Source organism: Nannospalax galili, unplaced genomic scaffold (assembly GCF_000622305.1).
Source record: "Nannospalax galili isolate Female #2095 unplaced genomic scaffold, S.galili_v1.0 scaffold299, whole genome shotgun sequence".
Classification (NCBI taxonomy): domain Eukaryota; kingdom Metazoa; phylum Chordata; class Mammalia; order Rodentia; family Spalacidae; genus Nannospalax; species Nannospalax galili.
This window is the reverse complement of record NW_008343973.1, coordinates 873,242-945,330: the sequence shown is the minus strand read 5'-3', so window position 1 is coordinate 945,330 and position 72,089 is coordinate 873,242.

Sequence of the window (72,089 nt, the reverse complement as noted above, 5' to 3'; positions counted from 1 at the left end):
GACAGCTAACAACTGTTAGTAACTCCAGTTCCAGGGGATCCGACAGCCTCGGGCATTGCATGACATGGATTCAGTCACCTACATGCAGGCAATACACACATACACATAAATAATAATAATAATAAATAAACTATTTTAAAAAGAAAAAAGGAAAATTAGATTGATGGGTCTGGGACTCTGCCCCAGAACATAGTTGCACTACCTGCAGCAAAAGGCTTCTTAGTCTCCAATTTCATTGCCTGACTTAGAATTTGATTTTATCTGTTTCTTTCAGTTAAGTGAAGATGATACATAACAACCTAAAACTGTCATTCTTTGCATGAATATATATATATATATATATATATATATATATATATTAGCAACGATTAGTCTTAAAGCTTAAGCACATTTAATGATGTTTGAATAAATCTCCCAGAAATGGGGTAAGAATTTGGGGACAGATATCTATGTAGGTGTCTAAGATCTGAGTGGCCAGAGTACTGACTAAGAGAGGCCTGCTAAGTAGCCCATCCTACCCCAGCCGTTCCTGTGTTGAAGGAGGCGCTGCCTCTTATGAACCAAAGAAGCAGTTATTTTTCTGAACATAATTAGCTTAAGAGCTCTTTCCAATAACTAAGCTTTTAAAAATATCTTGTTAACTGTGTTTCCCATGACTTATCCACTCTCTCTTTTGTGATTCATATTATTTGTGCCTACTTCAAGAAGATGGTAAAGGTTGACTTTGTTCAAATGCCACTAACAGGCTGTTGAATTCCAGACAATTCATTTACAGAACAGAATATATTAAATATTGTTAATTGACCCTTGAAAGAGTGGAGCTGCTTGGTGTTTGTAAAGAGATGAAGAAGGGAGAGCTGACTTTTCCTTCCCCTTTCAAGTGCTGTCATTGACTGAGGCTGCTTGGTTACTTAGTCTCAGGAAAGGACGATGCTGGTAGGGTTCAGAGCTGTGGTAAATGTGAGACTGAAGTTTATTCTATGCAAATAAAATTCATCAGTCGCCTTCTATGAGGCAGGCACCATTTCAAGGGCGCGGGGTAAAAGTAGAAGCAGAGAAAAAGGGCTGAATAAATACTGCTGCCTTTTTAAAGCTAACATTCTGTAGAATAAACTGAGGCCTACTTCTCCGTAAGTAACCTGGTCACACAAATCTGAAACAGCTGCTTTATGCAGCAAGCTTTTAAGAAAATGTAAGAAAAAATACAACAAAACAACATCAAAACCATGAATCAGCAGTTAATGGGTTTGTAGAATGAAGAGATTTTTGGATATTCATCTGTGTCACTACAAAGAGATAATGATTTCTATTCCGCTTGAAGATGCACAAGGTGCAAATAGTGATGGGAACTGGTCTCTTACTCCGTCCTAGCAAATTAGCAACGCAACAGCCTACAGCTATTATCTCCCTAACGAGGAATAACATTGTGAACCTAGTATTTCTGCAGTAACTGGAAAGGAAATTGAAAACAGTCACGTTCCAGGCCAAGCCCCTAAGGGTTCTTACAGTTTTAAGAATCAATAAACTTGGTGCTGGAGAGATGGCTCAGTGGTTAAGAGCACTGACTGCTCTTGTAGAGGACCCGGGTTCAATTCCCAGCACCCACAAGGCAGCTACGAACCTTCCTTAACTCCAGCTCCGGGGGAATCCGAAGCCCTCTTTTGACCTCCACGGCATTGCACAACATGGGTACACTCAAAAAAATGCAGGCAATATACACATAAAATAAAAATAATAAAAAGAATTAATAAACTTGGACCTGGAGAGAGGGCTCAGCAAATAAAAGCACTAGGTGATCTTGAAGAGGACCCAGGTTTGGCTCCCAGCACCTCCATGATGGCTAACCACTGTCCATAACTCCAGTTCCAGAGGATCCAGTGGCCTCTTCTGGCTTTCCCAGACATTGCATGCATGATGCTCTTACATGCAGGCAAAACACTCATATATATAAAGTAAAAATAAATAAATTCTCAAAAAGAATTAACAGGCTTACAGAGTTAATAAACTTAGAAACAGCATACTTCTGAAAACATCACCCCTCACTTTGTACATTTCCACAATGGAGTTCCACTCAGCAGAAAAGAAAAATGAAATCATGAAACTTGCAGGCAAATGGATGGAACTATAATCTGTTATACTAAGTGAAGTAACAGACTCAGGAAAACAATAACATATGTTCTCTCTCATTTGTGGGTCTTAACTCCAATTTACCAGATACAAGTGAACCTCTTACCACTCATCTAAGAAGCTTATTTTTGCTACAAGTGGAGACAACTACAACGTTCCACAAGTGGTCAAACACAAGGAATAAATGTTTGAGAGATACCCAGGCCTATGTGACAATTCTATGGTGCAGCCTCTGCATCTAAGGCTCAGGGAACATAGTGGAACAGGGGGCAGAGAGATATTAATGCATCTCTCAACTCAGACCACTGAAGCATCCTCATGCATGCAACAGATGGTGATTATCACATAAAGCCACAACTGACCACAATGTAGAATATAAGAGACTGAAGAATTCATGTCCCTGGATAAGCCTCTTGTACTAAACCTCTGCCACTCAGGGCTCAGGGACCATTGCAGAAGAGGGGGCAGAAAGAGGGTAAAAGCCAGAGATGGTGGATAACTACAAGGAAACAGAGTTTACCAGATGGTTAGGAACTTGCTTTTATGAATTTATAGTAATTATAATAGCATGCACAAGACCCATGCAAACTCAATCAGACAAAAGTCCAGCACAGAATTGGGAAAATGGGTAAGAATCCCTAACCTTAGCTGAGGAAGGACTGAGACAACTGATTACTGCTAGGTGAGGGAGAGTTGGTCTTCTTTAAAGGAGTGATACTAGATAGGTTGACCAGGTTCCAGTGGATGGGCTCATACTGAGGGAAATTTGGAGACACAAACTTGACTGGATAGGCCTTAACATATATGACAGAATGCATGAAATTCAGCAGGGGTTAATGGGGGTGAGGATAGGGGACAGGATATAAATATGATCAAAGGGTATTATATGAAATGCATAAAAATTCAATTTTAAAAAGTTGAAAAAGAAATCTGACAAGATCTGCTTCTGCTGACATTAAGTCATCATCCTTTTATTTGCCAAACACATCCTGAGGAACAGTACTGCAATGGAAGGCCACTAATACTGTTAAAGATGGAAGGAAACAAGACGCTTAGGCATCTCTGATAAACAGTACATGTCCCCTCTGCTTCTGCTTTTCTCTTTACCTGCTGGTCCTGTTCCTGGACTTCTACCTATCTGCCACATAGCCCACATTAATAATCACTTTAGGTTTGGCATCATTAATGCCATATCACCACAATCCTACCTTCCCCTCTTCTCTCAGCCTTAAAAGACTCACTTAACATCCAAAACTAATTAGTTACTTAGACTTTGTCAACTTTAAAGAAGAATGCTCTAAGCCAACAGAATCTAGCCATGTTCGAATTTGGGTCACTGAAAGCATCTGCAAATAATGCCAGTCAACAAAAAAATGGAACATCTTATTATTTAGATTTTATTCATTTGTAAGAAATTTTTATATAAAACAACGTTAAACAGAGCAAGGAGGGCTGTGCCCAGAGCAATTTCAGTGTTCCTATCAGTGTGAGCCTTTATTATTGAGATGCTTTCACCTTACAAATGAAATGAACTTCATCTTAAAATACAAAGCATCATTAGTTCTAGGAATAGTGTGAGGGCCTGACGTTAAGTATTTGTATATATTTAATTATAGGAGGGCACCTTGTTCTCTACGACTGAAGGCAGAAAATGAACTTTCTGAAGCCACTTTGTGAATTTTTCCTATGCCGAAGTTGTCTGATCTAATACAATAGCTAGTCTTTTATTTGATGTTGGCAATCTCCCAAATGCAAACAAAAGCATGAAAGAAAATAAGAATTTATACCAGAGCATACAAATAAAGTGACTTTATTCAACAAAGCCTCCAATTTTCAAATATTCACATATCAATTTCTATAAACTCCTTACCTCTGAAATGAGATCACTTCTCCAGCACAAATCCGAGGCCTCTATTTCTCCAGGATGGGAGAATCTGCAGTCCCCACTGTCATCCAAAATGTGCCTTATATTGCTCTGCTTTGCTTGCTCAGATGTATTTAAAGATTGTCTTCCAAAATAAAATCCAAATATATCCCAAGACAAATTCACAGTAGAGAGATTCAATCAGGAACAAAATCATTTTTAGAGATTTACCTTCATGGATATGAATGGATTATGCAATAGCTCTATGGGTGAAACTTTGATGATAGTCCTCAATCGCTATTTTCAAAAATGATAATTCCTAATAGAATTGCATCTATGGTAAAACAATGTAAGGAGGCATTTTTAAATTTGTTTTTATATCCTCCTCTAAAAGGGTAGCTGAGAAATGCCTAAAATTTTCATCTCCTCCTCATGAAACAAATAACCCATATATAGTGAAGGCTACTAGAGCATGTATTTCCCACAAAGTTTCTGTCATATTTCCTCTTGAAAGGATTCATTGACTGTAGGCTGCATTAATTCAAATAAATCTCATATGAATTGCTGCATTGTCCAGAAAACTCCTCACCAATTAGCCAGAGCCCAACTTTCTTCAGACAGCTTCAGGAAGCATTTGGAAAAGGCTATTCCTAGGATTTATTTCTAGGGAAATCTTGTCTTGGTTTTTGGTTAACTCAAAATTTTCCTGAAAGTCCTTTGAGAATAGCCATATAACCTATTAAGACTCAGCACACTCATCAGAAGGGCAGAAGCTCAAGTGCACTGGGCAGGATTTTCCCAACTGCAGGTGGCTTGAAGAAGACTAACTCCCAGGCCCTGAAGCTCAGCACGAGTCCTCAGGCTGAAGATATCAGTGCTCCAGAATTTTACTGGCATTCGTAGGAATGAACTCTTGCCCGATGCAAGTACCATATGCTGGAAATACTACATTTTATCGTGTGTCATAGGTTTATTTAATAATGATAGAGTGACTTTGAAAAAAGCAAACCTAATTGTGAGGAGCTAATGGGTACAGTACCTCACTAAATGACTGACTTCTAACTCATCACCCCACAGAAGAAAATTCTAACTTATTCTTGGAGTAAAAATTTCCACATGCTATCTCCTTCAAGGATTAACACACGAATGTCTGATATTAGCAGGCCAGTGGTCTACTCCTGTAAGTCAAATCATTAAATCTTTAAGGACAGAAGTTCTTTGACCAACAATACTTAGCAATTTCCTGGTATTGGCGAAGAAACTATTTTCCAGGTGCATTTTAAAATGAATGAATAAATGAATTTAGTAGTCAAAATAACACCTAACATGGTTGTTCTTTGTATTAACTCTATGGAGCAGCTGGAAATACCATTAAACAGCATATTTGGACATCAAATAAAGCTGAGATCCAAGCAACCCTCCTATTTATTCTAAATCCCTGTTGTGTACAATGGATAATACCATTAAGCATCATTTAATTGCTTCTAATTTATTTCATCATCAATTATATTTGAGAACAAATTACAAGTGTTGATGCCAAATAAAAGTATCATTAACAAAATTTGTGTATATTGTAAACAATGGCAGCATAATTTAAATAGTGTTGTACTGGGATGTTTTAAATGTGCTAACCCCAAAGAACAGCACAATAACTGCCGAATGTCCTTGTTTCTGTATTGTTTCAGTTTTGAAGACCAAATATTTAAAGGAAAACAATATATTTAAATATACTAATATGTTATGTGACATTACTTGTAAATTAGTGTTTTTATGTCTCTTTCTAATTATGATTTTCTAAGTCATCTTTTATCACATCCAAAAGTATGTGCCAAGTTTTCTTAATTGAAAAACAGTAGTAATAATAATCATACGTCAGGTACTGTAAAAGCATCCCAATTTTGAAATATTATAATTAGGATAACTAAAAAGTACACGAGAAGACTTATTCTCACATTAAGAGAAAGGAGATAAGCTTAGGCCACCAACAGATCCTTCCTTAGTGAGTTCCCAACGTCAGGACAAGGGACTGCTGCCTTAGCACTACATAAGAGATCAGATGTGTCAGGAAGACAGAGATGAGCAAGTGTAGAGGATACAGCTAGAAACAGATGCTCTGAGTAGAAGTCCAGAAAAATCCAAAGTGATCAGCAGAGAGGGAGGGAAAGAGGCAAGGAACCCAAGCAAGAGCCCCAAGTCAACTAGCTGTAGCTCCTGCCTGGACCTCTCTTGCTGATGCTTCTGCTGCCTCTGCCATGGAGAGAAAGGGTCAAAGGTCACATATGAAGGAGTACCACAATAATACTTGAACTGGAATTATTCAAAAGATTTTGTGATCATTTTCCTTTGTTATTCTAAATGCAAATTTCCTATATGACTTTTAGCAAAATGTAAGCAATATTACTATGCATATTTATTTACATTGATCTTGTCTGAGTGCATATTAAATTTTGTAATCATAGTATAAGTAAAATTTTTAATCTAATTCATTTTAAATAGTAGTAGGTTATCATAAGGTCTTGGTTATTTCACACTCCTTAATATTCTGATCACAGAATCACATGTGTGCCTCCAGTTTATTAAAGTGCAGATTTCCTATTCGGTCTCAACATCAGTCCTCTCCGTCCTCGCCTGGGTGAACTGGGCTGTGTGCATGGTGCCTTGTGTGCCTTTTGTGCACTTCCCATTCGGGTTCTTGTTTTTAAAGAAAGGTAAATTGCTGGTTGGCCCCAGAATCTTTCATCTCATGTTCTGTCTATTCTCTGACATTTTCAAAGTTCTTTGAGTTTGGACTGCACCTGTCTCCTGATTTTGAGGGTTGATTTTTGTACTTTTCACTGTGTTCTGTACTTTTTAGGCTGTGTTCTTGTCTGAGTAGATAGAGAAGGCTTTGTGCCTGTCATTGTGCGCTCTTTCCAGCCTCCTGATTCAGAGCTGAGGGTCATGCTTTACTCTGTCATCCGGGCTCTTTTCTGTCTGTTTCAAATGCCCCTACAGGAGCAATTATTCTCTCTCTGAATTCTGTCTACCTTGTTACTAGGACACAGAAACTTGCTAAAACAATTGGCTTCCTGCTTCAACTTGGAAATAACCCAGATTTTTGGAAGCTCTAGAATGCCTTTCCTCCTACCAGTAAGAACATCTTTCTTCTCCGACTGGTGCCCTAACTGAGGTCAACAAAAGGTTAGTGAGCTCCACTGAGGACTGTAACATGTAGATGGGAGTTTATGATTATTGCCTTCTCAGCGCCTCCAGTGCTTTGGAAAAACAGACAAAAAAAAAATATGTTCCGTGATCTTTAGATAGCTGAAAAGAGCTTAATCGAATTTCATGTGTTAAGATGAAGTTTAAAGGAAAAAATCAGAATATCTGAGTTCTGATTGTGAGTTTGTTAAGTGTTTTTCTGCTGCTTCAAACTATATATATATACATATACATATATATGTATGTATATAATTAGATCCCCTCCCCATCTGCTCCTCCACACTACCCTCCACCCAAATGTGTATATATATATTCTGTATACATGTTTATAAAGAGAGTCAGGTTTGCTGTCCAATGCCTATAGTTCCTCGGGTAGGGTTGGGGTTTCTCATCCCTTTCACCATGCCTATGCTGGGATTCTCTCTTAAGTTTACGTGGGACTTGGGGATCCTGTCCTTTGCTGTGAGTTCGTATTAGTAACTGCTTACCTGCCTGGAAAACTAAACTAACAAAGTGGTGGTACTGGAGATAGTTAAAGAAAACAGGGTTGTCTTGGATTGGGTGTTGTTGGGAAGAATGGTACCTGTGAGTGTGTATTTTAATAATCCTACGTAGAAAAAGGATGACTACAATAAAGCTAAGGATTCAAGAAATTGCTTGCATACCAGCAGTCCTTCTTATGGGAAGGCTAGGGAGATGCTGATCATTTTGTAATTTTGACTATGGTCTTGATATTGTTTGAACCCAATTATGATCATGCAAAGATTTGTTTTGTATCAGTCGATGGCAGAATGGTATCATCTGACGTTGAAGTTCTCTGAATTTGTTTATGCTAAGCAGCACATTAAGACTCAGCTATGAAATCCAGGCTAGCCCTGAATGTTAGGGGCTATGTTTAAATATTTTTTGTGTGTGTGTGTGTGTGTGTGTGTGTGTGTGTGTGTGTGTGTATACATATCTAGAAGCTCGGGATCCAATTCAAGTTCTTTAAACTTAAGCATGTTTTCACATATATTTGTTAATAGACATTCAATAATTTCCATTAAAAACAAAATGACTCTTTATAATTGATACTGTACACAATTTTAAAACGTTTTAATTTTTTTTATTTTTATTTTATGTGTATGAATGCTTTGCCTGCATGGTTGTAAGTGCACCCATGCCATGCAGTGCCCACAGAGGCCAGGAGAGGGCATCAGGTCCCCTGGAACTGGAAGTATAGAGAATATAGCTAACAAGCTGCCACGTAGGTGCTGGGTATTGAAACAGGGTCTTCTCGAAGAGCAGTCAGTACTCTTAACCACTGAGTCATCTCTCCAGCCCCAGTGTACATAATGTTTAATTCATTTATTTTGTTTAATATTAAGGGTGTAAAAAGTTGAGCATTGAAATTATATCATCAAATGACTACATATCACATGAAAAGAATAACCAAATGTTAAAAAGGTTAAGTAAAAATAATGCTTTCATTCCAAAAGAGAAATTCAAACATTTTGTGAAAGTAAAGCAAATTATTAAACATGATTTGTACAGCTATTTTTCTAGTTCTGGTTTTGATTCCGTATTAACTACTCGGCCTACTACTGCCATAAAAGAAAAATTACACTTATGAGGCAAAGAAGAAATTATTATTTCCAAAACATATTTATTCCAATATGTAGCCTTGGACGATGCTGTTTAGACATAACAAACCATCCTCATTCTTAAACATGCTTGCATTCTGTACCAAACTATCTATGCCAAATGGTCATTTTTCTCACATTTATTATGTTAACAGGATAAATGCCAACATTTGTCAACATCTTGTAAATGATGAGTCTTAATGAGGCAAGCTACTTTTTCCCTCCTCAGAGAAATTTCCTAGCAGAATAAGCAAACTATCAGGTCAAAGCAAGTGGGAGGCAATCCCAGAGAGTAGACTTTTCTGTGATCATATATTCCTTGAGGTTTTGCTCAGAGTAGATTCTAGGATCCAGGCCAATTTGGACTAAACCTTTATAAAACATTTTAATTATATTTTTAGCAAATCCTACAAAATGAGGTTCACATGTTGATTCAGTCAAAAAAAAACTGCATTATGTACAAATAGAACAGAATACAAGAAAGGGGGTAATTTAGAGGCATTGCCAAAAGCCAATGAATATGAGTTTTAATAATAGCAAGACAGGGGCTGGTGGCTCAGTGGTTAAGAACACTGACTGTTCTTGCAGAAGACCCGGGTTCAAATCTCAGCACCCACATGGCAGCTAAGAACTGTCCTTAACTCCAGTTCCAGGGGGATTCAACAGTCTCTTCTGTCTTCCATGGGCGTTGCACAACACGGGGCACTTACCTACATGCAGGCAATACACGCATACACATAAAATAAAAATAATAAAATATTTTTAAAAATAATAGCAAGACATATTCCACTTACATTTGGGGAAGGTCTGAAGATGGGGTGAAGGAACAATCTTACTCTAGAAAAAATGAGCCAAAGAAAATTTTATTGAACACACATGTGCTCAACTCAGAAGGAGAAAAAGTGGTATATATTAGACATGGCTTACAACGTGAGAACATAAGGCAAGAAAAATGTAAGCAAGACAGCAGCCAAGGTTGCCAATGTGCTGTGTTTCAAGCTCAGTTCCACAGGATTATGGCTAATGCCACAGGTTTCAGGGTCAGAAAGTTTGAGTTTGTATCTAAATCCTGACTCCAAATATTTACAAGCCAAATGCAATAGGACACATGGATCCATTGCCCAAAATCTGAATCTCTTTATGTTTCAAGAGAGATAATAATATGTACAATAAAAGAATGCTTTAATAATTGCCTGGGGAGATATACACACATTGTTTGACAGATACAACTCTTGCCATCATCATATTGTATTACATTGAAAATTGCTAATCCCTGGTTTTAAAAGCAAATGGCAAATGGCTACTGCCCTATATAAAATGATGCATATCTAGGTGTGTGTGTGTGTGTGTGTGTGTGTGTGTGTGTGTGTGTGTACTTGTGGGGGGGTGAGGGAGAAGACATTCCCATGAGAACCTTTAATATTTGAAAAATCAATGAGCAAATACTTTAATACTTTACTGAGCACTTCCTCCTAGGTCTAGTTCCTAAACAATATTTTAGAATATTGGAAATACGGAAATGACACATTGGCAATGTGACTCAGAATAATGACAAAAAGTTTACTACCATTCCAATCCCTTAAGGCTCAAGATGGCTGATTCTGCTTTTAGAATTTTGTCTGCATCTCACATAGAATAAGCAGCATAACTTTTTCAAGCAAACAGAACTTTCTCACCAATCATAACCTACTGAATATATCACGTGGCAACTTCTAACTTGTCTTTTGTTATAAATGGTGTCTTTTGCAACAACAAACAGAATTATAGATATGTTGATACAGATATAAGAATTGGTCATGATCTAGAAGATAACTAGCTACACTGATCTCTGTGAGCTGGGAGAGGTAGAAGGCTGTCAGTAGAAGAGACACCAGAAACAACCATATATGAGTGGCCCAGAAACAGGAGGGAAAAACATTTTTCGGGTTCTGTTGATTAGAACTTAAAAATTTTATTGAACTTTATATATTTTTGTACATTATTTGATGGTGTTTATATTCCCTTCCCGTCAGCTCCTCCTCTTACTGCCTCCACACCCAATTTAATGTAGTCTATTATGTATATAATAGACTATATATAGTCTAATATATATAATAGACTTGATATAATATATATATCAAGGCCTATAGAGTCTAATTTGTGTGCGGGTCCATCCACTGGAGGCTGGCTAGCCAACCAAGAGTCCCATCCTTGAAAGAGATTCTTTCTTCCACTCCCAGCAGCCCTCAGTTGCCAAAATTTCCTTAGGTTGGGCTGGGATTTCTTACCCATTTCCCATGGCTATGCTGGGATTTTGTCTGATTTAAGGTTGCATGGGATTGTGGATGCTGTCATCATTGCTATGAGTTCATATGAGTAACTGGCCAGCTGTCTGGAAAACTCTTATTTCTTTGTGATCATCTACTTCCTCTGGCTTAAAAAATTCTGCCTCCTCTTCCTCAATGATCTCTGAGCCTTGGGAGACAGAAGTTTGGTATAGATGTCCAATTCAGTGATAGGCATTCCATAGCCCCTTGCTCCCTGCACATTGGTCAATTGTTGGTTTCTGTGTTAATCATGCTCTACTGCATAAGGAAACATCTCTAGTTAGAGTTGAGAGACGATTAATCTATGGGTACAATAAGTCATTAGGACTCAGTTTAATACCATAACTACTTATGCACTGTGACCTGTCTAGCCTCAGATTCCTAAGCCTTGCCATAGTCCAGCTGCCAGGGATCCTAAAACCTGAGTGGGAAGGGTAGGGAATTGTATAAGTCACTTTTCTGTTGCTGTGATAGAAACACTGACCTGAGAAAATTATAGAAAGAAGAATTTATTTGAGCTTATGGTTCCAGGGGAATTACAGTCCGTCATGGCAGGGAGGCATGGTGGCTGGAGGTGACTGGACCAGGAGCAGCAGAAGCAAGAGACTGACCAGAGATCTGGCAAGGCTTAAGAACTCTCTAAGCCCACCCCCAGTGACGTGCTTCCTCCAGTATAGTATACAGACACAGCTGGGGTCAGGAGGAACTGCAAGCTGATGACCACGTACGTGCTTTATTGCAGGATAACAATGTTTTTGTACCTTGTCTCAAAGCAGGAAATAAATCTACTATAGAAATATAGCACAGAACCACAAGTTGCTTTGAGCCACACAGTTTCAATAATCATGGTTTCATTAATCACATGTACTTGAGTCAGCAGTGGCCAAGCAGAACTTCTAAGACAAAGCTTGTACCTGGGAACAGTTTCATTTATAATATGTAATTGTATAGGCAAGACCCAAGCAGAACTACTAAGAGAAAGCCATACACCTGGAGACTGATTATCAGAGTCTGACCTGTATAGGCTCAGCCCTGGGTCAGCTAGGACAGGCCTTGCCAATATCCCCTTAGCTGCTCTCTGGGAGTTTAACTGTCTGTGCCTTGACCCTGAGTCAGCCAGGATAGAATTTGCCAATATCCCTTGGGCTGTTCTCTGAGGGGTGGGGGAGAAAGCAGCCTGCACCTGGCAGCCCTGAATATTTAGCTCCCAACAATGCCTGGTATCAGTGTCTGGTATGGGCTCTATCCAGTGAAGTGGACCTTAAATCCAGTTAGAAAATTGTTGGTTACTCCAATAGTATTTGTGCCACTATTGCATCACTGATCATACCCTGATGAATCCTATTGTTGTAGTTCACAGGATTCACAACTCAATGAGATCTATGTGAGCCCTGATCAACAGCTTCAAGTGAAGAAACCTATTCCTACTACTGGACTTTTACATTACTACTCCATGGTGTCTAGTAAAGGCAATATCCCCCTGTTACAAGATCATGACTTTTAATTTCTTTTTATAATGTATATGTATATACTTTAAGAATCTTTTATAATGGTAGGTTTCTCTATGACTTTTACTAAAGGACCTTTATAAAAGGATAAAAGGAGGAGAGTTAGAAATCTGTGGTGCTAAAACAGCTTGTATTTTTTTCCTAAGATTTGTGGGGAGTCACAGGATAGATGCATTCTTTACAAATACTCTTCTGATAAAATGTGGAAAATTGGATGGGAGTAGATGATTGAGTGTTCTTAAAGAAGAATAGCATGGGTTTAGCTTTGGCATATGGAATAGGAAAGGGATGTTGGTTATCCTAGTGGAGATTTCCAAAAACTGTTCTGGAAAAGTAGATCTAAATGGCATAGAAAGATCTAGACTGTAGGCAAGATTTGGCAGTATTCAACACAAAATCATCAAAAGGCAAGCATGGGTAGAAGTATGCCAGCAAAGAAGAGAATGGGCAAATTCTGTAGGGTCAGGGGAACCAATGAGGTTAAAAGGAACAATGTGGGAGGAGGGTACCCAGGAATGGTGAGGTTTCTGAAAGAAAATAGGGGGCAGTCTCCAAGGAAATGGAGTGGAATGGAGAATAAAGTAACGAGAAGACTGGAAGAGCCTTGCCATAGAAGATGAGAGAACTGACCAGGACAGCTGACTATTACTGAAGATTGAGGTTTAATAGTATCTGATACTCTAGAGTGCTTGCTGTACACCAAGCCTCGTACTAAACCATGGTTCAGTAGATTTTTCTATAAAGGTTCATTCATGACACATGCTAGGCTCTGGGCAGTGGAATCTCTGCCACACTTGTGAGCTAGGTTGACACATAGTCACAGGTAACATTGGGGAATAAATGCACTGTATCCTAGGAAAACTTGATTTACAAAGTCAGGTAACAGCTGCTGAAGTTTACTGGGCACGGTTCCCTATTTATTACATGAATGAACTCATCTATGGTCAAATCAAACCTCTGAGGTGATTTTCTCCCTGTTTTTCTGACTAGTAGACTAAGAATCCAGGAAGTTCAAAGAGCCCTCCCAAGGTGACAGAGCTGGCAAGGTTGGAAATGGACTTTGGTCCCAAATAGCTGCTTTTCTAGCTTGTGTTTCAACATTGATAAGCCATAAGTCTTGTCTTTGGCCCTGAAGGTCTTTGGTGTCACAAATGGGAGTGGATTCAAGGCAGTGGTCCAGGGAAGTTGGTAGTAGGTATTATCAGGAAAGAAGGAAGCATGGAGTCCATGACAGATGACCTTCCTAATATTTGGCAGTGAAGATAAAGAGGAAGAACAGGACTTTAAAGAACAATCAAAGATAGTCTGTACACATTTAAATGATAAATGAAAGTAGAAGGAAAAAAAGGGTAACATGTGGAGATCTCAAGTACCACATGAAGGCAGAGATCCTAAGATCATATACTTAGGAAGCCAAGCATTCACCTCCCCATTAGAACAGGAAGGATAGAACAGCTTGTGTCACCACAGGCACAGGTAATTGTAGGCAACACAATGGGAATTTAGAAGACTTTTGAACAAAGTCTTTGACTTGTCTCCGTGCATTAAAAAGACAATCTGCTCCAAAAAGGCATTAAAATCATAGAGAAGACTTTGATCATTTCCTTTGCAAAAATATACATGTATGAACATATTGAGTTATTTGGCACTTAAAAGCACAGATATCCAGCAAATCCCCTTAGAAAGACCGTTTCCTCCTAATTTTAGACTCTTCCTGGAAGGCACATTTTCTTCCACTGAGTTTGGGAGAAGGTGTCTCTGAAACTCAGCTTCATCAGGTAATGCTCCAGTAGTAAGAGATGTGTCTGAGATCTAAAACTTAGATGTGAGTTTGTAAACATTTTACTCCTATGCTAGTACTTAGCATTAATTGCTTTGTAATATCTGCTAGAATAGAACACAGGGAAGAGATGATCAGAGGAAATGGAAAGGAGACCATGGAATCTTGGTAGCAGATTCTGTCTACTTACATACTCACACAACTGCTCTGAGATATACAAAGCCACTCCTGTGTCTTTCTGCTACCTCATCCCATTTATCCCATTTGGTTTCTCTGAGAATACTTGTCTTAACTCATAGACAGAGATAGATAGATGATAGATATAGATAGATAGATGATGGATGGATGATTAGATGATAGATAGATAGATGATGGATGGATGATTAGATGATAGACTAGATAGATAGATAGATGATAGATAGATAGATAGATAGATAGATAGATAGATAGATAGATAGATGTGTGTATAATGTATATATCATGCTTTTGTAATCATGGGTATATATCATAGATATATACATGTGTTATGTATATAATGTATACATAGCACATATAATGTATATTTCTCTCTCCATCTATACATGTATAAAAAATAGGAATAGCATGTGGGCACATTTCTGTTCTTCTCTTTGGAGAGTGGGCTTAATAATGTACAGGAGTTAAGTTCATTAAAGGATAAACTGAGAAGGAAGCACTCCTGTTGAGTAGGCACAGACACATAAGTTAGGAAATGTGAAAACCAGCTCTGAAGTGATCAGACTAATTAATGAGAAGAGCACTTGGAAAGGGGAGCCACAGCCAGGGAACAAAGAATCAGACCACACCTCTTTTCATTTGGTCATTCAGATAGAATCACTGAGAAGCCATGGTGTGCAAGATTCCTAGGCTGGGCCATAGGCAAAGTCTACTTTTAGCAAGTGGGAACAGCATTTTAGGGAAATTCACAATACTAAGAAAGAGAAAGTCATGCACAATGTCACCAAAATACCAAAAAGAAAAAAAAAAATGACTGATCAAGATGTCTTTAGGGAAAATATGTGGACTAGCCATAGTGAGCCACCTATGTATTTCCAATTATTCACTTTACATGCACCCATGCACAAACACATGTATGCAGCACACAAACTAAATAATGGTTTTGCATTTTTTAGAAAAAAGATTGTGGGTTTTCTTTCTTGATTAATTTTATAGCCCTAGTCTAAAAAGCCTTACTCCTTGGAATTAACCCATTCTTTTTCACTTCTTCTAACCACCATTACAAGGTACAAATAAGGTAAATTTTGAATATTTCCTAAAAGGATTCTGCTTTTAAAGGATGTTGGCTGTTTTGTGTAAAAACAAAGGAACATGTTTTGAGCTCTGACAGTGAGTAGCTAGTACCAAATGCTGAAAGTATACAATTCTTCCAACAAAAATGTATTTTGGAAAGATAATCTTAATGTTCAAGTTCTAGCACTATTTTTTTCCAAACTAGTCCTATAACTTTGTGGTATTTTGATAGCAGAGACCGTGGTTCTAGAACTAGGACTTTGTCATGTGACCTTTCTTGGCAGGTACTCAGCTACATAGGATGACCTGTGGAAGAAGGAAGAATCCATGAAGAGGGGTATGGGTTTGCAACTAGGATGACATCAAGTGATTCCCCCTCCCCTAGTCATCAGGGTAAGAGCATCAGGGCTAGAGCAGTTCTCCCTCCTGGATCCATCCTGTTGGTGCCAAGACCTTCTTTCAAGTTCCCTATTGAGAGGATCAGGTTGAAGAGGAAGTCCAAGGTCATCTCCTGGTGCACTCCAGTCACTCTAAAGTGCCACACTGCACCTGAGGACTCAGACCATATCTTAATCACAACACATATTGAGTATAGGTTTAACTTCTCAACTATTCTTGTGACATATGTTCCTTGAATTCTGGAATTTAGCAAGTGTCACTCAAATCCGGTCTTGACAAATTAGAAAATGCAAAAGTAGACACAGTCAATCAAACAGCTTATGATAAAGAACATGCAAGTCCCCTGAACATTACATCCACTGTGCTTTTCTTTGGGCACTGTATTGATTTTAAATCTCTTATTCAGAAGAAAAAAATACTGACGTTACCAAAGTCAACACTTTCCCCAGAGGACCATATGAATGAGGGGAAAAAGGGAAGGGTCACTCAGGTGTGACTTTATTCTTACTATCATAGAGGTACTAAGGGTTTCATTAAACATCTCTGACTTTGAGTTGGAGAATATCTCAAAGATTCCCTGGAAATTATTGTTTTCTTGATCTTTGTATTCTGACTGCAATGATAATGCAAATGGTAATTAAGCCACAATTATTCCTATGAAGAAGAAAATGAGTTTGGAGATTTGCTTATTTTAGTTTTATAGATGTGTGCTCTTATGAATTCTGCACACGGAGAATGAAACTTGAAGATGAAATCATTAATCACAGCCAAAGGAAACAGGGGTTTACAGAGATGGATCAGTGGTTAAGAGACTGGCTGTTCTTGAAGAAGACCCAGAACCAAGTCACCCACATGGTGGCTAACAACTGTCCTTAACTCCAGTTCCAGGAGATCCAAAGCCCTCCTCTGACATCTGTGGACATTACACGACAGGGTCTCACTAACACACATACAGGCAGTACACTCATACACATAAAATAAAAATAATTAATAAAATATTTTTAAAGACCACATTGGCTAAAAGATACAGAAAATGATTAATGTGAAAGAAATGAATACTAAGGTATTCACACAAAAGGTATGTCTGACAACACTGTGTTTGTGAAACTGCTGAGACCGAAGACCCTTAAACGTAGCTAATAGAACTATAATTTAGTGTAATCAATCTAGAGTGAATTTTGAACAAAATAAAACATCCAGAAACTCCACAATTTTAAAGAGGACCATCTTGAAAAATTGAGGCAATATGCGTAATCATTTTCCTTGTTAAGAATTCCTGTCTGTGTAGTACATGCTCAAGAAAAAGTATGGCAGATGAGTGTGCTCATTTCATGGCGACCAGGAAGCGAAGATGGGGGGTGGGCAGGGTGTGTGTGCAGCCTCAATACTCCCTTCAAGTACGTGCTCCAAATCACCTAACTCTTTTCCATCAGGACCCACTTATTGTCTCTTTGTTTTAAAGAAGAGACAATTTTTATTTATGTGTATTTTTATGTGTGAGTGTCTGCTACATGTGTGCAGAAGAGGGCATTGCATCCTCCAGAACAGGAAGTTACAGGCCTTGTGAGCCATCCAACTTGGATACTCTAGAAGAGCAGCAACTGTTCATAACTAACCACTGAACCATCTCTCCTGCCCTCAACTTTCCACCTCCTAATAGGGCCACAGACTAGGGACCAAGCTTCAGACCACTGAGCCTTTGGGGAACACTTAAGAGTCAAATTATAGCAGCAGTCAATAGGAAACAGAAAATAAGGACGACAATGACGAGGGCAGGCTCTGCCATGTCCCAGGCTCTGTACACAGTGCCTTCTTAACACTCACATAGGGCAGGTGCTGTTATCACTGCAGAAATGAGGGAAAGAAACTGATGAAAACAGATTTCTCAAGGTGACAAAGCCAGAAAATGATAGAATCGGCTTAGAAACAAAGGTGGATGGCTGCAGGATGCTTCACTCCTAACTTCTAACCTATGGACCTAAAATGCAGAAACTCTAGGTAGAGGCTACATTCACAAATCCCGTGCCAGAACCCAGCATGATCTATCTGCCAGAAGTTATGTCAAGGAAAAGTGGTTAAGCCTGGACTTGAAATGGAAGAAACTGAGGATAGCAAAAGCAATATGTGCACATGGGGTTTCTTTCTAACATATATGCATCTTTCTGGTACAAACATGAAAGCAAATATTTCAGTAGTTTACACTTGAGCCTTAACAAGAAGATATTATTCTCATTATTGTTCTCTGGAAAAGAATAGTCTTTTTTACATTCCTTTACTTCTTAAAAAAAATCACTTTAGGAAACTGAGTATGCACAAGCTACATCTATAGTTTGCTTTCTAAGCCACTGCATCAAGTAGCCTCTTAAAAATCAATTAACTGAGAGGAGGAACAAACACACAGATATTGCTAATGTGATCACACGCTCTTGGATGATTTCTTGTGTTGCTCTCTGGCCCTAACCATTGTTACGAACATGCAATTTCTACTGGCTTTACACAGAGAATTGCAAACATGGCTTCATGGAGGTTGAGAGGGAAAAGGCAAGAAGAAGATCTTTGGCTAACAAAAGAAAATACTAAACACTAAGAATGGGACAGATAACAACGATGCTACCCAGAGAAAACTGCCAGAGAACGGAAGCCAGCTGATGTTCAGATGGGTCAAGGCGACTTCCTTTCAGAAAATGACATGTAATTCCATCTGATGAGGGGGATGCATTTGTTCTTATTCATCAGCACCCACTAAATTACATAGGGTGGAAGGGCCTGGAAGAACAGAGCAGTTATCAAGATAGAAGCTCAGGATCACCAGGAAGGGAAGCTGTGCACTTTCATAGTTCATCGCACTATGTGTCCTTTGGCTAAAGAAAAACCTTTTGTAGGAGATAGGTTCTCACAAGGGGCATGGTGACTTTCCCTTGGTCCGTGTGTATAATTCTGATAATGTACATCTAAAAGATTTTTACGCAAAATGAAATGTGGTATTTGTGAAGATGAAGCACTTAAAGTCACGTTTAAAACGTGACATGAAACAGAATTAAATTAATGTGTATATAGACCCCTCTGCTATTTTTATGGCTTTGTTTCTTGTCTAAGGAAAAATCCAACCCTAGCTCCCTGATGCTTTGATGGTTGTGAGTGAGGACAGAGGGTATCCTGCAGCTTCATCTCAGTGGAGAAAAAGGGGCTCTTGAATGTCAGTGAGATGGCGAGCATACGTTAGACCAAATGATAGCATTTAGATCAAGCAACGAGTGAACGGAATTAACGGTCCATATCCCTTCCTCTGAAATGATTATTCTTTAATTGACTGGCCAGAATGTTAACCTTTCTTCATATCTGTCATGGGTACGGTCTGATTTTTAGTTTGCCGCCACAATGTGCTTATGAAACATTTTGGTCTAAAGAAATACATACATAAATTTTGATCAAATGGAGTAGTAATTGTCTACAATTTCTGTTACCATTTTATCATATTTATCCTTGTAAACATTTCTCATTCTAAAATTGCTGCAATAATCATGCATTTTCCTTGTCAGTTTCAGTGTGCATGCAGTCATCATACACTGCGTGTATGATAGGGTGTGGAGCATTCATTTGCTTGCACATGAGTGTTTAATATCTCCAATCATATTTGGGTTTTTTATTTTTATTTATTTTGTTACTTTAAATTTTTTTAATTAAATTACTTTTATTTTACGTGTATAAGTGTTTTGCCAGCATGTATGTAAGTGCATCTATCATGTAATGCCCACAGAAACCAGAAGAGGGCGTTGGATATGCTAGAACTGGAGGTACAGAGAGTTCTTAGCTTCCATGTAGGTGCTGGGATCCAAATCTAGGTCCTCTGTGAGAGCAGACAGTGCCCTTAACCACTGAAACATCTCTACAGACGCTCATATTTATTTAAAACCAAGATATTTTGACAGTATTTAACAATACGTATTTAAATTCAACTGTGAACTATGGATCCAACTATGACCGTCTTTGTTTGAAGAGGTATGTCTTGGTATAACTTCTGGTTTTCTCACTATAATCTGCATCTTTAAGCATTTTTCCTAGGAGAGACTTTAACCTTTTCAGACGTTCTGTAAGAAAAACAATCTAGCTGGGCGTGCTGGCGCAGGCCTTTAATCCCAGCACTTGGGAGGCAGAGGCAGACCGATCTCTGTGAGGTCAAGGCCAGCTTGATCAGCATAGTGAGTTCCAGGACAGCTGGGGCTACAGAGAGACCCTGCTTCAAAAAGACTAAAAAGAAAAGAAAAACAATCTGTGCTGAACCAGGGACATTAAGATGATGTTTGCTATGTGTGTGCTATGTTATCACTGTAGTCACCGGTACCTGTAATTAAAAACGGTGTGACTTCTAAGTGTTAGTCATATCAGTTTTTCATAATTTTGAGCTGCTCTCTATTTATTTAATGATATAATTCTTCAATTATTGTTTGCCAAGCCACTTAACACACCATTTGCAAAATCTCTAACCCTAAACAATAGCTCCAGCCATCTAAGCAGTGTGGTGACGCAGTCTGCCTTCCACAACAACTTAAACACGAGAAAAAAAAGCTGATAGAGCAACGGACTTTCCGGTAGTCTAAAGGAAGTCTTCAAAAGAAGTCCCTCCATTTAACTACCTCTTCTGCATAGAAGGGAAATACATGTTTTATTAAGAACAGAAGGTTGAATTGCAGAAAATCATCACCTTCCTTTCAGTATGCCTAAAGGGAAATTTTCATTCAGAGGGCAGCACAGTGCATTCTGCTTTCACACACAGCTTCTAAAAATGCTGGGTGCAACTGTGATTTTCAGGGGAGGAGACTAGACCTATTTGTCCTTGCATCCTTGAATACCATCCTACATCCAGAAAAAAAAAAAAAACTAGTTCAAGCCATATGAAGAAAACGTGTTTAAATGGGAAAAGACTTGGACTGTCAGCCACCCAATCCATCCAGAAGAACCAAAAATGTATATACAGAAATCACATGTGTAAGTATTCATGGGTCATTGAACATATATATATATTTAAATTAATCAGACATCAAACCATACGTACTTCTCTCTCACTATGATGGACTTATATGTTCTCTATATATGATTGGACTATCATAATAGAGTATTTTATTTATTGTAAGTAAGACAACACAGTCAATTTTGGTAATGTAACTGAAAGACAGTCATTTTTGTCTGTCAGTCTTTGTACTACAAGATTCTCTCCTACCTTCTGCTGTCTATGGACACAGCCTATAGTCGCCTTTCCATAGTATTTCCATTACGATGTCTATTCTTCCTTAATATGAATACACCCTGTATTTGTCTTTGTCTTTACTGAAAATGAGTTATGTGTGAATGACCTTCCAAGCATGAGGGATCAGTTGCTAGTGTTCTTGTTCTTTAAAAGCTGCCAGTAACAAAATAAAGTCGTTTCTGAAGGTTCTTTGAAGACAGTCACTTTAGGAAAGAAGGTAAGTCATGTGCAAGAAGTACAGCATATGGTTACAATAGACCATAATACTGGCAGGAAGTTCCAGGACAGACTTATTCTCACATGAAATAGCCACTGAAGAAATTCATTTGTGTCTGTCCCCATTCATGCTCAGAGGCACACCAGCTGAGGAGATGATCACAAACTGTTAGAAGAAGGACAATGGGCTCTAGTACATGTCTTTCCCATAGACTCTCCTCTTGCCCAAAAGGTACTTGCCAGTGCACAGCAGGATATCAAAAACCTAGGCAAATAGACACATTTCTTAGGGAAACTGTGGAAGAAGGTGATCTTTCCATATTGATGGTCACGTTTGTGTCTGGAGGATCCCTAAGAGATGCAATAATCTGCAGATATGCTGTCAGTATTCTGGGGGAACCCACGTAGCCTCCCTCTGTAGTGTTCTTTGATTACCTGCTGTTCATCGCTTTCAAAATATCTTTTCAAAAGGGAAATGCATATTTGACATATTTTTTTAAATACTGTGTCATCAGTTCCTTAAGATATAGGACTTTTAGAGGAAAAGATCATGTGATCATATTTTGATCATTTGTAAATCCTCTGCAGCTTGCAATGGACACAGTCACTCAACTGAATTGAACTCATATTCTGAACCCTGTCCAATAAAAATGCACACGATCAAAATTACATATACATATTCTAAGCCCACGAAACTTACCATTACATAGGCATAACAGCTTGTCTTTTTATTTTATTTTGTTTATTTATTTATTTGTTTGTTTATTTATTTATTTTGCAGAGCTTTGATCTGAAGGATCCCCATGTTATCATCACACAAAATGTGAATAGTGTTTCACCTGTTAGGACAATTTGATACAGAAAATCTCATAATTCTCATGTCTTGTGTAGGCATCTACCTAGATTGGCTTGCCATGGGTCCCACAGAAGCAGAAAGGTTTGAGTGACTCGTCTGTCAGCAAGTAGAAGTAAATGCCTTTGTTTATTCACTTGGAAAGGTCCAGAGAGTTTTCTGGATCAGAGCCAAGAAGCAAAGATTAGCTTATCAACATGTTCTGGAAGTTCCCAAATGATTCTGAGTACTTCTGTTGAAATGAATTCAAGTGTGTTCTATCGCAAAATGTACATATGACAGTTGTTTCCAGTCTGTTTTCAAGAATCCTCATTCATGTGAATAGAGATACAAAGTGTGGGGGTGTATTATTACTGGCTATATCTGTGAGGATATGTGTGAGAAGAAACCTGAACTAGACCCTTCATGAGGGAATGAGATGTTAAAGAACCAGGGGGAAACTTGTTTCAGATAGAAAATAATATTAACCAATGCAATAGAAAGGGAGGATCCAAGACACCCCAGGCAGTAGGAATCTGCCCTAAACATTAGAGCTAGAGAGTTCTGGAGCCTAGGCTCAGAGGAGCTGATGTTCAAGCTCATGGGATTTTAGGTAATAAGGATTTGTTTCACCACTTACTAGCTATGCTTTGTGAGAAGTTTTTTAAAATATTTATTACTTTTATTTTGTGTGTATGAGTATATCGCCTGCATGTGTGTAAGTACACCCATGTCTTGCAATTCCCAGAGGTCAGAAGAGGCCATCAAATTCCTAGGAACTGGAGTTACAGATAGTTGTTAGCGGTCAAGTGGGTGCTGGGAATTGAACCTGGGTCCTCTGCAACAACAGTCAATGGTCTTAACTGCTGAGCCGTCTCTCCAGTCTCACCTTATAGGAGTTCTAAGGACTTTTTTTTACAAATCTGTAAAACTAAACTAGTATGTCGTTCACACAGTTTTAAGCATCATATGTGTATTCTCATATGAATAGTCTGTATTCATTCCACTCAGCCCTCTGTATAGATGAGTTCTGTTTCCAGATTGAATCAATAACAAGTGAAAAATATTGGAAAAACTTGTGTCTATTCGGAGCATGTTCAACCTTTCCCATGTCATGTTTTCCTAAATGATGCAGTGTACCAACTATTTACATAGTAGTTATATTGCACTAGGTATCATCAACAAACTAAAAATCTTTAAAGAATGTTGGAGGATATGCATAGGTATATTGCTATCATGGCATTTTATACAAGGACCTTGAGCATCCTTGGATTTTCATATATTCAGGTAATCCTGGACCTAATCCCAGAGGAGGGGGATACAGAGGGATAACTATCCAATGTAATAGTTGACGTAATTCCCGCAACATAGGCAATGTCTACAAATTACCTTTGAAAGATTTTCTATAATAATTAGAAAGGAGATAAGATTTGAAAAACTTCTATTATCTGTCTTGATTTCCTCACTCTGAAATTTTTCTTCCATTGTTTCCTGCATCATAATGTGATACATGCAAAGCATAACTGGCATAGTATCTGAAGGAGTATCTGGAACATAGGACTCCACTATTATTAAGCCCTATATTGTTTCCCATCAGCTTCAGAATCTTAGGTCTAGTTCTCATTTTAGTGTCTGAATATTAAAAACATTCTGGAATATTCCTTATGAAACAAAATGCTGAAAAGACTTCATGGTGCCACCCAAAACTGACTCTCAAATAATACCTAAAGGATGAATATAAATTTACCAAAACAAAGGACATGAGGGAACTCTGGAACTCTGCTGTTAAGGTGCACAAAATTGATTTAAAAGCACTGTACAGTGGTACAAATAAACAGGCAATGAGGGTGGAGTTTGGAACCCAAAATATGAGTGTCTAGCATGCCAAACCTAACCTTTGATGCCAGGATCTCTTCCTGGCTTGAGGTCAGCTGCCTCCTCACTGTGACAGATTAACATGTATAAAATCGACATTCTGAACTTTGTAAAATGCTAAGAAATGTGACAGGGAAAATGATTTCTCTCTTGCTCTTCCAATAAAGGTACTAACAGAATGGTGGGGGCCTACTTCATGGACTCACCAAACCCTACTTACCTGGCAGACGTTCCATTTCTATACTGAGGATTAGGGCTTGAATTGTGAATTGTGTGCATGTGTAAAAATAGGACACAATTCAGCTTAGAAATAGTACCCTAAACCTGGTCAACTGGTCTTTCCCTTTGTCAAATTCCATTTGGCCATATATTTGTAAGACTATTTCTAGGTTCTCTGTTTCATTAATCCCTGTGCTCACCATTTTGATAAGACCACATTCCTTTGGACACTGTTAGTATTCAGTAGCCCTTAGTGTATACAGAAATGATTGTTCCTGTTTCCTGTTCCTTTCTCAACAGTGTTTTAATTAATTTAAGGTCTGTCATCTATATGAATGCTAGGAGTGTATTCATGTGAGTAAAAGTCTTGCTGGGATTTTTTGTAAGAACTATATTAAAAATATCAGTTTACATAAACCTATATTAAGAAAAGAACATTACACTGATAGATCAATTGCGGGAGAGTAGACATTTTTATTACTTGAGCCCATTTATGAACAGAGCATTTCTATTTAGTTAGTTATTTCTCAACATTTTGTAATGTTCGGCATATAGATTCTATTCATGGTACTTCTGTACCTAAATCTTTCACTGTTTCACAGTGTTTGTAAATAGCATTGTGCTTTTGATATTGCTTTCTATGTTTATTGTGAGTTTGTGAAAGTACGTTTTCATTTCATGTGTGGCTTTTATATTCCGAAATCTACAAAACTTACTGAGAAGTGCTAGATGGAAGCTTTTTATGTTACTTTTATGTACTTTGAGATTTTAAAAAATAATTAATTAAATTTCAGGTAGAAGGCCTCCAGGTCAGTTCCTGCTCCATTGCTCCAAGTTCTATATCAGGGATCACTGTAGAAGAAAGTGTAGAAAGATTGTAAGAGCCAGGGCTGGTTCATGAACAAAGGGAAGCAGAGGTTTTTCAGGCCACTGGAAGCTTACACATGTGAACGTGTGGCTATGGTGGCGTCCAGCACAGGACCCATGCCAGCTAAATTAAACAAGGGCCCAGAGGGGAGGAGAGAATTGGGTGGTGGGTTGGCCCTAGACTGAGAACTACTGGAGACTGATTGTTACTGGGTGAGGGAGAGTATGCCTTACATGCGATCTCTAAGATAGGCTGACTACACTCTGGTGGACAAATTTACACTGAAGGACTTCAGGGTACAAATGCTTGACTAGATAGGACTTAACATGTATGGTGGAATACATGAGGTCCAATCAAGGGATGGGAGGAATGGATGGGGAGGGGGTCTAAATTTGATTAAGAACTGTTGTATGAAATTACAAAAGCTCAATAATTTTTAATTCATTATTTTTTTATTTTTTCTTTAATGTTTACTATTTCATACGATATAATTTGATGGTATTTAAACCCTCTAACTCATTTGTACCCCTCCTAGTTCCCCAGCCCCATCCAGTTCCATGTACTACACTATATATACAACATGACGTGTCTGATCTATGTCTCCACATGTCCCTCGGTGTGGGTCCATCCACTGGAGCCTAGTTACCTAACAAGAGTCCCATCTCTGTAAGACACTCTCTCTTCCTCTCCTAGTAGCCGTCAGTCACCAAAAGTTCCTTAGATTGGGTTGGAAATTCTTACCCACTTTTTCATGTCTATGCAGGGATTTTGTTTGGTTTGTGCTTGCATGGGGCTTGCATATGCTGTTACCATTGTTGTGAGTTCATGTGTGTAACTGGTCAGTTGTCTGGAAAACTCTGTTTCCTTGTGGTCATTCCACCCCCTCTGGCTCTTATGATCTTTCTTCCCCCTCTTCCGTAATGATCCTTCGTGGAAAGAAGTTTGATACAGGTGTCCTATTCAGGTGTGTGCACTCTGCAAACTCTTGTTCTCTGCACCTTGGTCAGTTTGGGGTTTCTCTTTTAAGCACCATCTGCTTCATAAGGAAACCTCTCTGGTGAGAGCTGAAAGATGCATTCATCTTATATGTAGTGGTTATATCAAAAACATGTTACTTAGTGCTGATCAGTTCACAGATACTTATTCGCTTAGTTTGACCAATTGTAGAATTCTGTGTTAGCCTCCGTCTGTCACAAAAAGAAGCTTCTTTGATGAAGGGTGAGAAGTACAGTTGTCTGTAGATATGAGAATGCATATTTAGACTGGAGTAAGAAGTTACATTGATCTAGGGATGTGGCAAAGGTAGGTTTTTCTCTAGGATCTATGACATCTCCAGCCATGTGTACTTGATTATTTTTACAGAACCACACAAAAGTTCCCTTCCATTGAGCAGGCCTTAATTCCAGCTAGGCAAATAAAAGTGCCAGTCAGCTGCACCAATAGTGATAGTCTACTAGGTCAGTCATTGTTTATTAGGCTTTATACCTAGATAGGACTATTGATTGATTTTCTCCCTTAACAGCTTGCATAGTATCCTCTAATACCGTGAGAGCTAGTCTTTCAGGGAGGAGGCTTTCAGGTCAGTCACCGTTCGATTGCTCCAAGTCCTGTGTTGAAACTGCAGCCTGTCTTCAGCAATAGGTTCTTATCTTCGGGTTCTGGGAGGAAATCAAGGGCTGTGGTAATAGCCTGTGTTGTTTTGGGAGTCTCTTGGACTACTTTGACCAACTACTCGAAGGGATATTTCTTCTGCCTGGTACTTTTTTGTTGTTGTTATCTGGCCTTCATCTACACAGATGTGCGCGCGCGCACACACACACACACACACACACACACACACACACATACGTAATGTGTATTTTTCAGTAGGTCTTTGAACTATAGGTCCTTCTGGTATTTCACACCATCTAAGTTTTATTTATCTCACTCATCACTTCCCCTGTTCAACCCTCCCTAATTCCTCCCCAGTTAAAGTACCCTCTTTTTCTCATTTCTTCCTTAGTAACACCAATCTCCTACTGTCCCCTCTCCATCTCCTTCTTTCCTTTCATTCCCGTGTTTCCTTTCCATTATGTGAAAACATGTTATCTTCAAGTGAAAACAGTATTACATCATTATTTCTGATCACAATGATTTGTCTATTTCTTATTTTATTACAGTAGCTAGACTATTAAATACTATGTTACATTAAGTAGTGGGGGGTCACCCTACCCACCCATGAAGAGAAGACCTGTGGTGAGGTCAGAGACTGTGCACCAGGCCAGGCAGATACCACTCCATACCTACAGTACATTATGCACATGTATGAAAATGCTATAATGAAACTCATTATTATATATAATTTACATATGCTAATAAAACATTTTAAAAGAATTCAGAGAGATAGCAAATTAAAAATGTAATGATATACCTTAGGGTGTGGGAAAACAAGAACAAGACAAACTGTAAATCAGTAAGAAGAAATAATTAAGATAAAGGCATATATTAATGAAACAGATTTTAAAAATAAACAATAAAAAGAATCAAGGAAACAAAGATCTGGTTCTTTCAAAGAATAAACAGATCTATAAACCCTTAGCTAAGTTAACCAAAAGGAAGAAAATATCCAAATCAATAAAATTAAAGATAAAAAAGGGGTGATTACAAAAGATGAAATTCAGAAACTCGTAAGAACAAATCCTAAAAACATATACTGAACTAAATCGGAAAATCTGAAAAAATAGATCAATTTATAGATATGCAAAAGACCCTGGACAGCCAAAGCAACATGAGCACAAAAAGCAATTCCAGAAGGATTACCACACCTCAATCTGTATCATAGAGCTATAGTCATCAAAATAGCATGGAATTGGCAGAAGATGTAAAGAATAAAAGACTGCAGAGTGTATGTCCCTAGATAGGACTGCTATATTAAACCTCACACACCCATGGCTAAGGGACCATTGCAGAAGGGGGGTCTGAAAGTTTGTAAGAGTCAGGGTTGGTACATGTATTTGAGGAAACAGAAGCTATCAGGCCACTGGGAACTTGCTCATATGAACTTTCAGCAATGGTTACAGCATACACAAGACTCATGCTGACTCAATCATACAAAAACCAGGCATAGAACTGGGGAAATGGGCAGCAGGCCCTAATCTTAACAGAGGAACTATTGGTAACTGATTATTGCTGAGTGAGGGAGAGTTGATATTCTTTAAGAGAATGGCTTCTAGATAGGCTGACTAGACTCCAGTAGATGAACTTGCACCTAGGGACATCGGGGTACAAAAGCTTGACTGAATATGTCTTAACATATATGATATAATGCATGAAATCTGGTGAGGGAGCCTATGGGGTGGTGTGGATGGGAGAGAAGGTCTAAATATAATTAAGATTTATTGTGTGAATTGCACAAAAACTTAATAAAAATATACATAAAACAGCATTGTATTGGCACAAAAACAGATTTGTAGATCAGTGGAACAAAATAGAAGCCCCAAGCATGAGTGCACACAATGAAATCCACCTACTATTTGACAAAGGTTCCAAGAATGCACACTGGAGGAAAGACAGCATCTTCAAAAAATGCTGGAAATGTTAGATCTCCACAAGCAGAAGAATAAAAATAGACCTTTATCTATCACCTTGCACAAAAGTCAACTCCAAATGGCTCAAAGGGCTCTATGTGAAGCCTGAAACACTGAAACTGTTAGAAGAAAACATAGGCAGTACTCTATAAGAGATAGGTGCAGGAAAGGACTTCCTAAATTGGACATCAGTTGCTCAGAAAATTAGTTCAACAATTGAGAAATGGGACCTCATTACACTGAAAGGTTTTCCATATAGAAAATGAAACAACCAATTGAGTGAAGAAGAAACCCACAGAGTGGAAGAAAATCTTCACCAGCTACACATCTGGCAGAGGATTAATATCCAGAATATACAAAGAACTAAAAAAACAGAGAAGTAAGTTGAATGACCCAGTTAAAAAGTGGGCTATGGATTTGAACAAAGATCTCTGAAAAGAAGAAATAAAAATGGCTAAGAAACATCTTCAAAAGTGTTAACATTCTTAATAATTAGGAAAATGTGAATCAAAACGATTTTAAGGTTTCATTTAACCCAGACAGAATGCCTAAAATCAAGAGTACTAATGACACCAAATGCTGCCATGGATGAAGGAAAGGGGAACCCTCACCCACTGCTGGCGGGATTGCAAACTGGTGCAACCACTGTGGAAATCATTATGGAGAACTCTTTAAAAACTAAAAATAAATTTACCATATGATCCAGTTACACTACTCCTTGGCATATACCCAAAGGACTCATCCTACTACAGAGATACTTGCAGGCCATGTTTCCTGCTGCTCTTTCCACAATAGTTAAGAAATGGAACAACCTAAATATCTTTCAATTGATGAGTGGATAATGGAAATGTGGTACATTTACACATTAGAGTTCTACTCGGTCACTAAAAATCAAAACCGAAATCATGAAATTTGCTGCTAAATGGAAATAGAAATCATTATGCTAAATAAGGTAATGCAAACTCAAAAACAAAAAAGGTGATGTATGTTGTCTCTCATTTGTGGACCTTAGAGACAAATCTTTAGATGTGAGCATATATCCTGATGTAACTGCAGGAGCCAGGAAAATTGAAAGGAACCACGGGAATAAAGGAGAAGAAGGAGATGGGGGGGGTAGAGATAGGTGTTGTTAAGGGGGGAATGGGAGCAAGGTGGTATTACTTTAACTGGACAGGGAGTAAAAAGGTTGTACAGAGGAAGCAAGTGAATACATGAATAGTGCATAGATAAACAATGCTGTTACTTATGCAGCAGATGTTGATTAACGCAAACCCACACCTGGCCAGTGTGCAGAGAACAAGAAGCTGTAGAGTGCTCATCTCTAAATAAGACACCTATTTCAAACTTCTGCTTCTCAGGGGGGATTTAGGGATCATCGCAGAAGAGGGGGTGGAAGATTGCCAAGAACCAGAAGTGGTGGATGACAAGGAAACTGAGCTTTCCAGATCAGTTACACATATGAACTCACAGCAATGGTGACAACTTACCCAAGTGTCATGCAAGCTCAAACCACACAAGAACCCTGCATAGACATGAGGATGTAAGAACTTTTGGCAACTGATGGTTACTAGAAAGGGGTGAAACACTGTCATACAGGGATGAGCTCTTGGTGGATGGACCAACACTGAAGGACATGGGGATACAAATCAGACTCTCTAATTTAGTGTATATTAAATTGGGGGCAGGAGGAAGTATGGGGATATGCAGAGACAGGAAGGGATCTAAATACCATCAAATTACATTGCATGAAAATTGAAAAAATGCAATAAAAAATTTAAAATTGAAGCAACATGACATAAACAATTTAAGAAGGTCTATAACAAACAATAAGATTGAAGCAATGGTAAAAGTTTTCTGAACTAAAGAGTCCAGGACCAGAAAGATATAGTGGTGAATCTCACCAGATCTTTTCTGTTAAAAAAAAAAAAAGGTTTTCAAGTAGTCCTACAAACATAAGGAAAGAAGATGTACTACCAAACTTGTTTCATGAAGCCAGTATTACCCTAATACCCAAATTTGATAAAGAAACCTCAGAACATTTTTTAAGAAAGAAAAAGAAAATTATAGAGCAATGATGAATATAGATCAAAACTTCTCAACAAAACACCTGCAAACTGAATATAAGAATACATGGAAAAGATCATTCACCACGATCAATTAGGTTTATTCAATAGATTAAAAGATTACTCAGCATATAAAAATATCAATAAATGTAATATCCATAAAGGGAGTCAAGGACAGAAATCACATGATCATCTTAAGTAGGTGCAGAAAGGATTCTGACAAAATCCAACATCCCTTCATGATAAGATTATTGATGCCCTTACTTTCCAGCAGTGTGCATAGCACCTTCATACATTTTGAAATATATCCAGTAGAGAGGAAGTTTCCAATTCAGCTTGAAATTTCTATGTCCTGCAACCAAAACATTAGGTGTCTTCAGCAACAGGATCATATCATCTAGTTTTGGAGGGCAACAAACAACAATGGCAATAGGCTTTGCTATTGGGGGGGCTCAAGGACTTCCTTAACCAATAACTTCTCAGGATGTAACCTACCCTTGGCATTGAGATTTGCAATTAATAATCAAAGAATTCTGGGATTAACATTATCTGCATATGTAAGATACTTCCTTTCAAACTTGTAATAAATTATATTTTTAGGCTTAGCTTACGAAGCAGTGACTTTCCATATGGATTTCTGATGCATCCTTAATTTTTGTTAACCTTCTCCCATCCTGTCCTTTTCCCTACCTGTGTGGGGAACCCTGACCTCACCTCCATTTAAGGCTTTCCACCCTGATATTTCCCACTTTTACTTTTATATTATATGTGATATACTTTGCATCACTCTTAATGACTTTTTAGATTTTTGTTATTATTTGCATATGGGAGAGAAAATGTGATGTTTTGACTTTATGATCCTCAGTGTCTTCACTCAGCATAATATTTTCTAGCTCCATCCATTTTCTTGCAGTTTACATTTTTATTATAGGAGAATAAAATTCTATTGTGTACATGCACCACATTTTCATTATCCATTCATCAGCTGATAAACACATCTAGCCTGATTTTCTATTTCCTAGTTATTGTGAATAAAACAGCAATGAACATGGATGTGCATATCTCTGCAGTAGTATATACAGTCCTTTGGATTATATATCGTGTATGGCTGAGTCACATGGAGGTTCTAATTTCTCATTTTTAGAACACTTCCACACTGATTACTATGGTGATTGCACCAGGTTTCAGTCTCAATAACAGTGAGTAAATAAAAGTTCTTCTCCCCAAATCCACACAAGCATTGTTGTCATTTGTTTGCTTGATGACAGCCATCCTGACTGATATGAAAAATAATTTCCAAGTAGTAACAAATGGCTAAGGAAGATGAACAATTTAAAAATATTTGTGAGCCACTTGTATTTTTTATTCTGAGAACTCTCTGTTCAGTTTATCCCCCCTTTTTTTTGAAAATTGGATTGTTTATTTTCTTGGTGTTAAATTTCTATTGAGTGCTTTGTATATTACAGATATACCAATCTTCTATGATGTGAAGACTTTCTGCTATTTTCTACCCTGACTCTTCAGTCAATTAATGGTTTATTTTGCTGTACAGACACTTTTATTTCAAGATAGCCTGAGTGACTATAACCCTATTCAGAAAGTTCATACCTATACTTATACTTCAAAATGTTTTACCTACTTTTTTCTCTAGAAGTTTCAGAATTTCACGTCTTACATTAGAACCTCTGAACCACTTGGAATTGATTTTGTGCAGAGTGACAGATAAGGATCTAGTTTCATTTTTCTACACATAGCTACTCAGTTTTCTCAGTACCATTTGTTAAAGAGGCTGTCATTATTCTAATGAGTATTTTTGTCATTTTTGTCAAAAATGAGATGACTTGGCTGCATAAGTTTATGTCTGAATCTTCTACTCTGTTCCACTGAGCAACATGTCAATTTGTGTGCCAGTACCAAGCTGTTTTTGTTACTATGAGTATGTAGGTATGCATTGAAATAAGGTATGGTGATACTTCCAGCCTTCTTCCTCCTTCCCTCCCTCCCTCCCCCCCCCTCTCTCTCTCTTTCTTTCTTTCTTTCTTTCTTGACTGTTATGGTAGTATCTAATTTCTAATTGTATTCAAGGCCAGTTCCACAGAAGTTAATTCATGCCTGGTACTGAAAACCTAGTTAAAAGCCTATGGCTGGGAAGGTCATAAGCTCCAATGGGGTTTTGATAAATGGACATGTTATAAAACTACCATCTACACATCTGCTTTTATGCCTGTAGATTAGTGTTTTCTCTCAGTCTTGGTCAGAGAATCCTTATTTTTCAATGGCTGCTGTTTGTGCAGAAAATAACTATTCAAATTACCTGTAGAAAATATTTAGCCCTAATAACTCCCACAAGTCTCCAGGAACTTCATGGAAGAAGGCACAGAAAGAATTTAAGAGCTGGAAGATGGTGAGAGGAGCTACAGGAAGAGGTCTTCCAGACATGGCATGGCCTTTTCACTCATGAATGCACAGCAGTTGTTGGAACAGCACAAAAACTTGCACCATATTGCATATAGCAACATTCCATCATGGATGGTGAGGCGCTCATGAGGCCCTAACACCTTCCCACAAGGCCACAGGAACTATTGACAGTTAATGATTACTGGGGGCAGAGAAAACATTTCCAGTCATGGTGTAGTGGGCAGTAAGTTGTCTATGCTCCAGTAAATAACACCCACCCATGTTCATAGAAGAAAACCTAATAAAACTGAATGGGTCACATACAAATAAGTCACAAAAAGTGAATGGAGACTAAATGGAAAGAAGAAAGGATTCACAGAGGAGAGGGATTCCCCTATCTTCATGTCTTCAGTGCTGGAACTACTGGTACACACCAATACTTCGAGCTTCTACAGGCATTCTTGGATATGTGGCAAGCACCTTACCAACTGAGCCATCTCCTCAGCCCCTGCAACTCTCTTTACTATCTTTATAGGAGCTTGAAGCTAAGAGTGTGCCTTGAGTCTTAAAGGAGACTTTTGAGCTGGACTTTTGATCAATCCTGAAAGTTTTGAAGACTCTCAGAGGTAGAACGAATAAGGTTCACATTTGAAACGAACATTAGCCTTTGAGGTTCCAAAGCTATAGTTTGGGCCTGAAATTTTCCCCAAAGGTCCAAGTGATCAAGGCTTGCTTTCCAGCCTGTGGCATCGTAGGGAAATATTGGAACCTTTAAGGGGTTGAGCCAGTTGAAGGAGGTTAACATGTTGGAGGCGAGTCCCTTTAAGAGCATATTTGTAACCAGGTCCCTTCTTGTTTTTCTCATTGTTTCCTGTGTCCTGTAGATGAACAAGCTTCCTCGAAGAGTAGGTTGGCTAGAAATTCTCTGTTGTGAAAAAATGACTTTATTTGTCTTACATTCCTGAATGATATTTTCATGGGAAAGGGAACTCATCCCTGACAATTCTGTCTTTTAAGGTTTGAAAATATTTTCCACTTTCTGGAATTTGCTGTTTCAGTGGCACATACCCTCAGCTTCCAGCACTTGTCCTCTGTACCTTTGTCTCTTGCTGCTTTCAAGAATTGCCTTCGTGTTCAGTTTTCAGAAGTGTAACTTTGGTGGGATTTCTGGGATTTCTCTTTTTAGCTTTAAAGTTAATATTTAATGGCATTACATTTAGCTTTAGAGAGAAGCCATCTATATGCAAAAATTTTTAATGTATACTTTATTGAGTTTTTGTGCATTTCATACAATACTTCCCAATCAAACCTAAACCCCCTCCCCCATCTGTACCTGCAAATAAACCCCCCCACTGTATTTTATACCTCCTGTCATATGTGTCAAAGTCCAGCCAATCAAGAATTTGTATCCAGATATCCCTCAGTGCTAGTTCATCCACTAGAGTCTAGAGAACCTATGTAGAATCACTCCCTCAGAAAATCAACTTTCCCTTACCCCACATTAATCAGTTGGCAATAGTCCCTCAGATAAGGCTACCCATTTCCTTGGTTCTATGCTGGATTTTTGTCTACGGATCTTGTGCATGCTGTCACTAGTGTTGCATGTTCATATGTGTAAATTCTCAGATGTCTAAAAGCCTCTGCTTCTTAATGCTTATGCATGAACCATGGCTCTTAACAATCTTTCCAGCCCCAACTACCTTACAGATTGAGCAACTCCAATACCCCTGACCCCACATCCTGTTCTTCTAGCCTTAGGTACAGGCCTGCTTTTGCCCTTGGCACCCTAGATGTCTGGACTGCCCTACTAGTCCTGCCCTACTCATTGTATCCTGATCCCCTACACCAAGACCAGCTCAATTTTTCAGTCTAGTGTGTTAGAGTTTTCACAGGCTGTCTCCACTCCCAACTTGCCTTGGACTCCTGAGACCAGCTTTCTAACTTGATCCTACCCACTGTGCCTTGATTTCCCTATAGCCTGAGCTACTTCAATTTACCTGACCCCACATCCTGTCCTCTTTCTAGCCTTGGGCACAGATCCTCTTTTCCAATTAGCACCTCAGATCTCAGGACTAATCTCTTAGCTCCTCGTGGAGCTGATGTATGTGTACCTAAAATGATGGGAATCGCCACAAACCAAGAAAAGATCAAAAGCTGAAATAGATCCACAACATATAAGGAAATTGAAACAGAAATACAAAACTTCTCAACTGAAAAAGAGTCCAGGCCCAGATGGATTCACAGCAGAATTCTACCAGACATTTAAAGAAGATCTATATCTAATATTACTTAAATTATTCAAAAAGAGAGAAACAGAGGAAGAACTCCCAAATTCCTTCTATGAAGCCAGCACTACTTTAATACCAAAACCAGGTAAAGATACAACCAAATATGAAAACTATAGACCCATATCCTTAATGAACATAGATACAAAAAAATCTTAGGAAAACACTTGCAAACCACATACAGACGCACTTCAAAAGATCATCCACCATGATATACATAAGTTAGATATACATAAGTCAGTAAATGTCATATATCGTATAAATGGGCTCAAAGCCAAAAACCACATCATCATCTCAATAGTTACAGAAGAACTTTGACAAAATTAAACGTGCATTTATGTTAAAAGTCTTTGAGGGAATTGGACTGGTGGGAACATACCTCAACATAATTAAAGCTACACATAACAAACATACAGTCAACATTATTCTAAATGGAGAAAAACTGGAAGCATTCCCATTAAAGTCAGGAACCACTCAAAGTTACTCACTATTTCCATCCCTTTTTAATATAGTGCTTGAAAGTATTGCTAGAGCAATAAGACAAGAAAAGGAAATTAAGAGTTCTAACTAAAAATAAAGAGGTCAAATTATCCTTTTTAGCAGATGATATAACTCAGAGATGCCAAAAATTCTACAAGAAAAACTAGAAATTATTAACACTTGCAGTAAAGTTCAGGTTTTAAAATTAGTCTACAAAAATCAGTAGCCTTTCTTTATACCAATAACAAGCAATTGGAGAAAGAATACATGGAAACTCCCCCAATTCACAATAGCCTCAAAACAAAATCTTGGAGTAAACCTGACAAAAGACATTAAAGATTTCTATAATGAAAAATTTAAATCCTTAAAGAAAGAGATTGAGGAAGACTCCAGAAGACGGAAAGGCCTCCCATTCTCGTGGATTGGAACAATTAATATTGTGAAAATGGCCATCCTACCAAAAGTCATTTATACATTCAGTGCAATTCCAATCAAAATTCCCATGACATTCTTCACAGAATTAAGAAAAAACATCCTAAAATTCATGTGGAAACACAAAAGACCCTGGATAGCCAAAGCAACCCTGAGCACAAAGAACAATGCTTGGAGGATTTGATACCAGATTTCAAAGTGTATTCCAGAACTATAGTCATCAAAACAGTATGGTACTGGCACAAAAATAGACTTTTAGATCAATGGAACATAATTGAAGACCGAAACATGAGCATCTGCAGTTTCAACCACCTGATATTAGACAAAAGAACCAAGAACACTCACTGGATGAAAGATGGAATCTTCAGCAAATGGTGCTGGCAAAGCTGGATCTCTACCTGTAGAAGAATGACACTAGACCTTTGTCTTTTACCTTTCACAAAAGTCATCCAAATGGGCCAAAAACCTCAATGTAAAATCTGAAACTCTGAAACTGCTGGAAGAAAACATGGACAGTAACCTACAAGACATAATTGTAGGAAGGACTTTCTAAATTGGACATCAATTGTTCAGGAATTAAGGTCAAGAATCAAGAAGTGTTAGCTCATTAAATTAAAAAGCTTCTGCATAACAAAAGAAACAACTGAGGAAGTGAAGAGAAAACCCACAAAGTGGGAGAAAATCTTCACCAGCAACAGATGTAACAGAGGTTTAACATCCAGAATACATAAAGGACTCAAAAAAAAAAAAAAAAACACACACACACACACAAAGAATCAGGAAAACAAGTGATTACTAAAATGTTCAACATCTTAGTAATTAGTAATATGCAAATTAAAGCCACTTTAAGATTTCATCTTACCCAAATCAGACTGGCTAAGATCAAGAAAATAAATGATACCAAATGCTAGAGAGGATGTAGAGAAAGGGAAACACTCATTCAGTGTTGCTGGGGTTGCAAACTCATGCAACCCCTATGGAAAGCAATGTGGAGAACTCTTAAAAATCTGAAAATGAACCTGATACTTGACCCAGTTGTACCACTCCTTGGCATATACCAAAGGATTCATACTATTGCGGAGATACTTGTACATTTGTGTTTGTTGTTGCTTTTTTTCACAATAGCTAAGATATTAAAGCAACCTAAGTGTCCCTTCAACTGAGGAGTGGATAATGGAAATGTGGTACATTTACACAATGGAGTTCTATTCACTGATAAAGAAAGATGAAACCATGAAGTTTGCAGGTAAATGGATGGGACTAGAAACTGTTATACCAGGTGAAGAGACACAGATTCAGAAAAATAAACAATGTGTGTTCTACCTCATATGTATCCTAGCACCAAATCCTTATATGTGAGTATATATCTTGAAGGAGCCATGGAAAGGAACCAGAGAAGTAAAGGGAAAGAAGGAACCTGAGAGAGAAGAACAGTATGAGACAGGTATTACTATGGGAGAAATGGATGAAATGGGGGGTATTTAAATAGGAGGGGAGAGAAGTTTAATCAAGTAACTTTGGGCATAAAGGGAAAGAAGGAAGAGCTCAAGAGAGGTGGGACCATAAGGGACTGGTATTATCAGGGGGAAATGGAAAAAATGGGAGCACTAAATTGGAAAGGCATAGAAGAAGGATTAGACAGGGAAAGAGAGAAGAGCAATAAATAATGCCTAACTAGTGTAAAAATCCAGAGTAAATCATGTTCGTCCAACAATCTAATGACAAATTATACACACAATATCTCCACGTGAGTCCATAGTTGAAGGCTACATAATAAGAAACACTGCCAGAAAAGCGAAAACTTCATTTGAGTTGTTGGGCAGGGTAGTGCAAGAGACTCTCAGAATTATACAATTGCCACAGCCCTTGATTGCCTCCAAGAACTTGATTATAAGACCCTATTGCTGAAGACAGGTCATACTTTGCACACATTATTTAGAGCAATGGAGCTGGAACTGACCTGGAAGCCACTTCCCCTAAGGCTAGCTCTCATAGCTTTGCAGAACACTATGAAAGTTGCTAGTGGAAAACATCAATTCCAGCTTCATGAAGAAATAACCATATCAGTGACCAGCACAGCATATGACATTGGTGCAATAGAGGCACTTTTGTCTTGGGGGTAATCAATAGCTACCTAATTGGACTAAAAACCCCACTCAATGGGAAGAAAATCACCTGTGGTACTGTAAATGTAGTCAAATACACATGGTTGGAGAGGTCATAGATCTTAAAGAAAACCCCAAGGCTGTCACATTCCTAGATTACTGTAATTTCTTACTATGTGTAAAGTATGTATCCTTATATTTACAGACAAATATCCTGGTCATTACTCATCAAAGAAGCTTCTTTTGTACCAGATGGAGACTATTACAGAGTACCACAACTGGTCATACACACACATTGTCTATGAATTGCCAAAACCTAAGTGGCACATCTACAAATCAACTTCAATATCTAAGGCTCATGCAACATAGAACAAGGGGTAAAGGAGACACCAATGAATATCTCGGTTCTCATTAATGAAGCTCCCCCATGCAGCATAGGGCCAGGAACACAAAAGGTCACAACTGGCCAAAGTGTAGAGATTAAGAGTCTGCAGAATGCTTGTCCTTGGACAGGACTCCTCTATTAACCTACACCCACCCAGGGCTCAGAGACCATTTTGGAAGATGAGGCAGAAGGATTGTAAGAGCCAGGAAGGAGGTGTATGACCATATGGAAATAGAGTTCTACAAGCTCCTGGGGCTCTGCTCATATGAACCTACAGCAGTGGTGTCAGCATGCATAGGACCTATGCAAACTCAAAGAAACAAGAACTCAGCATAGAACTAGGGAAATGGACACCAGACCCCAATCTTAGCTGAAGAAATGTGGCAACTGATTATTGCTGGGTAAGGAAGAGCTGATCTTCCTCATGCGAGGGACTCTAGATAGGCTGACTAAACTTCAGTAGATGAACTTGCACTGGGGAATGCCTGGGAATGCTAACTTGACATAATAGGCCTTAATACAAATGGAAGAATGTATGAATTCCAGTGGGGGGTGTTGTGAGAGGGTGCCAGTGGGGAAGGGGGTAGGAAGATGATTAATATTGATTGAGATATTCTGTATTAAATTGTCACCAGAGTTTTCTCTGGGTCTCTTGCACTATCAGGCAAATCATATAACATATCTTTATGTGCATTTATTATTATCATAGGGAGGGAGGGGAGTGACTTACAAAGAAATGAGCACGAAGTGCCTAGCTCCATGCCCAGCTCTGCACCTTGGCTCAGAGCCCACCATATCAGATCACTCCCATGGCATGCCCATAGTCACCACTAGCTTTTTCCCAAGCCTCAGGGGCCAGTGGTCTCACCCCAAGTCCATAAGTGCCAAGCCGTTCTGTCCTTGAGTACGCCTGGCTGCTGCGTGTTCCCCACACAAGTTACCCATTGCTGGTGGCTCATGGCTTCCATCCCAAGTAGGTACCACAAGCCCCTCCTTCTGCAGCTAACTCTCCACAGTCAATTCTCCTCAGCAGGCCCTGCCCCTTGGAGGAACCAGAACCCCTGGGGAACAGAATTACATAGAAATTCAATAAAAAAAAAAAAATCTTTCTACCCCCTCTTCTGCAATGGTCCCTAAGCCACGAATGGGTGAGGTTCAATATCAGAGTTCTATCCAGGGGCACACACTCTGCAGTCTCTTATTCTCTAAAACTTAGTCATCTGTGATCTTCTGTGTGCATTGCACTTTGTTGTATAAGGAAGCTTTGTTGGTGAGAGTTGAGGGATGTATTATTATTCTCTCTAACCCCAGTTCTGCTATGTTCCATGAGCCTTAGGTGTCAAGGTTCCACTGAAGATGTGTCACTTAGGGTTAGGCCTCTCTCAGATATATATTCTCTGTCTGTGGCCGGTTGTGTAACTCTGTAATAGCCTCCATCTGTTGCCAAAAAAGCTTATTTGATGAGTGGTGTATCATATACTTGTCTGTATATATAAAGATCCATATTTAGCATACAATAAGAAATTTCATTTATCTAGATAAATGACAGAAATGGGGTTTCTCTAGGATCTATGCCTTTTCCAGCCATGTGTGTTTGGCTACATTTACAGAGCTACCCATGAGTTCCCTCTCATTGAGAGGGCTTTAAGTTCAATTATATAGTTGTAGGCTACCTGCTCAATAAAAGTGCCACTACCACACCAATAGAGATGGTTTACTGTGCTAGTTGCTGTGGTAATTATGTTTTACATTTGGGTTGGACAATTGATTTATTTTCTCCCTTAGCAACTTGCATAGTATCTCTAGAACTATGAAAGGTAGACTTCAGGCAGGGGGCAGTACTCCCAAATCCTGTGTCTGAAGTAGGTACTCTCTTCATCAATGAGGGCTTACCATCAATTTCTGGGAGGTAGTCGAGGGTTGTGGCAATAGCCTGTGTAATTTTGGGAGTCTTTTGGACTACTCTGACCAATAATTCAAAGGAAGGTTTCGCCTGTCTGGCATTGTGTTTTTTGTTCTATAATCTGAGATTTCTTTGGGATCTTCCTCTTTGGAGTTCATTCAGCCTTTTGAATCCATACATCTATGTATTGCTGAAGTTGGGAAGGCATCCAATATTACTTCTTTGAATAGATTTTCAGTACGATTCCCCTCTCCTTTCATCACTCATACAATACAAATTTTAGTTCTAAATAGCTTGAAAATCCCTGAACTTCTGGATATTTTTCTTTTGTTTTCTTCTTTTGCTGATAATGGAGTAATTCTCTTGACTTAACTCAAATCTAATGGTACTGCCTTCCACAATCTCTATTATTGAATACATTATATGAAGGATTATTTTTTATGGTATGGTTTTTCATATCATATTTTCTAATTAGCTTTTCATAACTTTTATTTATTTGCAAAGTTTCATTTGTAACTTGTTTCAAGAGTTTGCTGGGTAGCTTTAGCTGTCAACTAGACAAACCTGGGAAGAGGGACCCTCAACTGGGAAATTGCTTTTATTGTATTAGCCTTGTAGCCTACCTATGAGGAAATTTCTTGGTTGTTGAATGAATTGAGAGGGCCCAGGCCACTGTGAGTTGTTGCCACCCCTGGTCCAGTGGTCTTGGGATGCAGAAGAAAGCAGGCTAGGCACAGGTGTGAGGAGCAGGCCAGGAAGCAGCACTCCTCCATGGTCTGGGCTTCAGTTTCTAACACCAGGTCCTGTTTGAGCTCCTGCTTTAACTTCCCTTGATGAAGGACTGTAATGCAAGCTGAATTAAACCCTTTCCTTTCCAATTTGGCTTGGTCATGGTGTTTATCACAGCAATAGAAAGCAAACTAGGACAAAAATTGGTACCAGAGAATGGGATATTGCTATGAGGACTGTCCATACATGTCTGGAAGGATTATGGAAGTTTCTGGAGCTTCAGGCTGGAAAAGTGCTTTGATCTCAGCAGACTGTTATGTAGGAATTTGGAATATAATGATGAAAGAGGTATAGATAATGAAGGCCTAGCATATGAAGCTTCAAAGGGAAGCAAAGACTATCAGGGCTGTTTGTGTGATTAAATTTTGAATCAAGAAGTTTTGGAAGTTAAACCTTTTGTGCTTTACTGTGATAATCAATGCTGGTCAGCTGGGGCTTAAATAGCAGTTGTGGGTAACAAGAGCTCAGCATCACTGAGTGAATTCTGCTGGGAAGTGTTTCCTTGGGGTTAGCACACAGAAGCTGTAGTCCAGAGGGGACCAAGGCTGCACATCAAACCAGCAGCAGAACTTGTCAATGTATAAGAGTCTCACAGATGGTAATGGTGTTGAAGGCATGAAGAGATCATGGATGGAATCTGAAGCTTTGTGCCATGAGAGGCCAGGAGAGCCCATTAATGAAGGTGCAGTCTCAGTTACAACGGAGACCCCAGCATATTGGAGATGCTAGGACCATGGGCCAACCACCAAGAGTGGCAGCAGGTGTGGAGTGGAACTGGCCTGAGTCTATGACACAAACTGTGTGTGCTGTGGATGGCAGAGACAGAGAAGAACTACCCAAGCCCTTTAGAACCCAGAAGACTGTGAGTAAATCCCAGATGTCCAACCTTGAGCTGCTTTGATGGATTTTGGTTTTACTTAACTGTGCCTGATTCTTCACATTTGCAATAAGATAGTATGTAATTTGTTTTGAATTTTACAGGAGCCCGCCGTTGAGACACTTTTTAAAAACACTTTGAACTTTTTTTTTAGAAGCATTTCATTACAGCTTTAACATACTCAATAAAATTTCCAGAGCAAAAATACATGTCTTTCAAAGGGGCTATAAAAATTTTAGGTTCACAGTTGAATTAATACAGTTATACAATATTAAGCTCAGTATAAGCCCTGTAAGGAAAATTGAATGAGTTTTTAACCTTTAAAAAAGACCTCCATTTCATTTTAAAATATAATGTTTCTTACAAAAAGACTCATTATTTTTGCTAATAATACTTAGATGTTGGCACATGTGTCTCTAATCTGTGTGTATCTGGTTACTACTAGTCATGGTCGGTTGCACTCAGATCCTTGGCACCTGTGTATGGATATAAAGTCATCGGGTAGATTTCAATCGTAATGTTTATCACCTCTACTACTTAACATGGCATAAATTTTTATGCTTCCTCCTCAAATATAGCTCATTAAAGTGTTTGAAGTTTTTAAAGACTGTGGGATATTTAAAATTGCATTGTTTTATTTTGTGATATTTGTATTAACATCATATCTTGGGGGAAAATGGAAAAGTTGTGATTTAAAAGTAATATGTTTGTGTGTCGGGTTGACAATTGGTCAATTGTGCTGAATAGCTTTAGTGGTCAATTCAACATACCTGGGAGGAGAGAACTTCAATTGAGGGAGTTTCCTCTATTCTATTGACATTGTGGGCATGTCTGTGGGGCATTTTCTTGATAGCTGTGTGATGTTGGAGGGCTCAGTCCACTGTGGTTGGTACCACCCCTGGGCAGGTGGTTCTTTGTTGCATTAGAAGACAATCTGGGCATAGGCAAGAGGTGTAAACAAGTAAGAAGCATCTTCCATGGTCTCTGTTTCAGCTCCTGCCTCCAGTCCTGTCTTGACTTCCTGTCCTGATTTCCCAAAATCCATTACTAAATGGATTATGATGTAGGAGTTGTACCTGAAATGAATGCTTTCATCTTCAAGTTTGTTTGGGTCCGTGATTTATCACAGAAAGAGAAAGAAACTAGAAAAAAATGAGTAACTGTAATTATGTATTGAAATTTTTCTGAAGACTTCTCTAAAATCTTTGCCAGATAATTCCAACTTTTGGTTCACTACAATTTTCTCTTCTTTTCATAATGAGTGACTTTTACTGTGGGAGACAGGCTTGATCCTAGGGTGAAAGTCTTATTGCCAGCCATACAGCAGGCCCGAGGCAACGGCCCAACAGATGGAGCCACAAGAAACACCTTGTGACATTTGCTCCCATTGGCAGATCATGAGACTGATTCCTAGAGCTCGCCACTCCCTAATCACCACCCTTGGAATCCCAAATCGCAACACTTAGATATTGCAACAGTCAGGGTCACATGGTTCCCAGGAATCCAGGCTCTGTAATCTGAAACCCATTATGCTAATGAGGCATCCTACCCACTATTCTGTGATAGGACGTTATGTCTGTTATGCTAATAGGATGCTAAGTCTGTTATGCTAATAAGGTATCCTACTTGCTGTGCTGTGATTGGACCACTACCCCTATATAAGCTTGTGCCTTCCTACAATAAAGCAGACCTGTGTCACTGAACCTGGTCTCCTGTGTCTGAATGCAGCTCTGCTGACACAGTCACCTGACCGGCCCTGGGGTCCAGAACCGGGCAGAAGCAGCGATGACAGAAGGCAGCACCGGGTGAGCAGAAGAGTGGCCTCAGCCCAGGGTAAGCGGAGGCAGAGCCTCGGTGCCCGTGAGAATGAAGGAGAGGCCACTGCTGGTGGTGACTGCATTTTACTGATAATCTGAATATTTTGGACATTTCTTAGCAGATTCTGCATGTTGTCTAATTTTCTTATCCTTTTGTTTTCTGTGCTAGAGACTGAACCCAGGGCATGGTGAATGCTGGGTAAATCCTCTAGGCTCCATCCTCAGCTAATTTATTTTTTCTTTTGAGACAAGGACTTTCTGTTTAGCTCGGGCTGGCTTGGAACTCACAATCTTTCTGTCTTATTTTCCCGAGTGCCTAGATTACAAGAGTGCACCACCAGGCCCAGCTAACCAATATTTTGTTCTGTTTAGTTTTATTCTTGGGAGGCTGGAATCAAACACAGGTCTTTACATCAACTCACAACTGACATATTACAGAGCAGTTGAAGGGGAAGTTTCCTTCAAATTTGGTAGTGTTTTTCTACTTCTTTGTTTCTGCCAGAGAGAGAGAGAAACAGAAAGAGAGAGAGAGAGAGAGAGAGAGAGAGAGAGAGAGAGACCCCTGAGACAATACTCTCAGAAAAGGGAAACAAAAGACATTCATACTGCTTTATTATTGCATGCTATGGGCAAAATCCCAGCCTTCTCTGTATCCCACTGACACTGGGACAATAAGAGGGACAAGTTGAGGGAAATGACCTCTGCTGCTTGCCACTTCACTGTGCCTCATTAATGATGGTGAGAGTTGAGAATCAGCTCCCTACTGGTCTCCACTGACACTGGAATGGGGAAGTAGAGTGCAGCCTTATTAACTCTTCTTGGTGTTGGGTGAGGATGGAGCCTCAGGTTGATGCTAGACGTCACTAGCCGTACTTTGATCAGGGAATCTGAACACATTTGATTCTCCAAGATGGAAAATAAAGATTAGTTCTGTTTAGCCCAACCAGCACTACTCAAGGTGGACTCTAGGAGCTCAGACACACACACACACACACACACACACACACACACATGTGTGTGTGTGTATATGTGTGTGTGTGTGATATAGTGAACACTGATATCTGTGCACATGTGTCTGTATGTGGGATTGTGTACTTCTAAAAGTTCTCTGTTGTTAGTGCTCCCTTTCAGTCTTGTATGTTGAAACGGGCTATTATTACAAGACTGTTTGTCTGTTTATTTGTTTCTTTGGCAGTTGGCAATTGGTGGATCACGATGAGATGATGAACCTACTGCAGCAATCCCAATGTGGATATATTGAAGGCCAAAGGAAAGCAGAAAATCACAATATTCCATTTCTCAAGTGTTGAACCTTTCATAGTTCAGTTTCTTTATATCTCGTTTGTCCTATGCTTATATACTGTGTCTGAGATGTTCACGGAGATGAGAAATACCTGTGTGTGATAGGTCTACTTCATCTTATTATGGGAAATCCTTGCTCATGTCTTTCTACCAATATGATCCAGCCCCTCCTATCACTCCATCTCCATCACCTCTACATTTTCTCTCCTTCACTCCCTTCCGGGCACACAGTTTCCCTATCACTCCTTCAACATTCCAAGGATACTGACATCTTAGGACTGTTTCAAAAGTTGTGGTTTCCTCTGAAGGGGACAATATTCATGTAGACATGCATGTGACTACAACCTTCCTGTCATGAACTCTGTATAAATAATTCCATCTATGTAGAATCTTCCCTAAGTATCCTTTATGGACTAGCAGCTCTAACCCCAGAATTCAGGGTTCTAATGACTTTATTTGGATCCATTGCAACCATCCCTATTAGTCATGCATATTTGCTGATTTATTTATTATTTGTTTCTAATACTAGAACACCAATGATCAATTTGTGTCTGTTTTATCCTAATATTAATTTAAAGAATGAATAAATGAGATAGACATTACCTTTCTAACATTCAAATTTGTTAAAGCATCGAGAGCTTGACTGACCTACTGAAGAATGCTGCCCAGAACTCCTGGAGAATGGGATGCTGTCAGGAGTCAACTTTATGAATTCCAGTCAGTGGATGGAACAGTCACAGTCTCAGTGGGTTTCACATGCTGTTTTGACAGCTGAGGCATCTTTACAAGAAAAGAACACAGTGTCAGTTGGTTATGTGGATAGTGAAAGTCTGTCTGGATTTATACCTATGGCCACAGACCTGAGAAGCCATGAGCTAACATGTATCCTGGAAAATTTACACCATTTCTCAGCCACATGTTTGACTGTTCAGTGTCAATAATCTAGACCCTAAGTGGAGCATAATCTTCATTACTTCATAATTATATTCCAATTTCAAAAGTGTTCCTCCTATTTGTTTCCTGGGACTCTCGAAACTTGTCAAGTAATTAGTTGATCAGCTTACCTTTCAGCATCAAGTAGTATTATATCTTAATCTATGATGTCCTTAATAACAAGGTATCAGTGGTGTGATAATTCAATTCAAAAGCCTCCAGAGACTTCCTTACATTTTATTTGTCATATGAAAGTGAGAGCTACTCAAGTGGAATGAGAATATCTCTGTTAGTTATATTTAGCCCTGCTACTAAACTATCCTGAAGACATAACTAAGCCAGACATATTTATAGCATATGAAATAGGCAATATTTATTTACTATAATATTATCATTTCATGCCACAAAGGCCAGGATAGATTTTAAAGTGCAACAACAGAAGTTCTGGAAGCACAGTCATTTAGCTCACAGTACTCAGCAAAATACAGTGATCAAGTCATTTTGGATATTGGGTAGCACCCCATCTCTGTATTTTTTGAAGTGAATCTCCTTGTCCCCAAGCCAAAGTGTTCAGGGGTGGGGGCCGAGATGGTCAGTGTTAATTGTGAATTTGTCAAAACCCAGAATCATCTGGGAGAAGGGCCTCTGGGTTTGTCTGTAGGATAGTATCTTGAGTATGTTAATTAAAGTAGGAAGAATGCCCACTCTGAGTGGACCCATTCTATTGGCAGAGGATCCTGGGCTATAGAAGGGAAGCGAAGAAAGTGAGCTGAGCACTAGTGTGTAGGTATTCATTGCTCTCTGTTCCTTATGATGGGTACATGTAACCAGCTGCTTCAAGTTCCTGATGCCCTGAATTCCCCACCATGATGGACTGTACCCTGGAACTGACCTAGAATAAAACTTTTCTCCCTTAAGTTGTTTTTGTCAACAGAAGGAAAAAAAAAAAAGAAAAAACTAACGTCTTTGGGAAGTGAATGGGTCATGAATCTCTCTCTCTCTCTCTCTCTCTCTCTCTCTCTCTCTCTCTCTCTCCCCACCCCTGCGATGAGGTAAAATGATTTCCTGCACCATGTGCTTCCTTATGATGCACTGTTTCACTCTAAAAGTTACCAAAGCAAATGACCATGAACTGAGATCTTTGACATTCTGGAACAAATCATCTTTCTTTCTTCAAGTTCCTGCCTTGAGTATTTTATCACAGCTGTAGAAAGCTGGCTAATTGGCATGAGATTAACTAGATAGAAGATAGATGACTGATAGAGAGATGATAGATGATAGATGATTAGATAGATAGATAGATAGATGATAGATAGATAGATAGATAGATTATATAGGTAGATAGATAGATGATAGATAGATGATAGATAGATAGATAGATAGATAGATAGATAGGATAGATAGACAGAGATGATAGATAGATAGATAGATAGATAGATAGATAGATAGATAGATAGATAGATAGATGATAGGTAGGTAGATAGATAGATAGGTAGATGTAGATGATTGATTGATAGATAGATAAATGATAGATAGATGATAGATATATAGATAGATGATAGATGATAGGTAGATAGATGATAGGCAGGCATGCAGACAAACAATCAGAGAGAGACTTGAGCAGTTTAAGACTATTTTCTTACCACCTATCCAACTTAGGAAGTTCTTAGTTATAATCCATGCCATCTTTTAAAAATATTTTATTGAGTATTTTTGCATTTCATATAATAGATCTTAATCAAATTTAGATGGCCATCCCCACCTGTGACATCCATAGCCCCTCCCAACTAGATTTCATGCATTCTGTCATATATGTTAAGTCCTTTCTGGTTAAGTTGCATTCAGATGTCCTTTGGTGCAAGTTCATCCACTGGCATCTCGTCAGCCTTTCTAGACCCTTAAAGAAGGTCTACTGTCTCTCACCTAGCAGTAATCAGTTGTCAATAATTCCTAAGCTACAGTTGGGCTTTGCTGCCCATTTCCCTCATTCTATGCTGAATTTTGTCTGATTGAGTAGGCATGGGTCTTGTGCATGCTGTCACCACTATTGCAAGTTCAGATGAGCAAGTTCCCAGTGGCCTGGAAGCCTCTGTTTCCTTATGCTCCTGCTGTCTTTTAAATTGATTAATGCTAACCTTTGATGCTTCAATTCCATCTGTTATTGGCAGGGGGTTTGTTTGTTTCATTCTGATTTTATTTGGTTTGGTTTTTGTCTTGAAACAGGGTCCATCATGTACCCATAGGAGCCCAGAACTCAAGATCCTCCTGTTTCAGCCTCCTGAATGCTTGTGCCAACAACCACACCCAGCTTCTAACTTTCTTTTGATGTTTAACTAAAACTACCAAGCTGTTTGCTACTCAGTGAAAATATTTGCTGAATCGATCCTCCTTTTCTAATTAACCAGGTGGAGGAGGCAAGCTGTTCCTTTGCAAACTCTCATGGCCTCATCCTCTCAAAGTTGCATGATTCTGTGGTCCAGCAGTTAGAGGGGCCATCATGCCACATGGATAAAACTCCCTCTATCTTTACCTCTGCTTAGCATATCCTGAAAGAAGGACCACTGAGGTGTCTACCTGCATGTCACTAAGGACCTCAGTCATTCAGCAGCAGGTTTATGACAATGCTGTCTAGCTGAAGACATTTTGCCTATAGGAGAGGTAGGAAAGAGGAAGAGATGCCCTGCCAGCAGCTGTTTTCTATTCTCTAGTGTTTAAGTGGAATAGCATTCCCTCACCGCTCTCTCCCAGCACTGGGCTTTTCTTTCTCTATGTACTCTGCTTATCTCCTTTCTGTCGTCTGCTGTCCACCTCTGGTTCCCTGTGTGATTCTCCTGAAACTATCATTGACTAAACCCTACGACCCAAGGAAAGCCAGTCTCTCAGGGTATGGCACATAGTACAAGACAGGAAGTATGTTTTTTCATTCTTTCTCTCCTTTTTTCTTGCTTTGCATCTTGTAATGATGTTTGTAATAACTTGTACCCTCAATTATGGGAAAATCTTGGCGTACATACACAACTCCAGGAGTGTCTTCTTGCATTTCTCATGACTGTGCGTATGTATAAAACCCCTAAAGTATTAATGAGATAATAAAATGTAGTTTTCCCAAATGGTTGGGTTAAATTGCCTGTGATTTCAAGTTGCCCTGTCATTAGTGAAAATAGTGATTGCTCCCAACAGCAAACAATCACGAGTAGTGTACAAATGCCCTGCTCACAAGTGTCTACAGTTAGCTTTCTGGAAAGAACTCTTCAGACATGTTGAAAGAAACATGCAGGTGACCCTCAGAAAAGGCCCCTGGACACTTTCTTCACACTTCAAGATTTTATGCAAGCTTAGATTCCCCATTTTCCTGACAGCATTGGCTCTCATAGTCCCTCCCTTCCCTGATAGTTCTTCTTATCTCTAACACTCATTCACTACTTCCCAATGTCACTGTGTTCCAGTTACCAATTTGGCTCACTTGAAAAAAAGGATCCTAAGTTGAAGAATTTCCTCTATCAGACTGGCCTGTGGTCATGTCTGTGGGGCATTTTCTTGATTGTTAATCAATACAGGAGGACCTAGACCACTATGAATGGTACAGTCCCTAGGCAGGTGAGCCGTAGGTATACAAGAAAAGTAGTAGGGGTTGGAGAGATGGCTCAGCGGTTAAGAACCCTGGTTGTTCTTGCAGAAGACCTGGATTCAAATCCCAGCACCCACATGACAGCTAACAACTGTCTGTAACTCCAGTTCCAGGGGCTCTGACAGCCTCTTCTGTCCTCTGCAGGCATTGCACAACATGGGTGCACTTACCTACATGCAGGCAATACACGCATACACATAAAATAAAAATAATAAATGAAGTAAAAAAAGAAAAACAAAATAAAAGCAGCTGAGCAAGTCAGGGAAAGCAAGGTGGTAAGCAACATTCTTCCATGGTCCCTGCTTCAGTTCCTGCTCCCACGTTCCTACCTTGAGCTCCTGCCTTGCCTTCTACAATGATGGACTGTGACATGGAAGTATAGGTCGAATAAACCCTTTCTTTCCCAAGTTGCTTTAAGTCAGAGTGGTTTATCACAGCAATAGAGAAACAACCTAGAACAGTTGCCTTTGATCGTGATTGATTGTGTGTGTGCGTGTGTGTGTGTGTGTGTGTGTGTGTGTGTGTGTATTCACACAAGTCCATGAGTCGGTTGAGGTCAGAGAATGGCTTATGTGAGTCACTTCTCTCCTTCTGACATTTGGGTCCCAAAATCAAACTCAAATTGTCAAGTCTGGTGGCAAGTGCCTTTGCCCACTGTGTAATCTCATGGACCTTCAATAGTGATGTTTTTATGTGTCTTCTCCCTTGTTCTATTATCTTTCTGTTCACTCTAGTTCTTCCCTTCTCATCCTGGAAGACTTGTAACTACCTCTCCTGAAAGTTCTTGCATCTTAATTCACTCAATTGGTTCCCCTTGTACTCCTCCATTTGTATAGAGTGTATCATTAGAAAGTATTTAATAACCTTTGTCCCTCCAGGCCATACTAGTAATATAAGTGACATCACTGTATCTAATTCTATGCCATTTGAACGATGAATAACCCTCCTTATGGTATGAAACTTGGTTAATCTATGGAATGGATGGCATCTCCCTCATCCTACAGATCACATAAATTTATTCTGTAAGTAAAGAAATGTATCAGTGTTGTGTACTTCAATAATCCCTAATCTGAAAATCAAAATCTAAATCTAAATGCAAAATCTAAACTCTAAAATCTAACCTTCTTGAGTCCTGACATGGTACCACAAATGGAAAATTCCATACCCGACCTCATGAGAAAGGCCAAAGTCAAAATACAAGCACACTAAAATTATTGTGTAAAATGTCATGGCTCCATATCATAGGTATACATGAAACAAATGAACTCTGTGAACTCTATAAGGCTTCCACACTCAAGATGTGCTTGAGAATATTTTCACTAAGTATGTGAAAATATTCCAAAGTTAAAAAAAATCAGAAATCTAATCAAGTATTTCAGATAAAGAATATTCAACCCAATACCACAAGTGACTTCTGGAGCTAGACCTAAATGAAGTCTGTAGTTCTTGCCTGACATGTTGTTCTGTTGGTAAATGATGAAAGAAGTCTGCCAGGTATATTCCCTCCTGGCAGATGCTAACATATGTATTGTGGCCTTCCATCCTGTAACACTGCAAAGAAGAAGAAGGGGCACATTATGATTGAAAAAATGACCCAGTGTATCAGGAGTTGGAAATAATTCTCAATTCCTCCAGTTGCAGGACAGTCTTTGTGTTGTGGCTCATAGTTCCTGTGGAGTTGTTTGAGGGACAGTGGAAGAAAAGCAAGTGGCTCTCTCCTTGTGATGTTTAATTCAGCAGGTGAAAGGACCTCAGTTCAAAATGCTACTCTGGCCTTATGCTCAGCTGAGCTGGCTGTCGGGGGAAGAGAAATATCTTTCCCTTCTCGTGGCATAGTTCCTTTCATTCATCTGTTGAGGCTGGCACTGCCCTGCTCCAGAGCTTGTCTCTATACTGACATTGAAACTCTCTCAAGTCCCAGAGAAACACTTCCAAGAGAAAGAATTGCATTAAACAGTAGTTGCCTTTGTCTAATCATCCCTCATACTTCCCTCCTATGTGTTCTGCCTCATAGGCAAGTCATGAAATGCTTTAGAAACTTATTAAGCCGTGTCTTCCCCGTGCATGCCCGTCACATTATTGTGGATTCTTGGTTACAAATACTTCTCATGTTTGTCACAGAATGTTAGTGAAATGTCATTCTTCTTCCTTTCTTTGTTTCTGTTTCCTTCAGCTGTGCTTCTCTGTCATTTGATTGCACATATTGCATTTGTTTGGTGCCTATTGTTTAATGAGAAGGAAATTGATCCTTTAGCAATTATCTACTTATTGGGGCCAACTAAGGTCAGAGGTATTCCTGGAAATTTTTAAATGCTGGTAAAATTGAACCAATAAGAACTCCTCGTCTGTGATTTTCTCTTAGATATTAAGTGATTGGAATTAAATAAAATATGATTGTGCCATTTTAGGTGATTGACAATATCTTCCTCATTACTTCTCTATTGTTTTATTGAGGTTTCCTTTGTTTTGTTGGTGTGGCTCCGTCCTACCGCCCATTTGAAGGATCTGGTTTGCTGGGAATTTTCCTCGTCCTCTTCATCAAGAGGCTTATTCTCTCTTACAGCCACGCGGGGAAGCTGGTGTGGCTTACCTTGTACATCTCTTATGTTGTCTGCTGATGGGGGATTTGTTGACATTTTCTACAAACCCTGCTGTTATTATGAATCAGATTTCAAGCTCCAGCACTCTCAGAGTTAAGCTGCATTGAAAAGGAAAGGCAAAAATAAATGGGAAAAACTTTGAGATTTAGAATAAGCGAAGATGTTAAAGAAAAAAATCAGTTTTATTCTCCACAACACGATCTTTTAAATGCATCACATACCATAGTTATACCAGGAAATGTTGTGATCTCAGAACCTTCTAGAACCATGCTCCTTTTGGCTTTTTAACCTGTTAATCATGATACCAACCAAGTCTATGCTGTGTTTATGGCAATCATTATTACCATTGTGTAGTTACTTATACAATAACGAAATCCCCCTGGGCAATGGGAAACCTTAAAATCTTTATGGAATTTTCATGGTTTTAAAGCAAAAGTGAAACTGGTTATTTGCAATTCCTTTGTCTATAGCTATCAATAGCTAATGGAAGTTTAACAATATTGGAAGAGTAAATGTTTTTTATAGTAATAATACCTTAATTCATAGTCTATTACACTCTAAATTGACATGGCTTGTCTCAAACACAGTGTAGACACCAAAGTAAGCGCAGAGGCTAAGCAAGAACCTTTATTTTCATCCATGAGGACGAACATAAACTGAGGGACTCTACATTCATGTGAGCCCACACGCACACACACACACACACACACACACACACACACACACACTGATGCCCCTCCTGATTGACTTAGCCTATTTTTTGCCACTAAGTATACGGCTATTTTCAGACTTGTCCAAATGTTGGGTTTTTGTAATTATGGTTGGGTTTTCTTTTATCTTGCTCTACATGGAAAATAAAATTGTGATTTAGATAGTTTGGTCCCAGCGGTCCTGTCTGCACTCTGCAAATGGTTCCATGTCACTCCCTGCATCACAATATGGGAGCCACCGAGCTTGGCGGCAGCTAATCCTCTGAGCCTGTTAATAAGCTTAGGAGCACGTTCATTGAAGGCTGACGCGTTAGGCACAAACAGGGAGAAAATATCTACTGGGGGAAGCTGAATTGGTTTTAATCATCTGCTAATCACCAGTAATGAGACCTACTCTGGGGAAGAAAAGAAAAACAGATAGTCAGAGGGAGGTTTTGTTCTTCACAGCAGAGTAACACGGAATGAGAGGGCAGCTGTTATTAGGAAAGAAAGGATGGAAAGAAAGAAGGGATTTGGCCAGAGCAGATGAAGCGTCCTCTGCGGCACTCTGTTCTGTCAGCTGAGTGTTTCCTTCATTCACTCTCTGAAACTTCAGATCTCCCAGGCTCCCTGACAGCCCACCTCCAAGATATTGCTTCTGGAAGAAAGGAACTTCCTTCCCCTGTCATCTCCCCTTGTTTGCTTCTCCAGCATTCTAGCAGAGCACTTTATATCGAATCTTCGCTTGAGGAGAGAAGAAAAGCAAATGGCAAGAGGTGCTATTGATCAGAACAAAGATTAAGAGGGGGTGGGCGGGACGGGTGCAGAAAGCTGGGGTGGGAACATTGTACTCCCCTGTCATGAACATTGAGGCCTGACGAGGGGATCCAGAAAGGAAGAATCACTTATAAAATAGTTGGTCCAAGTCAAACCTGGTAGACAGTCTTTTCAAGACCTAGGCTTTGTGTTTTCCAAAACTAGGCCATGTTACTTGGCTGCCATTTTGGGTGTTGTCATTTCACAGACTTTTCCTTACAAGTCCAAACCCTGCAATAGGTAATGATATAACTGGGTTTATGGATGCTCTAGGAACATTGCTCTTCACCATGGCCATCATCTTCATGAGAGGAAGTTAATAATATAGTTGCTTATATATAATCTCTGGAATAACCCACGTATCCACAAATGACTGAACTGGTAACAGTAGCTTTGATATCCACCATTGGTCTTTCTTTTCCTAAGTTGCGTGCTATGTCAGGTAAACCCCAAAGCATAGTGCCTATGACCTGTACCACCAACTCCTCACAGCTATCAGACACTGCTGTATTAAAACATAGATTCCTTGTCCCTGGCTTCCAGTTCTCTCAACCTCTGGCCTGGTCTCTCCTACTGTCCCATGGTCTGTACCTATCCATGTGCCTTCAGATTCTGTCAGCAGGAGGCCCTAGTATAACCTGGCTTTACCCTGTAGTTTTAAGAGGGACATACTTACTAACATATTTTTAGCTGTACCACTGTGCAATAGTGAAGAGTAGTGTTCCTCTGGTCTAAAAGTTTCCTCTATTACTTTGGGTTCTGATGAGAGTTTGCTTTCAGCTATCCCTATCACTAATCATATTGTCTAATGTCAACCCTTCAGTGCCAGGATCGGTGATGATTCATCTTTGATCTCTCCACTGTCTACTACACAACCCTACATATAGTCAGTTCTGCAGGTGTTGAAACAAACTGAATTTTAAGAAATTTTATGGTAAGCATCAAGTTAAGACTTTAGAATTTAGGGTTAGGTATGATAGCTCACATCTGTCATCTGAATACTTGGGAGGCAGAGGCGGGAGGATCACCACAATGTCTAGGCTAGCCAGGGTTCCACTGCAAAACACTGTTTTTAAAAATTAGCAATTTATAAATGTATATATATATATATATATATAATATGACTAGTTATAAAAAGAAGGCCAAACTTGTACCTCACATTTACTTTTATTTCTTAGTTATCTAGATTCATTATTCCAACTGCAGGCAACATATTGGGATAAAGATCGTCAGTGTAAAACTTTAAAGAACATTTTGGAGAAAACAGAAAAAGCAGAGCTATGGGCAAGCATTTCCTGTTCATCTGAGTCACCGTTTCATAAATCTCTTACATAGTGCCTTCAGGTGCTGAAGTCACCCTAGCTGAGGGACTGTAAGATGCAACACTCACAGCCTGAGGAGGTCATAGTCTTGAATGGAAAGAAAACTTTTCCAAATGGTAACAAGGCAGTCTTGAAATACTGAGGAAGAGGGAGTCACTTCTGCTGAGGCAGCTTTTAAAGAATCAGCTCGAAGAGATGGTAATTGACAAAGCACCGTCATAGAGGCTGGGAAGCAATGTCCAAAGTGTGAAAGCTGGGAATGGCAAATAGAGGAAAAAGAGCAGCACAGGGAGGCAGAGATCAGGAGCACATTCCTTGGGGATGAGTTTAATAATCTGGTTTGGGGAAAAGTATCTCAGACCATAATCATGAGAAAATGGGTAGACGTTGGATATGATTCTAAGTTTTACCTCTCAGTCTTGTTTGTGAGCAAATTGAGTGTGCAAAAGATGGAAAAGCAAGTGTGCTTCTGTTAGGCTTTGCACACACTAAGTATTCTGGATTCTGGGTTCTAAGAACTGAAAACTCATTCAGCATGCCTGGTTCAAGGGGCACCAGGGTACCAACCCACAAGTTTGAAAGGGTGGCTATGGTTCTGGAGCACGGTGAGCTCTCAGTGTTTGGGCAATTATTCCTGTCATCGCCACTCTTAATTTTCAATACTAAGAACAATTAAGAAGAAAATTTAATAGGTCATCGCATTTAAAACATGGAAATGGCATCTGGATAGAAGTGTCTTGATAAAATTTAATAGTTCTTGGAGAGTGGTATCTTGTGTTTGGATAGAACTTTTCAGAAGGTTTTACTATCTAGTATCTCAGAGATGGATAAATCGAAGAAGGAATGGAGCTGATCTGGCATGTTCCACACCCACAGCCAATCAGAGGCACAAGTTGAACTCAGTTCTTTGTCCACAGCTTCATCTCTTTAATCAACATTTCTGCATCCATTCAGCAACTAAAATGTAAATTATATTGAAACCCCATTAATCGTGATATCCTACAACTGCAGGTTAGTTATAAAACTGAGCATTTAAAATTCCTTTTAGATGATCAGCATTCCAATGTTGTAAAAACAAATTGACAGGAACACAGAATACTTACTCTAAACCTTGGATTCCTTTCATTAGCAATATAGATCATGGAGACAAAGTAAGGCCTTTGAGCTCACCTGTCCAATCGCTCAACCACACGGCAAAAGCAGAAACCAAGCAGAGGCATGAAGCGACTTTGCATTTTTAAATTTTTAATTATGTGTATTTGGGGGGGGTATGTGTGTACATGTGAGTGCAATAACGTGACTTTTCAAAACCACACAGCAGATATGTGGAAGACTATAACCAACCTTCCTGACATTGCATTGCCCTACCTGAATAAGATCAGGCAAAGGGCAAAGGAAGATTCTAGGCACAAAACAGATGCCATCTCTACTGGAGGATTTCAAGAATTATAGATGAGAAACAGCCCTAGTGACTTTGTACTTTTAAAATGTATTTATGCCCAGTTTGGTGATGCATGCCTTTAATCCCAGCACTTGGGAGGCAGAGGCATGTGGATCTCTGTGAGTTCAAGGTCAGCCTGGTCTGCATAGTGAGTTCTAGGCCAGGTGGGGCTATAGGGAGACCCTGTTTCAAAAAAATCAAATAAGTAATAAATAAAATAAAAACAAACAAAAATAAAATGTATTTATCCATTTATTCATTTATTTATTTTACAGTACTGGGGATTGAACCTAGGGCCTCATGAATGCTAGACTTGCATTGTACCCCTAAAAAAATTGTCATCTCTCCATTTTTTTTTTTTTTTTGAGACAGGATCTCACTAAGCTGCTCAAGCAGATCTTGAACTTGCAGTCTTCCTTCCACACCCTCCCCAGTAGCTAGGACTACAGTCCCATGACACCAATCCCAGCTTGACTTTGATCCTCCACCCATCAGCAGACTTCCTCTGTCTTTTAAACTCCTCAAGCCTCAGTTTCTAATTCTGTACAGTTGTGGAGCTGTGATGTAACCCTCTAAAGCATCTACTAACAGCAAATCTTTGGTTAGGGAACGTGTTAGAAAACCTGCTCATCCCTGACCTGGGGCTTCACAAGGGTTTATAAATGAGCTGTGGAATAAGAACAGAAAGACCTTCTTTAAAGGCCTTGAGTGAAATAACAGAGCAGAGCCTGCAGGGAGCTGCCAGAGAGCGAGTGCAGGGCACAGGGGTGGCTCAGCCAGACAGACAGGTAAGCCAGGCCTTGACCTTGCAAGCTGCGAGGTATCTCAGGAGGGTTTAAACCGGAGACACATTAATTTCAAGTTTTCACTTAGAAATATCTTGCAGGTAATCATGTCAACAATAAATTGTTGAAATTCATTGAAAGAGACAATACCAAAGGTGAAGCGGTGCTGAGGTAGCTGACAAACACCTCCACTAATGCAACATCTATGGAAATGGAGGGAAACTGGCATGCCTGAGCACAGCTAAGAAATATGAGTCTTCTAGGGCCTGACTGATGGATGTGAATGATGAGACAACTAGCTAGATAGCATGCTTCTGTTGAGCTCTTTTGTGAGAAGAGTAAGTTGAGTGTTGGTCATTTTCTGTTGTTGTCACAAAATACTTGAGGTGGAGTACTTTATGAGGAAAGGAAATCTATTTATTAGTTCATGGTTTGGGAAACTGATTATCTTAAATCAGGTGGTCCCACTGGCTGAGTCTCCGGCAAAGGTACCCATAGATTCATCACATCAGGACCTGTTATCCTGGAGGATGGCACGTGGCAGAAGCACATGTGAGAGAGGGAAATCAACTGTTAAGATTGGAAGCCAGTTCTGTTCTTGCAGGAACTAATGTACTCCATAAGACCAGCATGGGTTCCTTTAGAGAACTCATGTCTCAATGACCTACATTCCTTGCACCAAGCCCCACGTCTTACAGAGCAACCCCCACCCCCCGCCCCATCTCAGTACTGCCATGTTAGAGATCAAGCTTTTACCACACGAGCCTTTAGGGGGAAACTATGTCCAAATGATAGCAAGGAGAATGAGGAGTTGACTTTTGAACACCATGGAGATGGAGTACAGCAAAAGTGAAGGGATGAACTACGAATTACAAGAAAATGTGGGCTTTGGTTTGGCCTTTGCACATCTCAGGTATGTATGAAATATGACATGAAGCATTAGGACAGAGCTTGGAAAGTTCAGAGTCTGAAGATAGTCCTACTGGTGGTGGCGGTGGTAAGCCAGTGAGAGCCATGGACATCTACGGAAGCCTTCCAAAGGAGGAAGTGTTGAGTGGGTCATGGTATACTTAACATACAGATAATGATAAAAATATGGAAAAGAATTAGATCACTTATGGGTCATGTAGACGATGAGGGAAGGAAACTGAGGAAAACACAGTCTGAAGGACAGAGCCGTGCAAAGGGTGGCTAGAGGAAGACAAGCTGACCTTGAGAAAATATAGTAGAAAAGTAAGAGGGAAACTGCTTACCTGAGTAAAAGTTGGTGGGAAGCAGTTGCAGCTTTTATGGATACAAAGTCTTCCCATCCCAACCAAAGCAAAACATTAGTGTTCATTTTGGTGGGGAAGACAAGCTAACTGAAAAAATAACCTTGAATACCAACCCGCTGATCATGGGCTGCCTCAGTGGCCTCCACACATGCTCAATGTTCTGTCCTCAGTATAACTGTAGAATCAGAGTATAGAATTGATTCAGTGATTCTAAGATCTTTTCATTATGGTTTTTACACTAGGGCTCCTGAGGCCCTCCCCAGCACTGAATACTGACCATGTATGTTCAAGTTGGAGAGGCAGCAATGTAAGTATATAAATTTGGTAAGAGTGAATGACATATGTAGAAATATAATCATTTCTATATTTTTAATAGGGAGAAATAAAAATAATACTGTTTTTATTTGACTAATGACCATTTAGCTTTATGTTAAATATGGTGGAATAGAGGAAAGGCACCAGTGTAACTGTACTGCAAATGCTGGGAATTTTTTTTTTTTTTTATCTTTTTGAGACAGGGTTGCCCTGTAGCCCCTGCTGTCCTGGAACTCACTATGTAGACCAGGTTGGCCTTGAACTCACAGAGATATGCCTGCCTCTGCCTCCCGAGTGCTGGGATTAAAGGCGTAGGCCATCACACCCGGCTTAGGTGCTGGGAATTTTGAAGGGTGGAGTTCAGTGGGGAATTGATGGCCACCTTTGTGAAGGGATGAATGCTGGCCTTACAAAGTGAGCTAGGTCTTACAGGAGCAGATTAGCTTCTGTGAAAGCAGCTTGTTATAAAGGCAGGACTGGTCCCTTCTTGGTCTCTTGGATTCTCTTTCACCATGTGAAGTCCCTATGTCCCTCTCTTGTACCTCACCTGGTAGCTGTCCCGTATGAATCTGAGGTTTCATAGTCACCTCAATGGAACAGAAATGTGATAGACCACACATCTGCTCTTCTGTACTGTTACTCAAAAATAACACACTCACCAAGCCTATAACCCACCAAAACACAGAGAGTCTGGAAAAATGGGAGCGTCTGTGACTATTCGGTGGGCAGCAAATATCCCCGCAAAAATCTTAAAATGACATAAGGTGTTCTGTTGGAACTGCTGGCACCATCCATCTGAATCTTAAATTAGGACATTTGACGCCATCTCCATCTCATCAGTAACATTTCATTCTGAGCTCACAGTGAAAGATTTCTGGAACATGCACACACAAAGTTGCTTGCTTTGTAAAGCTGAGAAAAACAAATCATGACTTGCTCCTCAGTCTTCCTCTTAGCTCTGACCCTCTTGGCAGAGGGGCCCCATGATGACCAGTGACCGGGGCAGCCTCCATCCTCCTCGTCCTCTCACTCTTTCTTTGCCTCTCTTCTTGCTAGTGCATGTGCCTCACATTTTATCTATCTGTCTGTCAGGCTGATTAGCATATTTTGACAGATTAAAAGGCTAAGGTCAAACCAACAACCCCCTAAAGAAATGCTTCTAATTATTGTCATGTGTTTTTAAATACTTTGCTCTTCAAAGAATTTCACAAGGAATAAAATTCAACTTTGCCTCCCAAGGGTTATTTTAATATTATATTAAAACATAATTCCCTTAGCTTTCTGTACTCTGTATTACAGGGGAGCAATGAACTGGTCTAGGGTGTCAGTAAAGATGATCTCCACTTCTGATGAGTTTCTTCCTAAAGTGACAGGTAAAATGGCAAGCAGAATCTTGCAACACTCCCACAAAGCAGTCCAGGGAGAAGAGAATTGCTTTCACGTCCAATTCAAAGACTCAAAATTATTATATGGAAAGTGTAACTTACAATCCCATGTGGTAGTATGCAACATGTTAGGGCATAGACTGGTATATTCAGTTCCTGTTCTTGAGTTTTGTGGTTTGTGAGACAATGGAGTTGTAATTTATTCTCTCCGTGTCTCAGTTTATCTAGTAATAGCGGCTCCCATCTCAACAGGTCATTGGGGCAATTTTAAGGAATGAATCTGGAGCTATAGACTTGTTCACTACCAGTTACTTCCATTGCTTGATAATCTCATCTTCTCTTTATTCAGGTGACCAGTTTGATGCTCAGTACAGTGCAGGTATTGTTTACTGTCTCAAGAATAAGTCTTCTGATGTGTATGCAAGGTTACCATTGCCAAAACTCATCTTCTACAAGTGAATCAGTCCAGGAGCCACAGACAGTTCTCCTTAGAACCATTATCAACCCCAACCCAGCCCTCAGAGCAAGGCTGAGCCCATGAGAGAGGGTCAGAAATGGAGGCGTGTCATCTCTATTCATCTATCAAATTTTTAAAAACCAATTTCAGGGTGGTGCGATATCTCAACAGTTAAGAGCACTTGCTGCTCTCACAGAGGATCCAGGTTTGGTTCCCAGCACCCACATGGCAGCTAACAACTGTCCATAACTCCAGTTCCAGGGGATCCAACACCCTCTTCTGACCTTTGTGGGCATTGTAAAACATGGTGCACTTGCACGCAGCCAATACATGCATACATGTAAAAGAAAATAAAAATAATAAAATCAATTTCAAAGATAATAATTGAGTGACTTAAAGTGCTGCCTTTCAGACAACTGCATGGTTTGGTGATGAACAGTGGAATGTGACCAAATGGCTCCTAGTGAGGAGATGGGGGTGGAGCTGGGGTTGGTACTGGGGGGAGGAATTTAGGATAAGAAAACTGGGAGTGGAGGTGGGAAATGAGGCACAGGGGTGGGGGTGGGGTGCAAAGGAAAGGAAGAAGAGAAAACACTAAGCTCAAAAGCTAATTATTCGACATATTTTGAAAGATAAGTACAGGATAGCCTCTAAGTGAGAGGCATCTAATAGCTCAAAAAGTCTCCAGTGAAGTTGTTCACTACAGGTGAAAGGCCAATTTACCAGATCAAGTGGCTACATTATCAAAAATTAGTCTATTGATTTCAGTGAGGTGCACCTTCCCTGCAATGATTACCACCGTCTCAAACCTCCTTTCCTGCTGATTTTAAGCAGGCGTCTCAGTCTCCATATTTCAAGTTGTTCAAGATGTGTTTGCATGTGTGGGAAGGCACAGGTCGCCCTGCTGGGAGCTCTATCAGACTGGCTGGCAGGAAAAAAAAGACTCTGAGTTCTAAGGGCCATACCTTTGTCATCATTGAGACATTTTGTGATGGTATATCATATGGGCCCAAAACAGTCTGAGTTTTGAACATTTCTTAGAAGGGATCCTAGGCTGGAAAACTGCTCCCAAGAATTAGCAGGGAACCTCGCAAATTCCTGTAGTCCTGTGTAGCCAGCCCCCGCCCTACACGGGAACACTTGAGTTTAAATTTAAGAGAGGAAGAGCTGGGGATGTATGTAGTCAAGTGCAGCGAGCTTGGCTACAAGGTGCAATGCCCAGGTTTCCACCTGCGGCACCAACCTCAACACACACACACACACACACACAAAAATTAAGCAGCCAGAGAATTAGGAAAAGAAGTACTTCTCATGTCTTTTAGATTACCAACCACATCTTATTTCTAAGGAAGAGTTTGATAAATTAAGAACTGAGGGAGGGGGAGAGAGAGAGAAAAAGAGAGAGCCAATGATAGAACACTGCCTGCTGAATAAAACCTAGAAGACTCCTAGCATTGACGCTCCTTTCTAAGAGAACCAAGTTTTCTTGAAAATGATGCCATTTTAAATTTTCAGCTAGATCGCTCCCCTCGGGTGGTTTCTCAGGGCAACAGAGCTGGATGGACATTTTCCCCTCACAGTGGCTACACAGTGTAATGAATTCAGTGTATATCCTCTCTCCTCCAAGCAACAAAACTCACATGCCTATTTCCTGGCTCCTGTTCTTCGATTCACAGTTGGTTAATGTAAAACCAGGCTGACACAGAGCGTCTTGCAGTTTATGTTTGAATCAGAGCCAAGAGAAAGCACATTTCTGGTGTTGGTGAACTTCCACCCCCATGGGCCTGTAGAGCGCTATTGTGTCCCTGAATAAAAGCACCCGGGCAGGGTGGTGTGGTTGAACTTTAAGCCAATTATCCCTGCCTTTGCCCTGCATCAGCCTCAGACTTCCTGGGACTCCTCAAGCTGATGCTGAACATATTCAAATCTCCCCCTAAAAGGTTTAGTCTAGGTTGCTTCTTCAGTAGTGTTTGAACATTAAATATGCAAATAATCATCATTACACTTCCAACAATTACACATGTTTGCGAGCACCGTGTCAAGTGCTGGCAGCAGACCAATCATTTGTAAAGACAAATATTCCATTCCAAGAGATGTCATGCTGCTCAGAAGATTCTTTTTTGTGTTAGTAGCCACACTGCTGCTTCGTAAAGTGTGCAAATGAACGTGACAGTGCTGCCAATAGCTGCCAGGCCCTTTCCCTCCTCAGAGCAGGTGCCAATCACCCATCCCAAGCAGCGGAGGAGGCCTGGTCTTCAGCCCACGGATTCACAGACTCGGAACACGTAGCCCACTCTGGAGGCTCCCAGAGCCGCTTCACCCTCCCATGGCCCTACTCCCCTGTCCTCTATCTTCCCCCAGGGGGGCACAGGGCTTCAGAATACTTTAATTCCTGATTTCTGAGTATATGATCATGTGTTTGGAACAGATGAATTATCATTTGTAGCTCAGAGGTGATGTAAAACCGTCTGAGACCTCAGGCTGAAGGAAGTCACAGCGGGCTACCATCCTTTCCTATGCGTTTTTATCTCTTCTTTTTCTTCCCTCTCTTCCCCTCCCTCTCTGCATTCCCCTCCCAGTTCCTCACATATGGATAATTGTCACCTTATTTACTTTTATCACATCCAAAGTGCGGCTTAGAGGGGCCAGGACTTGAGTCTCCACTAATCTTGCCTTCTCCCGAAGTAGGAAAATCCCAAGTCTTGCAGGGCCCAATTGATAACCCTTTTGCTTCTTTTCCATGAAAGACGGATGGCTCTGGCAAGCTTGGGAGACTGCAGATAATGGGATTGACTTGGTACTTAAATCTCAGTGAACCAGGACAGCATAAGTAATTAGTGAGTTGGATCCATCCCGGGGTGCTAATGATGGCTAAGTCTGCCCCCACACCATTCTGCAAACGGCAAGAGGCACATCCATCTCAGGCAGATAAAAACCAAGGGGACTGCTCACAGACACCATTTATTCCTTCTTTAGTGCACAATTTATCCTAGAAAGAGGGGGAAAAATCTAATTTTCCTCAAGTGATACCCAGAAGACCAAGTGACCACTCTCCCACCAGAGTTCATTTTGATCACAGTGCGGCTGCTGTTTTTAATTAAGAAAGGCTAATTAAGAGAAACTCTGCATTTATCTTCTTATCTACTTGTCAGCACAGACTCTCCGACGTTACTTATATTTGTTTACAATCTGGTAACTGGCTTTCTATCAGTGAACCAGAGAACAGTCTGACTTTATATTATTAAAGTTTGTGCATTATAGGATTTGGATGGTGTTTATAATAATTGGATAACTAGCCACCAAGACAACTCTTGGAGTGTTAGAACAGAGCTTACCTACCTGCACACAAATACCTGAAGCATTAGTTTTTCCTCAGTTAATCCAAATCACACAGCATTTGTGTGCAGACTGGTCTTCCCTCTCATTTTTCTTTTTACTCAGAGTGATGGCACTTTATCAGGATAATTTAGATAAATGTCTTTCCAAAGAGTTCACTTATCCTTCCAGCAAACATGATCGACAAAGAGCCACACATGACAAATGGCATTGTGTTTTGAACACACGTGTCCTGTCAGTGGAGGAGCCTCTCAAGGTGGCCTACTTTATTTTATCTTGTTGTTGGTTTTCCTTTTCCATTTGGTCCACATTTATTCCCAGTCATAAACATTTATCCAGAAAGCACAAGGAGCCCAGAAATGAAAAGTTTTAAGTCTGAAGCTCTTGGATTCCATCTCGGAAATTAGCAAGATGGAAGGAGGGATCCTGGCAGCTCTTATATAGACTGAGCAGAAATACCTGTGACTGATTGTGGGTCGCCTTTGCCCAGCTTTGTGTTGCTAAGCGAGTGTTGAAGGCAAAATCCAACCTTTGCCCCTGTGATCAGCTATAGCCCATCACTCCCATAGCAATTGCCTTTCCTCCCATTACAACCAAGAACAAGTTGAGCCCAAATAGTTGCATAGAATGAACCTTCCTCACAACTGGTTTACCTTCCAGCCCTCCAGTGCAATCCTGTTATTACTCTAATGGGAGCTTTCTCTCCCCGATTCTTAGTTTCTTAGCACCTGACTTCTCTAAAGGCATGTTTGTGTGCCTGTGAAATAACACACAACAGCTTATTTCCGTATTAGGAACGGGTTTCCTGAAACCTTTCTTTACATTTAATATTTGAGGAGAAAGCTGACTAGGCAAGCATTCCACTTCTCTGAACAATCTGTAACTGATTATGAGGAATTTGGGCTACACAGGATGAAAGAGGCATGGACTCACTAAGAAGACCGTGGTAGTAGAAAAAGATAGTTCTTTCTGGTGCCCACTAAGCCCTGACTTGAAGTTTTTTCTTCACATGGATTTTCCTAACTTTCAATTTGAGTAAAACTTGGCTTTTATGTTTAATATATGCCAGCTCATATTAATATGTCTGGTTCAAGCATGACTATCTTCCTTAAGCAAAGGAAGTCTATGTTGATTATATATGAGTGTGCTCAGACAATCTCACGCACACAAAGTATATGTGTATGGCGTACATGTGAATATTGTATGAAAGTTTTTTATTATTAAATATATAGTTTATTCTGCAGATATCTTGGTATTTTAATTCATTTTCACTCCTATCAAGGAATAACATAGACTGATTTGAGAAAAACATTTTCCTAATATCATCCCCTATGTACATGTACTGATTGTATCACAAACAAATTTAAAACATGTATCTTATGATTATTTTAGGAAGACTAGTGATATGTTAAAAAAGTTATTTTTAAATTTTAAAAATAACATTATGTAAAAAGAGATCTCAAACTTGGAAAATTGCATTTTTTCTTGGAAAAAGTGACACTACCATAAGGAATTTTTAAGGATAATTTACATGTCCAAATTAGCTAAAAGAATCATTTCTATTAAAAAGTTGCAATATATTGAAAGCAAATCTATATGGACATGTGTCCCTTAACACCTGGCACGTGTTCTCAGACATGTGCCGTTAGCTCATCTTGCCCTTATATGAGCATCATGGAGAGCACTTGCACAAACTACAGCCTCAAGTTGTATATGCACATTGTATTCAATTTAATGGACCACTGTGCTATAAGCTTGTTTCTCATTCAAGGAAACATTGTTATGTGTCACATGAATTAATACAATTACAAAATGGGTGTTGATGGCTGATTGCCAGGCAGTGCATCCTAGCCTCATCATTCAGCTGTGTGTTCTTGGGCAAGTCCTGTTACTTCTCTTGTCACTCAAGTTCTCCTGCAAAATGGGGATAACCCCAATGGTTGTGCTTAGGATTACGACAAGACAGTTTCATTAAAATAGTACCTGTTAATATTAAGCAGAGATAAAAATCTCGAGTGTTTTTTTTCTTAAAGTTGTATCTTACAAAGGTAAATTAATTTTTCCTATGCAAAGAGAAGTCTGTATTCCCACTTCAACTTCAGTGTTCTCTGAGTTATACTGCTTGCTCTATGAGAAGAATCATCCTACAAACAATATTCCTATAACATTAATGCTGGTGTTCTTCAAAAGCATGTCCCTGGGTTGGGCTAGGGAGGCCCCAGAGGTCCTGTCCTTGGCCTGGATGGCTCTGTGTCTCCAAAAACCTTAGTGCGTTGCCTTGCCCAAGAACCATCAGTCTAGACTACACTGCCAGGAAATAAACTTTTAAAATACCTCATGACTGAGACTAGAAAATGGGATTCCTCTTTATGTGGTACTAAATATAAATGAATTATCTGGTTCTGTTTGTAGATGAACATTAGGAGCTGAATTCAAGGTTATCGTAATATTACTTTCTAGCAGCAAAAGTCAGTGATATGTTGGAAATGAGTGTCTTAGATGCAAATTCTTCATTTGTCCCATTGGTAAATAATGGCCACTAAAAATGGTTCCTATTTTTCTTAATGGATTAACTTTTATACTCATTAAAATAGTAAATATTTTGAAATTTTATAGGATAAAATATTCTATTGAATTTTTAATATCTTTGTTTAATGATTTCTTTGCTACCAAAATTCATTATTTTTTAACTTTGTTATACTTCACAGCTGGGGTTTGGACTACCATGGCTGTAGTGTGGCAAGGATGGCATTGTTCTTTGAACTTTCCCAGCCATAAGTGGGGAGTTCCTTTACTTCATGAGAAAATGGAGTCTTTAAATGGGATTCATGGCAGGTGGAATAGCCCCTCTGCAGAGTAGGGTTACATGGGCAGTGTAGATGAAATCTATGAGGTATTCTTCCCGTGAAAGAAGCAAAGAGAATGGGGGAGCGAGAAAATGTGAGTGAGTGATTAAATGAACTTCAAGGGCATTTTCATCTGGGAGACAAGTGTGAAAGCAAGAATAATAAATGACGCCCTGCGTCTCCAGAAAATGATTGGTACCCATTGTCTATTCTGGAAGCCATCTGATAGCTCATGCCATCTACCAATGGGCATAGAAAAGTTTGTATAAAAGAAAAGGGGTCAACTAAGTAGAGAGGAGGCTTAGCCAAAACAAACTGAAATGCTTCATTTCACTAAGGTTTGATTAATGGGATATTAGACACCTAAGACCGTTGAGACAAGAGCTAACTAGCCTGTAGCAAACCGCGCTGTGAATCACACTTCACACATCGAGATGTGAGGTAATGAGATTCTCAAAAATTACCACAGTTAGAAACAACCCCTTAAATTCGAACACACAATTCCCAGCCGCTGCCAGTTACTGGCACATTTCCACTGGTGAAGTTGGAAAGGAAGCTCTGTGCTCTTCCACCCCCGCTTAGGGTAGTTTTGTTTGATTGTTCCTGACCACTGATAGGAGCCAGCTGGTGTGAAAATAAAGGAAAATACGTGTGCATTTGTAAGAGACAGTTTATAACATGGTGTGATTGTTCTCTCAGCCTTAAACATCAGAACTTGTGGCCTAAAAATCATATTTCAGATGGGAGAACTCTGCACATTGAGGGTGTTGCTGTTGTTTGGATGATGAGGGATGTTTTTTTAAAAAGAAAACTTCATATCCCCCTCCCCTTAAAAACATTAGTGTAAATTTGCAACTAACATGAATCATAATTGATCAATCTTGAACACTGCAAATTTTTGTTGAGGATTCTGCAGTCAACCACAGGCCAGTTTTAGCTGAGAGCGCTGGGTAAACCTACATCTCCATCTAGTGGTATCAGGAAACACGTAATTGCTTTCTCCTGAAAAGAAAAAGATTTAGTCATTCTTGGCAGCCAGCATGAAAGCTCCTGGTCCCTGTGCCGTTGGAGCACAATATTTAAAGATAACATTTTAATCCTAGAATATTCTGGTACTTCCTTTATACCCCCCCATTTTTCCTACTTCTCAACCCTAAAAGCTGATATTATTAGATTGCAAAATAGCTGAAAAATATTCCTCCCACCCCATTTTTCAGTTTTATACTGTGCTCAAAGACTTTGACCAGAAGCTCCTTTGAGTAGCTGAGGATCACCTTTGAGGATTCCCTCACCCTCACAGTGTCTTCCTTTTTGCCAGCTCACTACTTGGCATACAGCTCCCTAGCTTAGAGAGGCCAAACAGAAGTTTCCTATGAAGGTCTAAGATAAGACATTCTCAGTCAGCCAAAAAAATTACTTACGATACTCCTTAACCTAGATTAATGAAGAACAGACACCCGTGCCCCTGTGCATGTCCCAATTCCACGTCATCTTCGAAAAGAGGCATCAAAATTCAATCCCACGCAACAGAGGTGTCTAGCTCTTAGCCCATCACGTCTATTAGAACGTGATGTCCGTATCCGGAGCAGGAACAGTTGAACCACGCTAATGTATCTCGGGTTTCTATGATTTGAATAATCAATAAACAATTAAGGCTGCTTTGCTTCTTTAATACCAAAAAGACATTTGGATTTGGTCACAGTTAAAAGGAAATTGTTTGTTTTGCTTTTAATTTGATTTGCAAGATTGCAGAAGACCCGCTCCTTGGAGATGTTATTTCAGCCAATTACATAGATTCTCTTCAGGATGCTTTCTTACCAACAGCCTCATCACTGGTATCACCTACACTATGGGGAGATGTAAGCACCAGAGCTTTTCGGCTTGAATATGTCTAGAAAAATTAAAGAGAACTAAGAGAGTTGCTGCTTACTAATCCCTGTAATTAAATGCTACTTGTAAGAGGTTGTGTTATCCTGATTGAAGCTGTTGCCACTGTATTGGGCCCAAAAATGTTCAATAATCCTACCCTATAATGATGAATTTTTGGTACCTATTAATTAACACTCATTAACTTATAAAGAAGGCAAAAAGAAATAAATGTGTTAATTATCAGTTTGAGTTTACTATAGCCTATCTTCCTTAAGCCCAGTATCCTAGCATGTGACTCCTTAAATTGCAGGAAAATTCTACATGTAAGGAAATCAATTAAAGATCAGAATTACAGGACTTTTGCAGCATTTTTAACTTTCTACATATTTAGAATACAAGAGTCAAAATTCATTAGGTCATTTAAATTTGTCAGCCATCATGAACTGCATTGATATAATTAAAGACCACTTTTTGCCTCTTAGCCCTCTGATTGCTTCCAAAGTATTACCCAGACCAAGAGTAGAAGAAATGTTACTTGTTTTAACTTAATGAATTCTTAGTATTTCCCCTTGGTAAAAAAGACCCAAAGTTGCCATCTTTGCCAAACTCATCTGCTATTACATGGGCACGGTCAAATGAAGCTCTTATTCCTCAACATCTTTAACTTTATCCAGACTTAGGCCTGAGTAAAAAGTCATATGAACACAAGCTACTCAGACTATGGTACACACCAAGCATCCAAAAACGGGCCAGTCTAGAATGAAGGAGAAAAGAGCCATACCAATTCTCACAAAATATCTATAACAACGAGGGAAGATGATTTAGACATAAAAAGCCTTCTGCCTTTGTGTTGGCTGTTTCTGGTAGTGGGTTTCTGGGAGTTCTCCCGTCATTTCACTGCAAAACACAGTTCAATCTTTCCCAGGCCGTGGTAAGTGTTACTTCTCCCTGGGGTAGGCAGGACAATCTCCTGATAGGGTGATGTGATAGGGTTCATTAATTATTTCATTGGAACACACACAGAAACACACACACAGAAAGAAAGAGAGAAATGCATTACATCTTTTAACCCATCAGCATAATACTCAATGACTCCCTAAATTAATTCAGTTGTGAGCCTTGTATTGTAAATTTAAGTATACAAATAACAGTGGCAGATATCAGTCTATAGGTAATTTGTAAACCTGACTGTGTAGGGCGGCTTCTGGAATCTTGGCGTCACCACCCCACCATTCCTATAGAAATAAAGATGGGCTGGGTGTAAAAATGTCTTCTGCAATCAAACCAGCCCATTTTCCCACACTGCTATTAATAAGGTGAAGACATGGAGTTTAGCTAATAATGCTTAAGACTCCAGAGTTAATTACTTCTATGATACAAGTTTTTCTGATTTAGCTAACTGTAGTGGCCCCTGGGACAACAGTCGCACCAGCTCTGCTATTGTCACAGGGCATCACCGTCAAACACTTCCTGGTGCCTGGTGAGCACTGTAATGTTTGCCTGTGGTCCCATGTTGTCAGTTCTGTGGTAGTGACTCTGGCTGTTCTCCAAAGATAAAGTTCTTTTAGCATCTGTGGGCTTGTTTAGTTCTCCATAGGGAAATAATAATCAGGAAGCACAGGGGAATTCTATCCTTAGCCATACACTAAAGAAAAGCTACCCTCCTACCCCCAGGCCTCAGGTCCTATAGTGAGAACAGAAACTTCTCACAAGTTAGGGAACATAATCTTCCTACTCAGGGCTGACACTACATCCCAATATCAAAAAATCCTCCAAAGGGTTAGGGTTCAGCAAATCAAATGTTCTATCCTCTCCTCAGGCATGAAACCCAGGCTTCTCCATTTATATATAAAGGAGAAAGTCTTGTCAGACCCAAAGAAGAAAATCTGATCCAAGAGGAACAGCATAATTTTTAAATTAATTTTATGTGGCACCTATTATAAAATGAATCCCCAATATAGGGATTCTTTACTACACATAATATTTTCCTCTGATAATAGTTGCTATTTTACTATTCTTCAGTTGTTAAACAATATTCTGGTAAATTAGGTCCATGATGGACATAAAATCCAATCTCCCACCTTTCCCTATCACTGCCTACAAATTGGCTACCACCACAATGTGGCTGGAGACGCTGATTCAGAAAAACAATTTTAGGCCTTCAACAATTTGGTCTCAGGAACAAGGATCAAGCATGGCCCCAATCAGGGAGCAAATCCTGCTGTGACTGGAAGCCACTAGGTGGGTGTACTACCTAATCAGTTGCTTTTACTTTATTATATCTTAGAATATTGTTCCATTTCAGTGTAACTGAATTTAAAACTGCAAGAAAAGAATGTTAAATGGAAACAAATGAACTTGCTCAGTAACTCCCTGAAACCATTAAAAAAATTAAATAAAACTCCATCCAGATTTGCAAAAGGGTTCCCACACAGCAACAGGTGCTCAAATCAGAAGCTCCCCAGAAAGTGAGCAAACGAGGAACTTTGCAGACATGAGAAGGAAGAGTAATGCATCTCTCCCTGTACAATTTTTAATTTATAATTATTGTGTATGAACATGTGTGTGTATCTGTCTGTCTGTCTGTGTCTGTGTCTTTGTGTGTGATGTGTGTGGGTACTTGTGCCACAGTACCTGTGTAGAGGTCAGAGGACAACACTG